The sequence below is a fragment of the Oncorhynchus gorbuscha genome, linkage group LG22 (genome assembly GCF_021184085.1).
Source record: "Oncorhynchus gorbuscha isolate QuinsamMale2020 ecotype Even-year linkage group LG22, OgorEven_v1.0, whole genome shotgun sequence".
NCBI lineage: Eukaryota > Metazoa > Chordata > Actinopteri > Salmoniformes > Salmonidae > Oncorhynchus > Oncorhynchus gorbuscha.
The window spans coordinates 49,100,625-49,172,713 of NC_060194.1; the positions used below are offsets into that span (position 1 = coordinate 49,100,625).

The 72,089-nt window shown below is 46.5% G+C and overlaps 4 protein-coding genes across 4 annotated transcripts in view; all 4 read right to left on the minus strand.

Annotated features, from left to right (window-relative positions):
• Positions 1-5,922, minus strand: part of LOC124009837 (microtubule cross-linking factor 1-like) — a 271,598-nt gene extending 265,676 nt beyond the window's left edge. The window contains 1 exon segment of the mRNA XM_046322025.1: positions 4,478-5,922. Within this exon segment, the coding sequence (XP_046177981.1) occupies positions 4,478-5,419 (942 nt within the window). The 5' untranslated portion in view covers positions 5,420-5,922.
• An 8,663-nt stretch (positions 5,923-14,585) lies between these two features.
• LOC124009464 (extensin-like) lies at positions 14,586-15,466 on the minus strand. The gene is made up of 2 exons (XM_046321274.1): positions 15,016-15,466; positions 14,586-14,743 (listed from the first exon to the last, which is right to left on the minus strand). The coding sequence occupies exons 1-2, from the start codon at positions 15,464-15,466 to the stop codon at positions 14,586-14,588; spliced, it is 609 nt and encodes a 202-aa protein (XP_046177230.1).
• LOC124009130 (ras-related protein Rab-12) lies at positions 15,382-31,657 on the minus strand. The gene is made up of 6 exons (XM_046320637.1): positions 31,187-31,657; positions 26,153-26,213; positions 20,871-21,009; positions 19,800-19,889; positions 18,740-18,844; positions 15,382-15,575 (listed from the first exon to the last, which is right to left on the minus strand). The coding sequence occupies exons 1-6, from the start codon at positions 31,401-31,403 to the stop codon at positions 15,468-15,470; spliced, it is 720 nt and encodes a 239-aa protein (XP_046176593.1). The 5' UTR covers positions 31,404-31,657; the 3' UTR covers positions 15,382-15,467.
• Positions 31,658-55,309: 23,652 nt separating this feature from the next.
• Positions 55,310-72,089, minus strand: part of LOC124009465 (piezo-type mechanosensitive ion channel component 2-like) — a gene marked incomplete at its 5' end in the record, with an annotated part of 249,921 nt that continues 233,141 nt past the window's right edge. The window contains 9 exon segments of the mRNA XM_046321275.1: positions 55,310-55,562; positions 60,077-60,275; positions 60,768-60,847; positions 61,003-61,119; positions 63,940-64,109; positions 64,223-64,318; positions 64,747-64,935; positions 71,090-71,237; positions 71,853-72,011. Of these exon segments, the coding sequence (XP_046177231.1) occupies positions 55,310-55,562; positions 60,077-60,275; positions 60,768-60,847; positions 61,003-61,119; positions 63,940-64,109; positions 64,223-64,318; positions 64,747-64,935; positions 71,090-71,237; positions 71,853-72,011 (1,411 nt within the window).

The window sequence follows — 72,089 nt, forward strand, 5'->3', positions numbered from 1 at the left end:
GGAGAGGAGAGGAGAGGAGAGGAGAGGAGAGGAGAGGAGAGGAGAGGAGAGGAGAGGAGAGGAGAGGAGAGGAGAGGAGAGAGGAAGTGTGTGACTATGGCCCCAGCTGTCTATTTGAACACCTGACGATGTAACATAGTACACAAACATTCCGGGACACTCAAATTAGTATGATAGCTAACATTAGCCACCTAGCTAACATTAGCCACCTAGCTAACGTTAGCCACCTAGATAACATTAGCCACCTAGCTAACGTTAGCCACCTAGATAACATTAGCCACCTAGCTAACGTTAGCCACCTAGCTAACGTTAGCCAAGAAATTGGAATTCGTAACATATACGTTTTGCAAATTCGTAACAGATCATCAAATCAAATGTATTTATAAAGCCCTTTTTACATTAGCAAATTTGACAAAGTACTTCATATAGAAACCCAGCAGTCTAAAACCCCAAACAGCAAACAATGCAGATGTAGCAGCACGGTGGCTAGGAAAAACTCCCTAGAAAGACCAAAAACCTAGGAAGAAACCTAGAGAGGAACCAGGCTCTGAGGGGTGGCCAGTCCTCTTCTGGCTGTGCCAGGTGGAGAATAAAGAGTACGTGGCCATTAAGGCCAGATCGTTCTTCAAGATGGTCAATCGTTCATAGATGACCAGCAGGGTCAAATAATAATAATCCCAGTGGTTGTAGAGGATGCAACAGGACAGCACCTCAGGAGTAAATGTGGGATTGTTCTTAACATACGAAGTGGATGATGGACATCCAAAAGTGAATAGAAATGTAACACACACTGCCTTTGGGAAGTATTCAGAGGCCTGGACTTTCTCCACATTTTCTTACGTTACAGCCTTCTTCTAAAATTTATTAAATACATTTTTTAAATCCTCTGCAATCTACACACAATACCGCATAATGACAAAGTGGAAACAGGTTTTTAGACATGTTCAATATATAAATACATTTAAAAAGGTCCCACGGTTGACAGTGCATGTCAGAGCAAAAACCAAGCCAGGAGGCAGAAGGAATTGTCCGTAGACCTCAGAGACAGGATTGTGTCAAGGCACAGATCTGGGGAAGGGTAACAACACATTTCTGGAGCATTGAAGGTCCCCAAGAACACAGTGGCCTCCATCATTCTGCAGCATTGAAGGTCCCCAAGAACACAGTGGCCTCCATCATTCTGCAGCATTGAAGGTCCCCAAGAACACAGTGGCCTCCATCATTCTTAAATGGAAGAAATGTGGAACCACGAAGACTCTCCCAAACTGACCAATCAGGGGAGAAGGACCATGGTCAGGGAGGTGTCCAAGAACCAGCTGGTCACTCTGACAGAGCTCCAGAGTTCCTCTGTGGAGATGGGAGACCCTTCCAGAAGGACAACCATCTCTGCAGCACTCCACCAATTAGGCCTTTATGGTAGAGTGGCCAGACAGAAGCCACTCCTCAGTAAAAGGCACATGACAGCCTGCTTGGAGTTATGAAACCAAGATGGAACTCTTTAGCCTGACAGGACAACGACCCTAAGCACACAGCCAAGACAATGCAGAAGTGGCTTCGGTCTCTGAATGTCCTTGAGTTGCCCAGCCAGAACCCGGACTTGAACCCTATCGAACATCTCTGGAGAGACATGAAAATAGCTGTGCAGCCTCGCTCCCCATCCAACCTGACAGAGCTTGAGAGGATCTGCAGAGAAGAATGGGAGAAACTCCCCAAATACATGTGTGCCACGCTTGTAGCTACATTCCCACGAAGACTCGATGTTGAAATTGCTGCCAAAGGTGCTTCAACAAAGTACTGAGTAAAGGGTCTGAATACTTATGTAAAAAAATATATATATATAATTTTCATACAAATTAGCAAACATTCCTAAAAACCTGTTTTTGCTTTGTAAATATGGGGTATTGTGTGTAGATTAATGAGTAAAAAAAAAACGATTCAATCAATTTTAGAATAAGGCTGTAATGTTAAAAAAAAGTCAAGGGGTCTGAATACTTTCCGAAGGCACTGTATAATACTAATTGGAGTGTTTCGGACTTAAGTTTACTATGTTACGTCTACCCCTGAGTCCAGGTTGGACATTTGACAGCTATCAGGTCCTCTGGGACTGGCCCATTATGAAGAGAGGAGAGGAGAATACACAGCATAACCTAGATAGCCTAAAGCAAAAATGTTTGTTTGAAAAATTGAAATTGGATTTACTGTAGGCATAGAGTTTACGTGTGTACTAGTGAATGTCATCATACACTATATAAACAAAAGTATGTGGACACCCCTTCAAATTAGTGGATTTAGCGATTTCAGCCTCACCCGTTGCCGACAGGTGCATAAAATCGAGCACACGGCCATGCAATCTCCATAGACAAACATTGGCAGTGTAATGGTCTTACTGAAGAGCTCGGTGACTGTGTGGCATCGTCATAGGATGCCACGTTTCCAACAAGTCAGTTTGTCAAATTTCTGCCCTGCTAGAGCTGCCCCCCGGTCAACTGTAAGGGCTGTTATTGTGAAGTGTAAATGTCTAGGAGCAACAACGGCTCAGTCGGGAAATGGTAGGCCACACAACTTCACAGAATGGGACCACTGAGTGCTGAAGGGCATAAAAATAGTCTGTCCTCGGTTGCAACACTCACTACAGAGTTCTTAACAGTTTCTGTCAGCACAATAACTGTTAGTCAGGAGCTTCATGAAATGGGTTTCCATGGCCGGGCAGCTGCTTACAAGCCTCACATCACCATGCACAATGCCAAGCCTCACATCACCATGCACAATGCCAAGCCTCACATCACCATGCACAATGCCAAGCCTCACATCACCATGCACAATGCCAAGCCTCACATCACCATGCACAATGCCAAGCCTCACATCACCATGCACAATGCCAAGCCTCACATCACCATGCACAATGCCAAGCCTCACGTCACCATGCACAATGCCAAGCCTCACGTCACCATGCCAAGCGTCGACTGGAGTGGTGTAAAGCTTGCCGCCATTGGCCTCTGGAACAGTGGAAACACGTTCTCTGGAGAGATGAATCACACTTCACCATCCTGCAGTTAGACAGACTAATTTGTGTTATACGGATGCTAGGAGAATACTACCTGCCCCAATGAATAGTGCCGACTGTAAAGTTTAGTGGAGGAGGAATAATGGTCTGGGGCTGTTTTTCATGGTTCAGGCCCCTTAGTTCCAGTGAAGGGAAATCTTAACACTCCAGCATACAATGACATTCTAGACGTTTCTGTGCTTCCAACTTTTTGGCAACAGTTTGTGAAAGGCCCTTTCCTGTTTCAGCTTGACAGTGACCTCATGTACAAAGCGAGGTCCATACAGAAATGGTTTGTCGAGATCGGTGTGGAAGAACTTGACTGGCCTGCACAGAGCCCTGACCTCAACCCCACAGAACACCTTTGGGATGAATTGGAACGCCGACTGCAAGCCAGTCCTAATCGCCCAACATTGGTGCCCGACCTCACTAATGCTCTTGTGGCTGAATGGAAGCAGGTCCCCGCAGCAATGTTCCTACATCTAGTGGAAAGCCTTCCCAGAAGAGTGGAGGCTGTTATAGCAGCAATGTTCCTACATCTAGTGGAAAGCCTTCCCAGAAGAGTGGAGGCTGTTATAGGAGCAATGTTCCAACATCTAGTGGAAAGCCTTCCCAGAAGAGTGGAGGCTGTTATAGCAGCAATGTTCCTACATCTAGTGGAAAGCCTTCCCAGAAGAGTGGAGGCTGTTATAGCAGCAATGTTCCAACATCTAGTGGAAAGCCTTCCCAGAAGAGTGGAGGCTGTTATAGCAGCAATGTTCCAACATCTAGTGGAAAGCTTTCCCAGAAGAGTGGAGGCTGTTATAGCAGCAATGTTCCTACATCTAGTGGAAAGCCTTCCCAGAAGAGTGGAGGCTGTTATAGCAGCAAAGGGGAGGGAGACCAACTCCATATTTTAATACCCTTGCATTTTGGAATGAGATATTCGACAAGCTGGTGTCCATATACTTTTGATCATATAGTGTATTTGGAGGACAGATTTTCTTTTACAATTTGAAATGTACTTTAACTGCAATAACTAACTAACTAACTAACTAACTAACTAACTAACTAACTAACTAACTGCTATGCAATATGAAACTGATGTTGGTCAGACAAAATGATTGTGTTCTTCTCCCGATGTCATTGGGGTTCATTGTAATAGTCCTAACATAACATAACTTGATGATACACAACAATACAGAGAGAGAGAACCTTACCAACTAGTCAACTATATGGAGAGAAATAGCAGGTACATGTCAGGGTAAACCAGAAGTGGAGGGTTTGGGGGGGGGGTCACTGAAGCTTTAACAAACAGTAATACAGTGAATCACACTATCATCAATGAGGCTATTACTATGCGGGCAGCCTACAGAACAGCAATGGGTGATGCAGAAACCACAGTATGGATTACAAACATAGAAACACAAATCATTTCCCGCGGCCTCTTTTTACCTTGAGGTATTCGTTTTCAGAGCGGAGATCTTCTATTTCCCGCAATAAATCCTCCTCGATTATCTCTTTGCTACATTCCAGTTTTATCAACTGTGCGGTGGTCGATGCTTTCTCATGTTTACTCCCCTCTCCTCCGTGAGCACCTGGTCCTGGAGCCTGAGACATGCCGCCTTTCCCAGCAGCCGCGGGGCTACCCTCCGCGGTGCGCAACGAACCAACACCACTACCGGCAGTGGCCCCTGCCGCTCTGGCTGCGTCTGACGCTGATGCTGCCGCCTGGACAGGATGATCCACCTGATCGCTGAACCCGGAGCCTCCCGACTCCCCATCGCTGCTTGCGGCCGCAGCCAGGCGCTGTTCATCGGATAGGGGTTCGGAGGGACAGTCAGAGAGATCGGAGCTACTGTCGGTCTGACTGACCCTGCTACCGAGGGGGGTAGCGCCGGTTGGGACGCGGATTGGGGAGCCAAGGCTGAGCGGGCCGTGGTGAGACGCGGTCAGCGTGGCTATTTTACTCTTCTTGGCTTTGAGGGCGAGGTGTGGACTGCTGGTGCTGCTGTCCGGGCTCGGTTTGCTGGCGCTTGCAGTGGTCGGTTTAGGTTCAAGCGCCGCATGTTGAATGACCTTAACCGTCTTCTTCGTGACTGTCGAAGACTTGGTGCTGTGACTTTTCACGGTGGCGGGTTTGTTATCCTTCGCTCCGGTTGGGGTGCGCCTGGATATGCGGCTTTGATTGGATGATAAGGCCACTGGGGAAGAGGAGTGCTGCTGCTTGGTGAGTTTGGGGGATTTTGGTACGATAGCCGCTGGTTTGGGCGAGGAGCGGACATCCTTCAGGAACGGCCTGGCCGGAGATGGTGCTCGGTTTAACCGTTTCTTCTCCAACTGGTGGTTTGGCGGTTTGGTGGGTTCGCTGGTCCCAGAGCCACTGGAACGATCCATATTACAACACTCCGACGATACCGGTGGAGAATATGTAGAGGAGGGGAGGGGGTTGATGGATCAACAAATGATCAGTCCACGACACACATAAATAATACATTTGACAGCCGACAGCAGCAGAAACACAGCCCTGTCTCCCCGTTGTTCTCATCACTCCCGGGATGCGCACCCCGGTCCTTTAGGCTATTCGCGGATTTATTCCATTCGGTCTGATTAGGTAAATATCATCGGCTACATTCACCAGGTTGTCATTGTACTCCCCTCTACGGTACCGGCAGCCCGGTGGCTCCGCTCAGTCTCCTTGCAGGAATCGCTGAAATAAACGAGATTATTGTAGCCTAAATAAACCGATGCGACACAGATGGAATCTGCAGTGTTGCTAATTGTAAGGTTTGGATATAAATGAATCCAGTCGTATTGTTAGTCCCTGATACGACTCGTCCTCCTCCTCGCTCTCTGGGCCCCCGTCTGTCCGTGTGTCGGCTGCTCGCGGTCTTTTGCCCTTTCCCACTCCTTCCGTATATCTGACAAGGAAAATCTGCAATCGCTGCGGTATGTAATGACTAGACGGGATACATCTTTTGTCGGATTTGACTTTTCATAGCAGGTTAGAATTCACGCGGCAGGTTAGAATAATTAACGTAGCAGGTTATGATAATTAGGTTAAGGGTATGAAAATGGTTTTGGGGGATAGCTAAAAATGCAAAGTAATATTTGTACTTTTGCGGTTCATTTGAATTTGACAAAAGCTGTATCCCTTCTAACCATGACCTTGCGGTCTCGAACCTGGCTGAAGCCTACCGTGGTTCCTAATGTAGGCGCATGCGCTTTGTTTCTCACAAAACCCCAATACACCCCTGAGTAGATGGTAATGCAACAACATACACTGAACAACAATATAAACGCAACAAGTGTTGGTCCCATGTTTCATGACCTGAAATAAAAGAGCCCAGAAATGTTCCAGATGCACAAAAAGATTATTTCTCTCAAATGTTGTGTAAAAATGTGTTTACATCCCTGTTCGTGAGCATTTCACCTTTGCCAAGATAATCCATCCACCTGACAGGTGTGGCATATCAAGAAGCTGATTAAACAGCATGATCATTACACAGGTGAACCTTGTGCTGGGGGCACGTTTTGAGGCAGTGTTGTTGCCAGAGAATTGAATGTTAATTTCTCTACCATAAGAGGCCAACTTTGTTTTAAAGAATTTGGCAGTACGTCCAACCGGCCTCACAACCGCAGACCACGCCAGCCCAGGACCTCCACATCCGGCTTCTTCTCCCGCGGGATCGTCTGGGGGTGGGAGTGCCTTGCTCCCAAGTGGGTGAGTCCATGCCCTCTCAGGCCCTCTCATCCCTGCACCCAGTCATGTAAAATCCATAGATTAGGGCCTAATTTATTTTATTTAAATTGACAGATTTTTGTATTTTTTATTTCGAAATGTTATCTTTATTTACAGTTTCCTTATATGAACTGTAATTCAGTAAATTCTTTGAAATTGTTGCCTGTTTTGTTTTATATTTGTGTTCAGTATATTTTCTCCACAACTATGTATACTTTTTTCTGTATTTTACAAAGTTTCAAATGTATGCAGTAATTCAACAAGTAAAAAACAGAGCCCCATCATCATAAAATAGTTTGCGTATAAATATACTCAGCCGACACAGAGTACGTCTCACATTGGCACCCTATTCCCTATATAGTGCATTACTTTTGACCGGGGTCCATTGTGCACGAGTCCATAGTAGCCTTAGGGAATAGGGTGCCATTTGGGATGTAGAATATAACAACAGTCACACAGTACAAGATAATTTTATTTAACTTAGGCAAGTCAATTAAGAACAAATTCTTATTTTCAATGACTGCCTTGTTCATGGGCAAAACGACAGATTTTTACCTTGTCAGCTCAGGGATTCAATCTTGCAACCTTTCGGTTACTAGTCCAACGCTCTAATCACTAGGCTACCTGCCACCCCTCCCCTCTAACCACTAGGCTAACTGCCTCCTCTACACTCTAACCACTAGGCTACCTGCCGCCCCTACACTCTAACCACTAGGCTACCTGCCGCCCCTCCACTCTAACCACTAGGCTACCTGCCGCCCCTCCACTCTAACCACTAGGCTACCTGCCGCCCCTCCACTCTAACCACTAGGCTACCTGCCGCCCCTCCACTCTAACCACTAGGCTACCTGCCACCCCTCCACTCTAACCACTAGGCTACCTGCCGCCCCTCCACTCTAACCACTAGGCTACCTGCCGCCCCTCCACTCTAACCACTAGGCTACCTGCCACCCCTCCACTCTAACCACTAGGCTACCTGCCGCCCCTCCACTCTAACCACTAGGCTACCTGCCACCCCTCCACTCTAACCACTAGGCTACCTGCCACCCCTCCACTCTAACCACTAGGCTACCTGCCACCCCTCCCCTCTAACCACTAGGCTACCTGCCACCCCTCCACTCTAACCACTAGGCTACCTGCCGCCCTCCACTCTAACCACTAGGCTACCTGCCGCCCCTCCACTCTAACCACTAGGCTACCTGCCGCCCCTCCACTCTAACCACTAGGCTACCTGCCGCCCCTCCACTCTAACCACTAGGCTACCTGCCGCCCCTCCACTCTAACCACTAGGCTACCTGCCGCCCCTCCACTCTAACCACTAGGCTACCTGCCACCCCTCCACTCTAACCACTAGGCTACCTGCCACCCCTCCACTCTAACCACTAGGCTACCTGCCACCCCTCCCCTCTAACCACTAGGCTACCTGCCACCCCTCCACTCTAACCACTAGGCTACCTGCCACCCTCCCCTCTAACCACTAGGCTACCTGCCACCCCTCCACTCTAACCACTAGGCTACCTGCCACCCCTCCACTCTAACCACTAGGCTACCTGCCACCCCTCCACTCTAACCACTAGGCTACCTGCCGCCCCTCCACTCTAACCACTAGGCTACCTGCCGCCCCTCCACTCTAACCACTAGGCTACCTGCCGCCCCTCCACTCTAACCACTAGGCTACCTGCCACCCCTCCACTCTAACCACTAGGCTACCTGCCACCCCTCCACTCTAACCACTAGGCTACCTGCCACCCCTCCACTCTAACCACTAGGCTACCCTGCCGCCCCTCCACTCTAACCACTAGGCTAAGATTTTACTGAGTTACAGTTCATATAAGGAAATCAGTCAAATCAGTTGAAATTGGGCTCTAATCTATGTATTGACTGGGAATACAGATCTGCATCTGTTAGTCACAGATACCTTTAATAAAGAGGTAGGGGTTTGGATCAGAACCAGTCAGTATCTGGTGTGACCACCATTTGCCTCATGCAGCGTGACACATCTCCTTCACATAGAGTTGATCAGAATGTTGATTGGGACCTGTGGAATGTTGTCCCACTCCTCTTCAATGGCTGTGGGAAGTTGCTGGATATTGGCGGGAACTGGAACATGCTGACGTACACGTCGATCCAGAGCATCCCAAACATGCTCAATGGGTGACATGTCTGGTGATTATGCAGGCCATGGAAGAACTGGGACATTTTCAGCTTCCAGGAATTGTGTACAGATCCTAGCAGCATGGGACTGTGCACTATCATGCTGAACATGAGGTGATGGTGGTGGATGAATGACACGACAATGGGCCTCAGGATCTCATCACGGTATCGCTGTGCATTCAAATTGCCATCGATAAAATGCGATTGTGTTTGTTGTCCGTAGCTTATGCCTGCCCATACCATAATCCAAAGGGGCACTCTGTTCACAATGTTGACATCAGCAAACCGCTCGCCCACACGACGCCGTCTGCCCGGTACATTTGAATCTGGGATTCATCCGTGAAGATCACACTTCTCCAGCGGCCATCGAACGTGAGCATTTGCCCACTGAAGTCGGCCCCGACACTGAACTGCAGTCAGGTCAAGACCCTGGTGAGGATGTGGAGGTCCTGGGCTGGCCTGGTGACACATGTTCTGCGGTTGTGAGGGATGCTATAATCAAGGTCCTAGAAGGGGCTGCTATAATCAAGGTCCTAGAAGGGGCTGCTATAATCAAGGTCCTAGAAGGGGCCGCTATAATCAAGGTCCTAGAAGGGACCCCAATAATCAAGGTCCTAGAAGGGACCCCAATAATCAAGGTCCTAGAAGGGGCCGCTATAATCAAGGTCCTAGAAGGGGCTGCTATAATCAAGGTCCTAGAAGGGGCTGCTATAATCAAGGTCCTAGAAGGGGCCCCAATAATCAAGGTCCTAGAAGGGGCTGCTATAATCAAGGTCCTAGAAGGGGCTGCTATAATCAAGGTCCTAGAAGGGGCCGCTATAATCAAGGTCCTAGAAGGGGCTGCTACAATAAAGGTCCTAGAAGGGGCTGCTATAATCAAGGTCCAAGAAGGGACCCCAATAATCAAGGTCCTAGAAGAGACCCCAATAATCAAGGTTCTAGAAGGGACTCCAATAATCAAGGTCCTAGAAGGGGCCGCTATAATCAAGGTCCTAGAAGGGGCTGCTACAATAAAGGTCCTAGAAGGGGCTGCTATAATCAAGATCCTAGAAGGGGCCCCAATAATCAAGGTCCTAGAAGGGGCCCCTATAATCAAGATCCTAGAAGGGGCTGCTATAATCAAGATCCTAGAAGGGGCCCCAATAATCAGGGTCCTAGAAGGGGCTGCTATAATCAAGGTCCTAGAAGGGACCCCAATAATCAAGGTTCTAGAAGGGACCCCAATAATCAAGGTTCTAGAAGGGACCCCAATAATCAAGGTTCTAGAAGGGACCCCAATAATCAAGGTCCTAGAAGGGGCCCCAATAATCAAGGTCCTAGAAGGGACCCCAATAATCAAGGTCCTAGAAGGGACCCCAATAATCAAGGTCCTAGAAGGGACCCCAATAATCAAGGTCCTAGAAGGGACCCCAATAATCAAGGTCCTAGCAGGGACCCCAATAATCAAGGTCCTAGAAGGGACCCCAATAATCAAGGTCCTAGAAGAGAGCCCAATAATCAAGGTTCTAGAAGGGACCCCAATAATCAAGGTCCTAGAAGAGACCCCAATAATCAAGGTTCTAGAAGGGGCTGCTATAATCAAGATCCTAGAAGGGACCCCAATAATCAAGGTCCTAGAAGGGACCCCAATAATCAAGGTCCTAGAAGGGACCCCAATAATCAAGGTCCTAGAAGGGACCCCAATAATGAAGCAGAAAAAGCCAACAGCGCTGGTTAAATGACAGTTATGTATGAAGTAGGGACCCCTAGACACTAATCTAATAAAGGTCCATTTGTGTCCATTCCTCCCTAATTGCTCAAGGATTAGGACAGGTGAGTTACGTGTCATTGAATCAGTGCATTAGTGTATTTGACTTAGTTGTACTGACTAGCCAATCAGCAGTGACCATTGGGGTTAGTAATAACAGTTGACTGAACAGGTATCAGGGTCAGATATATCACTGGACAAAATCTTTAGGTGAAATTAGCCAATCAATGATAAATAATACAACTGGTCTTTACTTTTTTTTTTTAGATCAAGCAACTATTATTCTCTCGGGGTTTAGGATTCTGTGTCTTCTTACGTAAAGTCTGTTAACAGTAGTTTTGGAATTGTTAGTTCGATTACTTGTTGGTTATCACTGCATTGTCGGAACTAGAAGCACACGCATTTCGCTACACTCGCATTAACATCTGCTAACCATGTGTATGTGACAAATACAATTTGATTTGATTTAAAGTCTGTTAGCTTACTTCAAAATATATTTTTTAGCATATTGACCTAAACCATTATGCGCATATTGATAAAACATGTTGGAATCCCAATTTGAGCGACATCTTTCAGTTGGTTGGTAGACTTCAGATCTTAAGTTTATCTTTCCAACATTACTATGACAACTAGCTAATCTGGGCAGGATGGACTCTCTAACTGGTCTAAAACATCATTAACTGGTTGGGGTTTGATCAATGTAGACCGACAGCAGATGTAGACCTGGGCATCGAGGTTAATAGTTCATTATATATCAATCCATGAGTCAAGTTAAGGTCAATTCCGGAGTCAATCTCAATACTGTTTGTGCAATTTGACACCACCAAACCCTTTCCAACAACAATGGAATAAAAAAAAAAAAAATCTTATAGCGTTCGTCTTTCTAAATTCAGCACATAAATTATAACATCTTTATGGAGGGATCACCTTTAAGTGGTAGTCCGAACCATGAAAAACAGTCCCAGACCTCTTTATTCCTCCTCCACCAAACTTTACAGTTGGCACTATGTATTGGGGCAGGTAGCGTTCTTCTGGCATCTGTCAAACTCAGATTCGTCCGTCGGACTGCCAGATGGTGAAGTGTGATTCATCACTCCAGAGAACCCGTTCCCACTGCTCCAGAGTTTCAATCTCAGTGAGCTTTACAGCACTACATCCGACGCTTGACATTGCGCATGGTGATCTTAGGCTTGTGTGCGGCTGCTCAGCCATGGAATCTCATTTCATGAAGCTCCCGACGAACAGTTATTACGCTGACATTGCTTCGAGAGGCAGTTTGAAACTCGATAGTGAGTGTTGCAACCGAGGACAAACAATTTTTATGTACAATGTCCTTCAGTACTCGGCGGTCCCATTCTGTGAGCTTGTGTGGTCTACCACTTCTTGTTGCTCCTAGAAGTTTACACTTCACAATAACAGCACTTACAGTTGACCGGGGGAAGATCTAGCAGGGCAGAAATTTGACAAACTGACTTGTCGGAAAGGTGCCATCCTATGACGGTGCCACATTGATAGTCACTGAGCTCTTCAGTAAGGCCATTCTACTGCCAATGATTGTCTATGGAGATTGCATGGCGGTGTGCTCGATTTTATACACCTGTCAGCAACGGGTGTGGCTGAAATAGCCAAACCACTCATTCGAAAGGGGTCTACATACTGTTGTGTATATAGTGTAGCTCTTGTCTTCATAGCGACTGTACGTAGCCTCCTCCTGTCTTCATAGCGACTGTACGTAGCCTCCTCCTGTCTTCATAGCGACTGTACGTAGCCCCGTCTTCATAGCGACTGTACGTAGCCTCCTCCTGTCTTCATGGCGACTGTACGTAGCTACCTCCAGTCTTCATAGCGACTGTACGTAGCCCCGTCTTCATAGCGACTGTACGTAGCCTCCTCCCGTCTTCATAGTGACTGTACGTAGCCTCCTCCCGTCTTCATAGTGACTGTACGTAGCTACGTCCTCCTGTCTTCATAGTCACTGTACGTAGCTACCTCCGCCTGTCTTCATAGTGACTGTACGTAGCTACCTCCTCCTGTCTTCATAGTGACTGTACGTAGCCTCCTCCTGTCTTCATAGTAACTGTACGTAGCTACCTCCTGTCTTCATAGTAACTGTACGTAGCTACCTCCTCCTGTCTTCATAGTAACTGTACGTAGCTACCTCCTCCTGTCTTCATAGCCACTGTACGTAGATGCCTCAAAAACTACACTACCCATCGGCCACTGCACTTCTGTCCACTCAAAAACATTGTCACTAGGCACCAAAACAGAAGAAAAGACTGAAACAGGGGACTAACTGAATTGTCCAATCAGAAAACCTTTTCTCCGTTGCAAAAACATCTTGCTACGTTGTGCACTAATGAATAGTACTGATAGGGTTCAACATTGAAACAAGGTTTGTTTTTATTCATCATTATTAGTGCTTCTAACTCATTTAATACTTTATTTTTACACTTGCGCGCCCCCCCCCCCCACACACACACATTTTAGCATAGGAGTTTAACTAGCTGTCATGGATTATAGTGCAAAACATTACAATGAACAAACAGACCAGGAAACCAATTCTAAGACACTCTCATAATACTGTAAGGCAAGACAGACAGAAATGAACAACCAACTACTGTTAAGGCTGTGTCATTATTGGTTGTGTAAATACACACACACGTCGAAATTCTTCACGAGGATCCTGACGATTTAAAATGAGTCCAATCCAACCAAGGTATATCTAGATGACTTCAGCCCTGAAAAGACGGCTTCTCTCAACATGTTTCCATCGGACTCTAGACCCAATACTGTCTCTAATTCAAGTTACTAGGTGATAAATCAGGTTTAAAAACGGTCTATGTGAAATTATATACGAGAAGATTTTCTATCTAATGTTGCAGTGTGCAATATGACATGAATCCATGTTCCTTCCTGTACAGTAGAGAATACTGACTTCAGAGGTAAGATATACTTAGTGCAGGGTCAGGAGCTCCACTCCCTCAGTGAAGTCAGGTGTGTGTGTGTGTTCCTCTTCTTTCTCAAGTTGTCCCCGTGTGTGTGTGTGTGTGTGTGTGTGTGTGTGTGTGTGTGTGTGTGTGTGTGTGTGTGTGTGTGTGTGTGTGTGTGTGTATTTATAACCAGAGGAATCTCTACCTAGAAGGCACTTGGCTGCGAGGCACAGCTAGCCAAGCAGGCCCGTGGATGAGGTAGTCTGGGCAGGTGAGTGTGGACAGGTGTGCGTGGACAGGTGTGCGTGGACAGGTGTGCGTGTACAGGTGCGCGTGGACAGGTGTGCGTGGACAAAGGGACGTGGGGGGGGGGTGTTAGTGTGACGTGTCATATCATACAGCTACGGGATAGAAGTAGAAATGAGAGGACGCCGAATCGATCAGAGAAGGGGTCAGAGAAGGGGTTTAGACAAGGGGTTAGAGAAGGGGTTTAGACAAGGGGTTTAGACAAGGGGTTTAGAGAAGGGGTCCGAGAAGGGGTCCGAGAAGGGGTCAGAGAAGGGTCAGAGAAGGGTCAGAGAAGGGTCAGAGAAGGGTCAGAGAAGGGTCAGAGAAGGGTCAGAGAAGGGTCAGAGAAGGGGTTTAGACAAGGGGTTAGAGAAGGGGTTTAGAGAAGGGGTCAGAGAAGGGGTCAGAGAAGGGTCAGAGAAGGGTCAGAGAAGGGTCAGAGAAGGGTCAGAGAAGGGTCAGAGAAGGGTCAGAGCAGGGGTCAGAGCAGGGGTCAGAGCAGGGGTCAGAGCAGGGGTTTAGAGCAGGGGTCAGAGAGGGGGTTTAGAGCAGGGGTCAGGAGAAGGGGTTTAGAGCAGGGGTCAGAGAAGGGGTTTAGCGAAAGGGGTCAAAGAAGGGGTCAGAAAAGGGGTCGGAGAAGGGGTCAGAGAAGGGGTCGGAGAAGGGGTTTAGAGCAGGGGTCAGAGAAGGGGTGTGACAGCATCAATCAGGGAAGGGGTCAGAGAAGGGGTCAGAGAAGGGGTCATAGAAGGGGTTTAGAGCAGGGGTCAGAGAAGGGGTATGACAGCATCGATCAGAGAAGGGGTCAGAGAAGGGGACAGATAAGTGGTTAGAGCGGGGGTCAGAGAAGGGGTTTAGAGCTGGGGTCAGAGAAGGGGTATGACAGCATCGATCAGAGAAGGGGTGTCAGAGCAGAGGGTACAAAGCTCCTTGCATCAACAACTGACTCTTCGGATGCATCCCAAGTGGCACTCTGTTCCTTATAAAAGGCCGCTGGTACAAAGTAGTGCACTATATATATATATGGAAGCTATTTCCATTTGGAATGCAACCTTTACTCTCCTCCTCCTGATATCGGACTTCTGCTTGGTTGTGCTGCCCTCTGGTGGCCAGAATGGTTGAGAGGAGAGACGTGTAGTGGAGGGGGTGTGGTCGAGGGGGTGTGGTCGAGGGGGTGTGGTCGAGGGGGTGTGGTCGAGGGGGGTGTGGTCGAGGGGGTGTGGTCGAGGGGGTGTGGTCGAGGGGGTGTGGTCGAGGGGGTGTGGTCGAGGGGGTGTGGTCGAGGGGGTGTGGTCGAGGGGGTGTGAGGCGAGGGGGGTGTGAGGCGAGGGGGTGTGAGGCGAGGGGGTGTGAGGCGAGGGGGTGTGAGGCGAGGGGGTGTGAGGCGAGGGGGTGTGAGGCGAGGGGGTGTGAGGCGAGGGGGTGTGAGGCGAGGGGGTGTGAGGCGAGGGGGTGTGAGGCGAGGGGGTGTAGTCGAGGGGGGTGTAGTCGAGGGGGTGTAGTCGAGGGGGTGTAGTCGAGGGGGGTGTAGTCGAGGGGGTGTAGTGGAGGGGGGTGTAGTGGAGAGTTGAGAGGGGAGTCATCTCAGCAACAGTGCATGCGTGGCGGGTTGAGCTCGGGAGGCACTTCTGGTTCAGGCTGCAGAGACAGGATGCTGTTGGAGAGCTTCCTGTTGGGAATCTCTAGAGGCATCTGGTGACCAGAAGACAGAATAGGAAGTTAATAGGCAAGTCATGATTAGTGCTTCAGGTGTGGAATATACCAAATGACTTCCCAGTATTAGAAGGGTATAATCAAGCAATAAGGCCTGGGGGGGGCGGGGGGGGGTAAATTGGCAATATACCACGGCTAAGGGCCGTTCTATTACACGATGCAACACAGAGTCCCTGGATACAGCCGTGGTATATTAACCTTATATTCCACAAACCACAAAGGTGCCTCATTGCTATTATAAACTGGTAACCAATGTAATTAGAGCAGTAAAAATAAATGGTTTTGTCATACCCGTGGTATACGGTCTGATATTTTTTTTATTTTTTATTTTACCTTTATTTTACCAGGCAAGTCAGTTAAGAACATATTCTTATTTTCAATGACGGCCTGGGAACAGTGGGGTTAACTGCCTGTTCAGGGGCAGAATGACAGATTTGTACCTTGTCAACTTGGGGGTTAGAACTCGCAACCTTCCGGTTACTAGTCCAACGCTCTAACCACTAGGCTACCTGCCACCTCTACACTCTAACCACTAGGCTACGCTACCGCCCCAGCTGTCAGCCAATCAACCCCTTTGAGTCAATACATGTTAGAATCACCTTTGGCAGCGATTACAGCTGTGAGTGTTGTTGGGTAAACTCTACCTGAATTATTCTTTAAAAGAATTCTTCAAGCTCAGTCAAGTTGGTTGTTGATCATTGCTAGACAGCCATTTTCAAGTCAAGCCGATTTAAGTCAAAACGGTAACTAGGCCACTCGGGAACATTCAACGTCGTCTTGATAAGCAACTCCAGTGTTAACAGAGCATTCAAAAGGATTCAGACCCCTTGACTTTTTCCACGTTACAGCCTTATTTTAAAAATGGATTAAATGAATAAAAATTCTCAGCAATCTACACACAATACCCCATAATGACATCACAATACCCCATAATGACATCACAATACCCCATAATGACATCACAATACCCCATAATGACATCACAATACCCCATAATGACATCACAATACCCCATAATGACATCACAATACCCCATAATGACCTCACAATACCCCATAATGACCTCACAATACCCCATAATGACCTCACAATACCCCATAATGACATCACAATACCCCATAATGACATCACAATACCCCATAATGACATCACAATACCCCATAATGACATCACAATACCCCATAATGACATCACAATACCCCATAATGACCTCACAATACCCCATAATGACCTCACAATACCCCATAATGACCTCACAATACCCCATAATGACATCACAATACCCCATAATGACATCACAATACCCCATAATGACAAAGCGAAAACCGTTTAAGAAATTTCTGCTCATTTATTGACATAGGTATTCAGACCCGTTGCTATGAGACTAGAAATTGAGCTCAGATGCATCCTGTTTCCATTGATCATTACATTTACATTTAAGTCATTTAGCAGACGCTCTTATCCAGAGCGACTTATCCTTGAGATGTTTCTACAACTTGATTGGAGTCTAACTGGGGTAAATTCAATTGATTGGACATGATTTGGAAAGGCACACACCTGTCTATATAAGGTCCCACAGTTGACAGTGGGTGTCAGAGCAAAGCCATGAGGTCGAAGGAATTGTCTGTAGAGCCCCGAGACAAGATTGTGTCAAGGAACATTATGTAAATGAGATATTTCAGTATAATAAATTAGCAAAACATTTTTAAAAACCTGTCTTTGCTTTTATCATTATGGGGTATTGTGTGTAGATTGATGAGGGAAAAATACAATTGAATCCTTGTGTTTTAGGTTATTGTCCTGCTGAAAGGTGAATTCATCTCCCAGTGTCTGGTGGAAAGCAGACAACCATTTTTTAAATTTTTTAAAATTGAAATACACTGAGTGGACAAATCATTAGGAACACCTGCTTTTCCCATGACACAGACTGACCAGGTGAAAGCTATGATCCCTTATTGATGTCACTTGTTAAATCCACTTCAATCAGTGTAGATGAAGGGGAGGAGACGGGTCAAGCGTTGAGACATGGATTGTGTATGTGTGTCATTCAGAAGGTGAATGGGCAAGACAATATATTAAAAGTGCCTTTGAACTGGGTTTGGTAGTAGGTGCCAGGCGCACCGGTTTGTGTCAAGAACTGCAACGCTGCTGGTTTTTTCACACTCAACAGTTTCCTGTGTATCCAGAATGATCCACCATCCAAAGGACATCCAGCCAACTGGACGCAACTGTGTGGAAGCATCGGAGTCAACATGGACCAGCATCCCTGGGGAAGCATCGGAGTCAACATGGACCAGCATCCCTGTGGAAGCATCGGAGTCAACATGGACCAGCATCCCTGTGGAAGCATCGGAGTCGACATGGACCAGCATCCCTGTGGAACGTTTTCAACACCTTGTAGAGTCAACATGGACCAGCATCCCTGTGGAACGTTGTCAACACCTTGTAGAGTCAACATGGACCAGCATCCCTGTGGAACACTTTCAACACCTTGTAGAGTCAACATGGACCAGCATCCCTGTGGAACGTTTTCAACACCTTGTAGAGTCAACATGGACCAGCATCCCTATGGAACACTTTCAACACCTTGTAGAGTCAACATGGACCAGCATCCCTGTGGAAGCATCGGAGTCAACATGGACCAGCATCCCTGTGGAAGCATCGGAGTCAACATGGACCAGCATCCCTGTGGAAGCATCGGAGTCAACATGGACCAGCATCCCTGTGGAAGCATCGGAGTCAACATGGACCAGCATCCCTGTGGAAGCATCGGAGTCAACATGGACCAGCATCCCTGTGGAAGCATCGGAGTCAACATGGACCAGCATCCCTGTGGAAGCATCGGAGTCAACATGGGCCAGCATCCCTGTGGAAGCATCGGAGTCAACATGGACCAGCATCCCTGTGGAAGCATCAGAGTCAACATGGACCAGCATCCCTGTGGAAGCATCGGAGTCAACATGGACCAGCATCCCTGTGAAACGCTTTCAACACCTTGTAGAGTCCCATGCCCCCAACAAAGTCAGGCTGTTCTGAGGGCGAAAGGGGAAGGTGTTCCTAATGTTTTGTCCACACAGTGTAGGTCGCAGGTCAACAAAATAAGCGCCATATAGTTGAATAGAACAGGGAGGATTCCTACTCACCTTTGCTAGAATGTCGTCCACTAGTTTCAGAAAACACTCCTCCACGTTAAAGTTATCCTTGGCACTGGCCTCGCAGAAACGCATCCCAGATATCCTGGAGGTAAACTGGGAACCCGAGACATGATGATCATCAATTATAAATTATTTATTAATTATTAAATCAATCAATTATAAAAATCATAGAATTATGAGTCAATTGATAGTATTTTCCCGGGGTTTGAGATCATGTATAGTACTGTGACGTACATTAGTACTGTGACTAATGTACTGTGACGTACATTAGTACTGTGACGTACATTAGTACTGTGACGTACATTAGTACTGTGATGTACATTAGTACTGTGAAGTACAGTCACCCCCAAAACCAATTCTTTCTTTGGCCGCCTCTCCTTCCAGTTCTCTGCTGCCAATGACTGGAACGAACTATAAAAATCTCTGAAACTGGAAACACTTATCTCCCTCACTAGCTTTAAGCACCAGCTGTCAGAGCAGCTCACAGATTACTGCACCTGTACATAGCCCACCTATAATTTAGCCCAAACAACTACCTCTTTCCCAACTGTATTTAATTTATTTATTTATTTTGCTCCTTTGCACCCCATTATTTCTATCTCTACTTTGCACATTCTTCCATTGCAAAACTACCATTCCAGTGTTTTACTTGCTATATTGTATTTACTTTGCCACCATGGCCTTTTTTGCCTTTACCTCCCTTCTCACCTAATTTGAGTCAATTGATATTATTTTCCCGGGGTTTGAGATCATGTACATTAGTACTGCGATGTACATTAGTACTGCGATGTACATTAGTACTGCGATGTGCGATGTACATTAGTACTGCGATGTACATTAGTACTGCGATGTACATTAGTACTGCGATGTACATTAGTACTGCGATGTACATTAGTACTGTGATGTACATTAGTACTGTGATGCTCTACACAATAATCTGTTAAATCCATCAGCGAAGATTAGAAGTAAAGAAAACCCTGACTTGGGGAAATTTCTTCCCCGAGAAGGTTTTTCCCGTCAACCGATTGTAGATCAGTATTAGACTCACCCTCTCCGCAGTCTGTTTAGTGATGATGCGGTCCGTCTCACAGTCCAGCTTGTTCCCCACCAGCAGCAGCTCTGCCTCTTCTGAAGCATACTGGCCAATGACAGAGAGGAGAGAGATGAGATGTGTGTACTGTGTACTACTCCCTTCACCGAAGCTCTAACCAGCATAGAAAGAGCATCCCGGAGTTGGCTCTTCACTGTTGACGTTGAGACTGGTGTTTTGAGGGTACTATTTAATGAAGCTGCCAGTTGAGGACTTGTGAGGCGTCTGTTTCTCAAACTAGACACTAATGTACTTGTCCTCTTGCTCAGTTGTGCATCGTGGCCTCCCACTCCTCTTTCTATTCTGGTTAGAGCCAGTTTGCGCTGTTCTGTGAAGGGAGTAGTACACAACGTTGTACGAGATCTTCAATTTCTTGGCAATTTCTCGCATGGAATAGCCTTAATTTCTCAGAACAAGAATAGACTGACGAGTTTCAGAAGAAAGTTCTTTGTTTCTGGCCATTTTGAGCTTGTAATCGAGCCCACAAATGCTGATGCTCCAGATACTCAACTAGTCTAAAGAAGGCCAGTTTTATTGCTTATTTAATCAGAACAGTTTTCAGCTGTGCCAACATAATTTACAAAGGGTTTTCTAATGATCAATTAGCCTTTTGAAATGATAAACTTGGATTAGCTAATACAACGTGCCATTGGAACACAGGAGTGATAATTGCTGATAATGGGCCTCTGTACGCCTATGTAGATATTCCATTAAACATCAGCCGTTTCCAGCTACAATAGTCATTTACAACATTAACAATGTCTACACTGTATTTCTGATCAATTTGATGTTATTATAACGAACAATTTTTTTTTTGCTTTTCTTTCAAAAATCAAGGCCATTTTCTAAAAAGTGACCCCAAACTTTTGAACTGTAGTGTATATTACTGTAGTAACAGAGAGGAGAAGAGAGGTATGTCCCCAGTGGTGTTCCGGGCTGGTCCTTTGTGCCTAGTACTACATCATGATTTCCGTTATCAATGATAATCCACGATGATGTAAGTTAATGTATTGATAATATCCCTTTTACCTTGTCGATCATCTTCATCCACTTGGGAAGGTCGTCGAAGGTTTCCTGCTTGGTGATGTCATAGACCAGTACTATCCCTTTGGCCCCACGGTAGTAGGCGGAGGTTATACTGTTGAACCTCTCCTGACCAGCTGTATCCCTGGAGGTACAGAACACATCACTCATCAGACTGGATCTATTAGAGACAGGACACATCACACATCAGACTGGATCTATGGGTTAGAGACAGGACACATCACTTATCAGACTGGATCTATGGGTTAGAGACAGGACACATCACTCATCAGACTGGATCCATTAGAGACAGGACACATCACTTATCAGACTGGATCTATTAGAGACAGGACACATCACTTATCAGACTGGATCTATTAGAGACAGGACACATCACACATCAGACTGGATCTATGGGTTAGAGACAGGACACATCACTTATCAGACTGGATCTATTAGAGACAGGACACATCACTTATCAGACTGGATCCATTAGAGACAGAACACACATCAGACTGGATCCATTAGAGACAGAACACATCACATATCAGACTGGATCCATTAGAGACAGGACACATCACATATCAGACTGGATCCATTAGAGACAGAACACACATCAGACTGGATCTATGGGTTAGAGACAGAACACATCACTTATCAGACTGGATCCATTAGAGACAGGACACACATCAGACTGGAACCATTAGAGACAGGACACACATCAGACTGGATCTATGGGTTAGAGACAGGACACACATCAGACTGGATCTATGAGTTAGAGACAGGACACACATCAGACTGGATCTATGAGTTAGAGACAGGACACACATCAGACTGGATCCATTAGAGACAGAACACATCACTTATCAGACTGGATCCATTAGAAACAGGACACATCACTTATCAGACTGGATCCATTAGAGACAGGACACATCACTTATCAGACTGGATCCATTAGAGACAGGACACATCACTTATCAGACTGGATCTATTAGAGACAGGACACATCACTTATCAGACTGGATCTATGAGTTAGAGACAGGACACATCACTTATCAGACTGGATCTATGAGTTAGAGACAGGACACACATCAGACTGGATCTATGAGTTAGAGACAGGACACACATCAGACTGGATCTATGAGTTAGAGACAGGACACACATCAGACTGGATCTATGAGTTAGAGACAGGTCACACATCAGACTGGATATATGAGTTAAAGACAGGCCATGTCACATATCAGACCGGAGCTATGAGTTAGGGCCATGAGGTTTTCCAGACCAAGTCACCTGACATGACCTGGGAAAACAAGGCCCTAGTTAAAGCTAATAACATGGGTTGGTCAGGGAAAACTAGGCCCTAGTTAAAGCTAATAACATGGGTTGGTCAGGGAAAACTAGGCCCTAGTTAAAGCTAATAACATGGGTTGGTCAGGGAAAACTGGGCCCTAGTTAAAGCTAATAACATGGGTTGGTCAGGGAAAACTAGGCCCTAGTTAAAGCTAATAACATGGGTTGGTCAGGGAAAACTAGGCCCTAGTTAAAGCTAATAACATGGGTTGGTCAGGGAAAACTGGGCCCTAGTTAAAGCTAATAACATGGGTTGGTCAGGGAAAACTTGGCCCTAGTTAAAGCTAATAACATGGGTTGGTCAGGGAAAACTAGGCCCTAGTTAAAGCTAATAACATGGGTTGGTCAGGGAAAACTAGGCCCTAGTTAAAGCTAATAACATGGGTTGGTCAGGGAAAACTAGGCCCTAGTTAAAGCTAATAACATGGGTTGGTCAGGGAAAACTGGGCCCTAGTTAAAGCTAATAACATGGGTTGGTCAGGGAAAACTAGGCCCTAGTTAAAGCTAATAACATGGGTTGGTCAGGGAAAACTAGGCCCTAGTTAAAGCTAATAACATGGGTTGGTCAGGGAAAACAAGGCCCTAGTTAAAGCTAATAACATGGGTTGGTCAGGGAAAACTGGGCCCTAGTTAAAGCTAATAACATGGGTTGGTCAGGGAAAACTAGGCCCTAGTTAAAGCTAATAACATGGGTTGGTCAGGGAAAACTAGGCCCTAGTTAAAGCTAATAACATGGGTTGGTCAGGGAAAACTGGGCCCTAGTTAAAGCTAATAACATGGGTTGGTCAGGGAAAACTGGGCCCTAGTTAAAGCTAATAACATGGGTTGGTCAGGGAAAACTGGGCCCTAGTTAAAGCTAATAACAAACAAAGAAATTGCTAACTTCATGTGAATTAATTTCCATATACAAATCTAGCCAACTATGGTGCAGAGGTAAACAGACCGTCAGTCAATCCGCCAGCCAGTCAGTCAGTCCGCCAGCCAGCCAGTCAGTCCGCCAGCCAGCCAGCCAGTCAGTGCGCCAGCCAGCCAGTCAGTGCGCCAGCCAGCCAGTCAGTGCGCCAGCCAGTCAGTCAGTGCGCCAGCCAGTCAGTCAGTGCGCCAGCCAGTCAGTCAGTGCGCCAGCCAGTCAGTCAGTGCGCCAGCCAGTCAGTCAGTGCGTCAGTCAGCCAGTCAGTCCGCCAGCCAGCCAGCCAGTCCGCCAGCCAGCCAGTCAGTCCGCCAGTCATCCAGTCAGTCCGCCAGCCAGCCAGTCAGTCCGCCAGTCAGCCAGTCAGTCCGCCAGTCAGCCAGTCAGTCAGTCAGTCCGCCAGCCAGCCAGTCAGTCCACCAGTCAGTCCGCCAGCCAGCCAGTCAGTCCGCCAGTCAGTCAGTCAGTGCGCCAGTCAAACAGTCAGTGCGCCAGTCAGACAGTCCGCCAGCCAGCCAGTCAGTCAGTGCGCCAGTCAGTCAGTCAGTGCACCAGCCAGTCAGTCAGTGTATGAGCAGCAGTAGAGAAGCAGAAGTGACAGAGCAGGGTTAGATGTTGCCTCCCATGAAGTGGTTAGGGCTGACAGACAGGCCAAGAGAGAGGTTAGGGCTGACAGACAGGCCAAGAGAGAGGTTAGGGCTGACAGACAGGCCAAGAGAGAGGTTAGGGCTGACAGACCGGCCAAGAGAGAGGTTAGGGCTGACAGACCGGCCAAGAGAGAGGTTAGGGCTGACAGACCGGCCAAGAGAGAGGTTAGGGCTGACAGACCGGCCAAGAGAGAGGTTAGGGCTGACAGACCGGCCAAGAGAGAGGTTAGGGCTGACAGACCGGCCAAGAGAGAGGTTAGGGCTGACAGACAGGCCAAGAGAGAGTTTAGGGCTGACAGACAGGCCAAGAGAGAGTTTAGGGCTGACAGACAGGCCAAGAGAGAGGTTAGGGCTGACAGACAGGCCAAGAGAGAGGTTAGGGCTGACAGACAGGCCAAGAGAGAGGTTAGGGCTGACAGACAGGCCAAGAGAGAGGTTAGGGCTGACAGACAGGCCAAGAGAGAGGTTAGGGCTGACAGACAGGCCAAGAGAGAGTTTAGGGCTGACAGACAGGCCAAGAGAGAGGTTAGGGTTGACTGACACAGTGATGGAGCCTCAGCCAAGACCAGGTGGTGAGAGGAGACAGTAAGCACGAGACATGATGACACCAGCCAGTAAGCAGACATTCATCCTGAACCGACGGGGGGATGGGTGGAGGTAGGGACGCGAGACATGATGACACCAGCCAGTAGGCAGACAGTCATCCTGAACCGACGGGGGGATGGGTGGAGGTAGGGACGCGAGACATGATGACACCAGCCAGTAAGCAGACATTCATCCTGAACCGACGGGGGGATGGGTGGAGGTAGGGACGCGAGACATGATGACACCAACCAGTAAGCAGACATTCATCCTGAACCGACGGGGGGATGGGTGGAGGTAGGGACGCGAGACATGATGACACCAGCCAGTAGGCAGACAGTCATCCTGAACCGACGGGGGGATGGGTGGAGGTAGGGACACGAGAGATTGGGAGTGGATGAGGGTAGTAGTGGGACGAGGTCAGTAAAACAGAACCAAATTGTGTTATCAGTGAAGGTTATGCACACATTTCAGCCCAGGTAGCAGTCACACACTCATCCTACATGGCAACATCAGCATGTGTACCTACAGTATCTGTGGTGTCATGTAGCCGTAGCATGAAAAGGTCAGCTACTCTGTGCAGCGGAAGGTAACTGAACAACACAGAACGGTCGATTACTGTAGACTGAAGCATCACTTAATGTCAGGGGTCATCAAACTACATTCAGCCACGGGACAATGTCTTCTTGAGTGGACGGTCAGGGGGCCAGATCATAACGGCTAGCGTAGCCTAGTGGTTAGAGGGGAGGGGCGGCAGCGTAGCCTAGTGGTTAGAGTGGAAGGGCGGCAGGTAGCCTAGTGGTTAGAGGGGAGGGGTGGCAGGTAGCCTAGTGGTTAGAGGGGAGGGGCGGCAGGTAGCCTAGTGGTTAGAGTGGAGGGGCGGCAGGTAGCCTAGTGGTTAGAGTTGAGGGGCGGCAGGTAGCCTAGTGGTTAGAGTGGAGGGGCGGCAGGTAGCCTAGTGGTTAGAGCGGAGGGGCGGCAGGTAGCCTAGTGGTTAGAGTGGAGGGGCGGCAGGTAGCCTAGTGGTTAGAGGGGAGGGGCGGCAGGTAGCCTAGTGGTTAGAGGGTAGAGGCGGCAGGGTAGCCTAGTGGTTAGAGGGCCAGTAACCGAAAGGTTGCAAGATCGAATCCCCGAGCTGACAAGGTAAATAAATGAGACCCTAATCTATGGATTTCACATGACTGGGAATAGACACCCATCTGTTGATCACAAATACCTGTAAAAACAAATATCTTGTCACAGTATATCTGTAAATTCAAAGTGCCATCAATAAAAATGCAACTGTATTCATTGTCTTTGTTTATGCCCTACCCCCAGCACCACGGGGCAGTCTGTTCCCAACGTTGACGTCAACAGACCGCTCGCCCACACCACGCCATACACGTGGTCTGCGGTTGTGAGGCCAGTCGGATGTACTGCCAAAGTCTCTTAAATAACGTTGGAGGCAGCTTATGGTAAAGAAATTAACATTACATTTCTCTGGCAACAGCTCTGTTTGACATTCCCTGCAGTCAGCCGTGGCAATTGCACGCTCCCTCAAAACTTGAGACATCTGTGGCATTGTGTTGTTTAACAAAACTGCACATTTTAGAGTGGCCTTTTTATTGTCCCCCAGCACAAGGTGCACCTGTGTAATGATCATGCTGTTTAATCAGATTTTTGATACGCCACACCTGTCAGGTGGATGGATTATCTTGGCAAATGACAAATTCTCACTAACAGGGGTGTAAACACATTTCTGTGTGAGATAGTGGAACAGACAGAGGCCTATGATGACTTCCTGTTTCCTGTTGACTCACCAGATCTGCAACCTGATCTTCTTCCCTCTCAGCTCCACCGTCTTGATCTTAAAATCTACTCCTACAGGAAGAAAACAGGGCCAAATGTGTCTTTTGTCATGTTTTTCCAGGCTCTTTCCCCTGTCATTCAGCCAGTCAGTCTCAGCCAGCCAGCCTATCAGCCAGCCAGCCAGCCAGCCATCCAGCCAGCCAGCCAGCCAGCCAGCCAGCCAGCCATCCAGCCAGCCTGCCAGCCAATCAGCCAGCCAATCAGCCAGCCAATCAGCCAGCCAATCAGCCAGCCAATCAGCCAGCCAATCAGCCAGCCAATCAGCCAGCCAATCAGCCAGCCAATCAGCCAATCAGCCAGCCAATCAGCCAGCCAATCAGCCAGCCAATCAGCCAGCCAATCAGCCAGCCAGCCAGCCAATCAGCCAGCCTATCAGCCAGCCAATCAGCCAGCCTATCAGCCAGCCAATCAGCCAGCCTATCAGCCAGCCAATCAGCCAGCCAATCAGCCAGCCAATCAGCCAGCCAATCAGCCAGCCAATCAGCCAGCCAATCAGCCAGCCAGCCTGCCAGCCAATCAGCCAGCCAGAAACAGGGTAAAGAGCATGGAAAACATGCCAACTTGACAAACAGGCTAGTTGAAGTAGCAGGTTCTTCAGAAGCACTTTGGAATAGAAGAATTCACTGAGAAAATACTACAACAAGGAAGAAGTTGTCATTTTAATCACAAACTTCTGTGCTTAGAAATGTAAAGATATTCTACATCAAATATTTGGTTTATGACAGACTGGGACGATGACACATTTCAGACACTTATTTCAATATTTATGCAACTCTACAGCAGTTTTCCTCCTCACTTCCTGTCATCAGAACAACCATGAACAAGCAAACAGACGGAGACCCTCACTCATATGACCATCCAAAAAAGCTGCTGCTTCACACACACAGACCGAGAGAGAAACAGAGAGAGAGAGAGAGAGAGATCCACACAGATCCACAATGAATTAGAAAACAAATCCAATTTTGATAAACTCACATATCTACTGGGTGAGATACCAGTGTGCCATCACAGCAGCAAGATTTGTTGCCACAAGAAAAGGGCAACCAGTGAAGAACAAACACCATTTTAAATACAACCCATATTTATGCTTATTTATTTTCCATTGTGTACTTTAACTATTTGTATATTGTTACAACACTGTATATATATATATAAAATATGACATTTGTAATGTCTTTATTGTTTTGAAACTTCTGTATGTGTAATGTTTACTGTTAATTATTATTGTTTATTTCACTTTTGTATAATATCTACCTCACTTGCTTTGGCAATGTTAACACATGTTTCCCATGCCAATAAAGCCCCTTGAATTGAATTGAGAGACAGACAGACACATTAATGAACAGGATCTGGGGAGGGAGAGAGAGACGCACAGAGAGAGAGAGACGCACAGAGAGAGAGAGACGCACAGAGAGAGAGAGACGCACAGAGAGAGAGAGACAAGACACAGAGAGAGAGAGACAAGACACAGAGAGAGAGAGAGACAAGACACACAGAGAGAGAGAGAGACAGACACAGAGAGAGAGAGAGACGCACAGAGAGAGAGAGACGCACAGAGAGAGAGAGACAAACACACAGAGAGAGAGAGAGAGAGACAAGACACAGAGAGAGAGAGAGAGAGAGAGAGAGAGAGAGAGAGAGAGAGAGAGAGAGAGAGAGAGAGAGAGAGAGAGAGAGAGAGAGAGACACACAGAGAGAGAGAGAGACAGACACAGAGAGAGAGAGAGAGAGAGAGAGAGAGAGAGAGACAGACACAGAGAGAGAGAGAGAGAGAGAGAGAGAGAGAGAGAGAGAGAGAGAGAGAGAGACAGACACAGAGAGAGAGAGAGAGAGAGAGAGAGACAGACAGACACAGAGAGAGAGAGAGAGAGAGACAGACAGACACAGAGAGAGAGAGAGAGAGAGAGAGAGAGAGAGAGAGAGAGAGAGAGAGGGAAAGAGAGGGAAAGAGAGAGAGAGAGACACAGAGAGACAGACACAGAGAGAGAGGGAGAGAGAGAGAGACAGACACAGAGAGAGAGGGAGAGAGAGAGAGAGAGAGAGAGACAGCTGTGTACCCAGGATGACAACGCACAACAAGATGGAGGCCAGACGTGGCAGCTGCCAGAGAAGAGAGTGTCAGAGTGTGAAAGGGACTATTTTGGGAACTATGGGGACAGTGGCAGCCCTTCTGTCCTGGGTCAGTTCCATGGCTGTGTGTGTGTGTGTGTGTGTGTGTGTGTGTGTGTGTGTGTGTGTGTGTGTGTGTGTGTGTGTGTGTGTGTGTGTGTGTGTGTGTGTGTGTGTGTGTGTGTGTGTGTGTGTGTGTGTGTGTGTGTGTGTGTGTGTGTGTGTGTGTGTGGGTGTAGACAGACACGAAAATAGAATAATCATCATAACTGTTGGTGTCTTCTGTCACTAGCTAGCACAGCCACAAAGACCCTAACCCTTGTGTCACTAGCTAGCACAGCCACAAAGACCCTAACCCTTGTGTCACTAGCTAGCACAGCCACAAAGACCCTAACCCTTCTGTCACTCGCTAGCACAGCCACAAAAAGAAAAATAATGTTTTTATGAATTTTTACCATTTTTTGACTTTGTAGCTGGTCTATCTATGGGGAAAACTGTTCAGTTCTGCATCCAGGACATGACTCATGATAATAAACATCAATCCGCATGTGTATCCAAGTTCCTGTGGTGGTCTGCTTGATCTACCTCAGGAGACTGTTTCACAACAGATAAATTAGTTCCCCTTGCCTGTCAGCAAGGCAAGCCAGATTCCTTCAGTGATTTGCGTGAGGAGAATTAAATAATTGGTTTGAGTTGGCACGCAGATAGTATAGTCATACTACAATGGCTTTGTACGAGTGGAAGTCACTCTTCTAGACAGACAATGTATCCCTTCTAGACAGACAATGTATCCCTTCTAGACAGACAATGTATCCCTTCTAGACAGACGACGTATCCGCAGTTCTAGACAGACGACGTATCCGCAGTTCTAGACAGACGACGTATCCGCAGTTCTAGACAGACGACGTATCCGCAGTTCTAGACAGACGACGTATCACGGTCCTAGTTTCTGGAGGCGTACACGGTCCTAGTTTCTGGAGGCCTACACGGTCCTAGTTTCTGGAGGCCTACACGGTCCTAGTTTCTGGAGGCCTACACGGTCCTAGTTTCTGGACAGACAATGTATCCGCAGTTCTAGATCTATATTGTCTGTCTTTGTGACACATTCAGGGTCTGTTTCTGAACCTCTCGTTCTGTGGCCCGACTCTGGTCCCTGGGATGTTCCGGACTGGCACTGATTTAGTCACTTCTCTTAGCCTAGTTTCCGGAGGCCTACACGGTCATAGTTTCCGGAGGCCTACACGGTCCTAGTTTCCGGAGGCCTACACGGTCCTAGTTTCCGGAGGCCTACACCGTCCTAGTTTCCGGAGGCCTACACCGTCCTAGTTTCCGGAGGCCTACACCGTCCTAGTTTCCGGAGGCCTACACCGTCCTAGTTTCCGGAGGCCTACACCGTCCTAGTTTCCGGAGGCCTACACCGTCCTAGTTTCCGGAGGCCTACACCGTCCTAGTTTCCGGAGGCCTACACCGTCCTAGTTTCCGGAGGCCTACACCGTCCTAGTTTCCGGAGGCCTACACGGTCCTAGTTTCTGGAGGCCTACACGGTCCTAGTTTCTGGAGGCCTACACGGTCTTCGAAAGTTTGGAGATAATATATTGCCGGTCACTTGTCGGTCCTCACGGTTTGTGCTCAAGCCTGATTGAGTTAAATCCTCCACACAGGGAGGATTTAGAACGGATACATCGTCTGTCTAGGACGGATACATCGTCTGTCTAGGACGGATACATAGTCTGTCTAGAAGGGATACATAGTCTGTCTAGAAGGGATACATAGTCTGTCTAGAAGGGATACATAGTCTGTCTAGGACGGATACATAGTCTGTCTAGGACGGATACATAGTCTGTCTAGGACGGATACATAGTCTGTCTAGGACGGATACATAGTCTGTCTAGGACGGATACATAGTCTGTCTAGAAGGGATACATAGTCTGTCTAGGACGGATACATAGTCTGTCTAGGACGGATACATAGTCTGTCTAGGACGGATACATAGTCTGTCTAGGACGGATACATAGTCTGTCTAGGACGGATACATTGTCTGTCTAGGACGGATACATTGTCTGTCTAGAAGGGATACATAGTCTGTCTAGAAGGGATACATAGTCTGTCTAGAAGGGATACATAGTCTGTCTAGAAGGGATACATTGTCTGTCTAGAAGGGATACATAGTCTGTCTAGAAGGGATACATTGTCTGTCTAGAAGGGATACATTGTCTGTCTAGAAGGGATACATTGTCTGTCTAGAAGGGATACATTGTCTGTCTAGGACGGATACATTGTCTGTCTAGGACGGATACATTGTCTGTCTAGGACGGATACATTGTCTTCGCCTCACACTAAGTCCCAGGATATTTGAAACGTAAATTGAGAATTACGCTGGATTTATTGGTTCTAAAGTAAGTTAAAAGTAGTAGACGGATTATATTTATTTGTGCATTTTATGACAGAATTCCTTCAAAGCCACTTTTTTGTTCCTTTGGTACAAGGTAGCTAAGCAACAACACTTCTGACAAAGGCATCGGGTACAGTTTTACCCTCAGTAAACGTCTAGTGTCGATGATGGACAGGGCTTCAGTAACACTACTAGTTCTCTGTCGGTTTGACACAGTCATGTCAACAACAACAACAACATCAACAACAACAACCTCAAGGTTTTTAAAAAAACATGACAGTGTTTGTCCCCTTGTAGTTACCAATTTCTTTACAAAAACTTGTCGTAAAAAAAATCTATGCTGGTGACTACAGGGGGACAGATAATCTGTTTATAGAGATAAAACGATGAGCTAGGTGGGTTTTGTCATGTAGTTAAGTGTAAACATGGTTTGCTAACTAGCCGAGGGTTTTTGGTTAGCGAAGGAGGCTAACGATATCCTTACCGACGGTTGATTTACATGCTTCACAGAAGGTGTCGTCGGTAAACCTCTCCATTAGACTGGTTTTGCCTACTCCACGGGAGCCGATGATAATGATCTGAAGTTTATAATCGGCGGGTCTGGGCGGCATCTTCCTGCGGCGAGACTGTGACCCCAGAGCCGGGGAAGCATTCGCTGATCCACCGCCGGCCCTCCGTTGGATTTCATACCGTGAATCCATCAATAATTCCACATTTGAACACCTAGACACGTTTATAAAAGAGAAAATAACGATGTAGGCCCTATTTTTTAGTAATTTTTCCTTTTTTGTCTTTTGAGTTTGTTCGGGAAAGTTTCCAAATTGTTCAGCAGCTTGTCAAGCGAATCAAGGGCTGCGTTCAGTACGTTTTTACGTTTTGAAACGTTTTAATTGAACTGAAATGCCGGTGTACCGACCGACCGGTTGATTAACGGGGAAGGGTTATGGGTAGGGGAACCCTGTCAGTATGGCCAGTCGCCACACCAAACGGTAGCAAACATAACCCTTCCTTATAGTTAGTTGGCTTAAGTCGTACAATGCCGTTTTGGGGAAACGTTTCGTTCAGTACAAACCGTTCTGCAAACGTAGCAAACGTTCAAGCGAACTGAACGCACCTCTGGTAGCTTTTTCATTACGTCACCGCAGGGTCTTAGTTATCTGGGATCCTTGGGATGTCCTTACCACACATTGATTTTTTATCAAACTAGGCAAGTCAGTTAAGAACATATTTTTGTTTACAATGACGGCCTACACCGGTCAAACCCGGACGACGTTGGGCCAATTGTGCGCCGCACTGTGGGACTCCCAATCACGGCCGGTTGTGATACAGCTTGGAATCGAACCATGGTCTGTAGTGACGCCTCTAGCCCTGAGATGAAGCGTCACTCGGGAGCCCAAAATAGGTTACGGCAACGTTTCCACAAACTCGGTGTTAGTTTTGTTTTTAGCCCTAACACTACACAGCTGATTCAGATTATCAAAGCTTGATGATTAGTTGATTATTTCAACCAGCTGTGTAGTGGTAGGGCAAAAACCCAAAAGGTGCATCCCCTTTAGGGTCCCGAAGACTGAGTTTGGAAATCGCTGACGTCCCATGGATCCCGGATAGCAAAGCTCCGCACCGTCACCGCAAGCGCCAGCAAACCTTTCCGCTTCCGTCGCATTCCATAGGATTCGCAAGCGTCCGTAATAAGAAGAATGTGCATTACTGTTGCCATGGCGTGGAAGTACACGCCCCCTAATAATCTCCATGGGGTTTAGGGCACCAAGGTTGTGAACACAAAGAAAACATACTGTGTGTGACAGAAAGATAAAAATGCTCAAGTTAGCTAAAAGGCATAATTGATAAATTAGCATGCCATTAGTGTGTTCCAAACGTGTCGTGTGCTCCAAACGTTTATCATACAGTTAGGGTGTTGGCAGTCCGGGTTCGAGTCCCAGTCGAGGCTACCCCTTTTTAACTGCTCCTAATTTACCCATGTTTAGCTACAATTTCCGAGTCCACTGGATAGGATCAGTTTGAGCAAAGTGAGGTGTAGAATCACTGGTCTACCAATAGGATTCCCAGCAAACCTAGTGGATCATACTTGAAATACCTGTAAAAGTAACGTGACCCCCTCCCCCCTCGAAAAAAATATGTATATCCGAATTGTAGTGTATGTAAATAGAATGCCCCTATGTTGTACCTTTTTTTCGCCACTAGATGGCAGTGATATGTTACCATCTCTACTGAAAGTTGACTGAAGGGTAAAGTGACCATAAAGTCAATTTTCAAGTTGTTTTTTTTGGCTCGGAGAAAAACACCAATCACAGTCCTCATTTCAATGGAGTAAATCTCGCTCATTTGACCTTGGTTATGAAACTAAGCCATGTATTTATTTAAATTTCTTTGCATTTGCAACTTCAGTAGCAAAATCTTCTTGCTGCTGCCACAGGATATTCTAAAGATTAAAGTGTGCACCAATGAAAGTAGAGACTGGGTTTAAAAGCTCTCCTATGGTGTTTCCTAGGGTGTTTCACATTATGATTTTGGTGGATGCTATTTTTGTTGCCTCAAAACTACCTCCATTCTTCCATTCGTTTGTATGGGTTACCTCCATTCTTCCATTCGTTTGTATGGGTTACCTCCATTCTTCCATTCGTTTGTATGGGTTATCTCCATTCTTCCATTCGTTTGTATGGGTTACCTCCATTCTTCCATTTGTTTGTATGGGTTACCTCCATTCTTCCATTCGTTTGTATGGGTTACCTCCATACTTCCATTCGTTTGTATGGGTTACCTCCATTCTTCCATTCGTTTGTATGGGTTACCTCCATTCTTCCATTCGTTTGTATGGGTTACCTCCATTCTTCCATTCGTTTGTATGGGTTACCTCCATTCTTCCATTCGTTTGTATGGGTTACCTCCATTCTTCCATTCGTTTGTATCCATTCTTCCATTCGTTTGTATGGGTTACCTCCATTCTTCCATTCCATTCTTCCATTCGTTTGTATGGGTTACCTCCATTCTTCCATTCGTTTGTATGGGTTACCTCCATTCTTCCATTCGTTTGTATGGGTTACCTCCATTCTTCCATTCGTTTGTATGGGTTACCTCCATTCTTCCATTCGTTTGTATGGGTTATCCTCCATTCTTCCATTCTTCCATTGTATGTATGGGTTACCTCCATTCTTCCATTCGTTTGTATGGGTTACCTCCATTCTTCCATTCGTTTGTATGGGTTACCTCCATTCTTCCATTCGTTTGTATGGGTTACCTCCATTCTTCCATTCGTTTGTATGGGTTACCTCCATTCTTCCATTCGTTTGTATGGGTTACCTCCATTCTTCCATTCGTTTGTATGGGTTACCTCCATTCTTCCATTCGTTTGTATGGGTTACCTCCATTCTTCCATTCGTTTGTATGGGTTACCTCCATTCTTCCATTCGTTTGTATGGGTTACCTCCATTCTTCCATTCGTTTGTATGGGTTACCTCCATTCTTCCATTCGTTTGTATGGGTTACCTCCATTCTTCCATTCGTTTACCTCCATTCTTCCATTCGTATGGGTTACCTCCATTCTTCCATTCGTTTGTATGGGTTACCTCCATTCTTCCATTCGTTTGTATGGGTTACCTCCATTCTTCCATTCGTTTGTATGGGTTACCTCCATTCTTCCATTCGTTTGTATGGGTTACCTCCATTCTTCCATTCGTTTGTATGGGTTACCTCCATTCTTCCATTCGTTTGTATGGGTTACCTCCATTCTTCCATTCGTTTGTATGGGTTACCTCCATTCTTCCATTCGTTTGTATGGGTTACCTCCATTCTTCCATTCGTTTGTATGGGTTACCTCCATTCTTCCATTGTATGGGTTACCTCCATTCTTCCATTCGTTTGTATGGGTTACCTCCATTCTTCCATTCGTTTGTATGGGTTACCTCCATTCTTCCATTCGTTTGTATGGGTTACCTCCATTCTTCCATTCGTTTGTATGGGTTACCTCCATTCTTCCATTCGTTTGTATGGGTTACCTCCATTCTTCCATTCGTTTGTATGGGTTACCTCCATTCTTCCATTCGTTTGTATGGGTTACCTCCATTCTTCCATTCGTTTGTATGGGTTACCTCCATTCTTCCATTCGTTTGTATGGGTTACCTCCATTCTTCCATTCGTTTGTATGGGTTACCTCCATTCTTCCATTCGTTTGTATGGGTTACCTCCATTCTTCCATTCGTTTGTATGGGTTACCTCCATTCTTCCATTCGTTTGTATGGGTTACCTCCATTCTTCCATTCGTTTGTATGGGTTACCTCCATTCTTCCATTCGTTTGTATGGGTTACCTCCATTCTTCCATTCGTTTGTATGGGTTACCTCCATTCTTCCATTCGTTTGTATGGGTTACCTCCATTCTTCCATTCGTTTGTATGGGTTACCTCCATTCTTCCATTCGTTTGTATGGGTTACCTCCATTCTTCCATTCGTTTGTATGGGTTACCTCCATTCTTCCATTCGTTTGTATGGGTTACCTCCATTCTTCCATTCGTTTGTATGGGTTACCTCCATTCTTCCATTCGTTTGTATGGGTTACCTCCATTCTTCCATTCGTTTGTATGGGTTACCTCCATTCTTCCATTCGTTTGTATGGGTTACCTCCATTCTTCCATTCGTTTGTATGGGTTACCTCCATTCTTCCATTCGTTTGTATGGGTTACCTCCATTCTTCCATTCGTTTGTATGGGTTACCTCCATTCTTCCATTCGTTTGTATGGGTTACCTCCATTCTTCCATTCGTTTGTATGGGTTACCTCCATTCTTCCATTCGTTTGTATGGGTTACCTCCATTCTTCCATTCGTTTGTATGGGTTACCTCCATTCTTCCATTCGTTTGTATGGGTTACTTCCATTCCATTCTTCTTCCATTCGTTTGTATGGGTTACCTCCATTCTTCCATTCGTTTGTATGGGTTACCTCCATTCTTCCATTCGTTTGTATGGGTTACCTCCATTCTTCCATTCGTTTGTATGGGTTACCTCCATTCTTCCATTCGTTTGTATGGGTTACCTCCATTCTTCCATTCGTTTGTATGGGTTACCTCCATTCTTCCATTCGTTTGTATGGGTTACCTCCATTCTTCCATTCGTTTGTATGGGTTACCTCCATTCTTCCATTCGTTTGTATGGGTTACCTCCATTCTTCCATTCGTTTGTATGGGTTACCTCCATTCTTCCATTCGTTTGTATGGGTTACCTCCATTCTTCCATTCGTTTGTATGGGTTACCTCCATTCTTCCATTCGTTTGTATGGGTTACCTCCATTCTTCCATTCGTTTGTATGGGTTACCTCCATTCTTCCATTCGTTTGTATGGGTTACCTCCATTCTTCCATTCGTTTGTATGGGTTACCTCCATTCTTCCATTCGTTTGTATGGGTTACCTCCATTCTTCCATTCGTTTGTCCATTCGTTTGGTTACCTCCATTCTTCCATTCGTTTGTATGGGTTACCTCCATTCTTCCATTCGTTTGTATGGGTTACCTCCATTCTTCCATTCGTTTGTATGGGTTCCATTCTTCCATTCCATTCTTCCATTCGTTTGTATGGGTTACCTCCATTCTTCCATTCGTTTGTATGGGTTACCTCCATTCTTCCATTCGTTTGTATGGGTTACCTCCATTCTTCCATTCGTTTGTATGGGTTACCTCCATTCTTCCATTCGTTTGTATGGGTTACCTCCATTCTTCCATTCGTTTGTATGGGTTACCTCCATTCTTCCATTCGTTTGTATGGGTTACCTCCATTCTTCCATTCGTTTGTATGGGTTACCTCCATTCTTCCATAGCTCTGTCACCAGATGGGATGTCTCCTGGTCTGACAAACAACACTCTAGCTCTGTCACCTTTGACCTCAGATGGGATGTCTCCTGGTCTGACAAACACCTCTCTAGCTCGGCCACCTTCCACTGCAGATGCGGGAAGGCCTACGTAGGCGGATGCAAAGAAAATCCATCTAAATCTCTCGCTTAAACTGACAGATTTTAAATACTTCACTGCTATGGCCTATTTATTGCCTTACCTCCTCACGCCATTTGCACACACTGTATACAGACTTGTAAATGAGAACTTGTTCTCAACTGGCCTACCTGGTTAAATAAAGGTGAAAAAATAACAAAATATAGTTTTTTTTTATGTCAGTATGACACCTTTTGGGGTACGTCAACTATCCATTGGTGTCTGATACCTCATACCCCTGCACATTGACTCGGTACTGGTACCCTGTGTATATAACCAAGTTATTACCTCGTACCCCTTCACATTGACTCGGTACTGGTACCCTGTGTATATAACCAAGTTATTACCTCGTACCCCTGCACATTGACTCGGTACTGGTACCCTGTGTATATAACCAAGTTATTACCTCGTACCCCTGCACATTGACTCGGTACTGGTACCCTGTGTATATAACCAAGTCATCGTTACTCAGTGTGGATTCAGTGTGGATTTATTTATTTTATTATTGTGTTATTTCTCTGTGCATTTTTGGGAAGAACCCATCAGTCAGCATTTCCCTGTTAGTCTACACCTGTTGTTTACCAAGGACCCAGTCAGTCAGCATAACACTGTTAGTCTACACCTGTTGTTTACCAAGCATTACACTGTTAGTCTACACCTGTTGTTTACCAAGGACCCATCAGTCAGCATTTCACTGTTAGTCTACACCTGTTGTTTACCAAGCATTTCACTGTTAGTCTACACCTGTTGTTTACCAAGCATTTCACTGTTAGTCTACACCTGTTGTTTACCAAGCATTTCACTGTTAGTCTACACCTGTTGTTTACCAAGGACCCAGTCAGTCAGCATTACACTGTTAGTCTACACCTGTTGGTTACCAAGGACCCATCAGTCAGCATTTCACTGTTAGTCTACACCTGTTGTTTACCAAGCATTACACTGTTAGTCTACACCTGTTGTTTACCAAGGACCCATCAGTCAGCATTTCACTGTTAGTCTATACCTGTTGTTTACCAGGCATGTGACAGATACGATTTGATTGATCAACTGTGCAGTTGGCCCTCAGATTGCTATACCATATGTGGTTAGTCGATAAGTTAAATACTGACGTAAGATCTGGCATGAGTCTGCGATGTCGTCGGGGCAGGAACTCGACCCATATCTTTACTGTACAAACAGAGGGGATGTTACTGGATCACTGTCATTCCTTGTTGTATTCACAACACTCTTTAAGGGGGTCAGTAACAATAAACATTAAAAGAGACCGTGAACATATTGTCATTCCAAGTGATTATTTTGGTGTGTGACTCTGATTCCATTGTGTGACTCTGATTCCAGTGTGTGATTCTGTTTCCATTGTGTGATTCCACTGTCTGATTCCATTGTGTGATTCTGATTCCATTGTGTGATTCTGATTCCATTTTGTGATTCCATTGTGTGATTCTGATTCCATTGTCTGATACCATTGTGTGATTCTGATTCCATTGTGTGATTCCATTGTGTGATTCTGATTCCATTGTGTGATTCCATTGTGTGATTCCATTGTGTGATTCTGATTCCATTGTGTATCCATTATAATGTTCTCTAGATGGATGGTGTTTTTATCTAGCTAGAGGTTAGCGTCTAGAAAACAAGCTGTAACTGCATTTATTTAACAAGCAAAATAGACAGCTCGATCCTGGATGGTATAAGAGCTACAATAGACAGCTAGGCAGAGATCCTGGATCTTATAAGAGCTACAATAGACAGCTAGACATAGATCCTGGATGTTATAAGAGCTACAATAGACAGCTAGGCAGAGATCCTGGATGTTATAAGAGCTACAATAGACAGCTAGACATAGATCCTGGATGTTATAAGAGCTACAATAGACAGCTAGGCAGAGATCCTGGATCTTATAAGAGCTACAATAGACAGCTAGGCAGAGATCCTGGATGTTATAAGAGCTACAATAGACAGCTAGACATAGATCCTGGATGTTATAAGAGCTACAATAGACAGCTAGACATAGATCCTGGATGTTATAAGAGCTACAATAGACAGCTAGACATAGATCCTGGATGTTATAAGAGCTACAATAGACAGCTAGGCAGAGATCCTGGATGTTATAAGAGCTACAATAGACAGCTAGACATAGATCCTGGATGTTATAAGAGCTACAATAGACAGCTAGGCAGAGATCCTGTATGTTATAAGAGCTACAATAGACAGCTAGACATAGATCCTGGATGTTATAAGAGCTACAATAGACAGCTAGGCAGAGATCCTGGATGTTATAAGAGCTACAATAGACAGCTAGACATAGATCCTGGATGTTATAAGAGCTACAATAGACAGCTAGGCAGAGATCCTGTATGTTATAAGAGACGCTGCAGGCTGTTGTGTATTTGTTGTGGTTGTATGTAGTTCATGTGGATTCCTTTAGGATAAATGACTCCCCATTTACTTTATCTCTCACTACAGTAATAAACCATAATCATAGTCTGTACTTACAGTCTGTGTTTACAGTCGGTGTCCTGTTGTTGTTAGTGTCTCTGTACATATAACACTGTGGTTATTTGGACCTAAAGATACTAAATGATTGAGAGACCATGTTTTAACGAGACAGGATGTGTCCTTGTCATGCAGGTGAAAGAGGACCCAAAAGCGACTTAACAGAAACAGAGTTTATTCAAGTCCAAACAGGGAATAACAGAAATCCTCTAGTCTGTAGAGGGGAATAACAGGAGAAGCGGCCACAGACTGCAGGTCGCTTCGGGTAGGCGCAGGCCGTAGTTGACAGAGACACCTGCTCACACGCAGCATCTGATGAAGGCAAAAAACACGACAGGACAGGGCGATACACAATCACAGCACGGTGAATTCTAAACAAGGAACCGACAGGACAGGAACGGAACACAAAGGAATAAATAGGGACTCCAATCAGGGGAAAGGATCGGGAACAGGTGTGGGAAGACTAAATGATGATTAGGGGAATAGGAACAGCTGGGAGCAGGAACGGAACGATAGAGAGAAGAGAGAGCGAGAGAGTGAGAGAGGGAGGGGGAGAGAGAGGGATAGAAAGAGGGAAAGAACCTAATAAGACCAGCAGAGGGAAACGAATAGAATGGGGAGCACAGGGACAAGACATGATAATAAATGACAAACATGACAGTACCCCCCCACTCACCGAGCGCCTCCTGGCGCACTCGAGGAGGAATCCTGGCGGCAACGGAGGAAATCATCGATGAGTGAACGGTCCAGCACGTCCCGAGACGGAACCCAACTCCTCTCCTCAGGACCGTAACCCTCCCAATCCACTAAGTATTGGTGACCCCGTCCCCGAGAACGCATGTCCATGATCTTATGTACCTTGTAAATAGGTGCGCTCTCGACAAGGACGGGAGGGGGGAGGGAAGACGAACGGGGGTGCGAAGAAAGGGCTTAACACAGGAGACATGGAAGACAGGATGGACGCGACGAAGATGTCGCGGAAGAAGCAGTCGCACAGCGACAGGATTGACGACCTGGGAGACACGGAACGGACCAATGAACCGCGGAGTCAACTTACGAGAAGCTGTCGTAAGAGGAAGGTTGCGAGTGGAAAGCCACACTCTCTGGCCGCAACAATACCTTGGACTCTTAATCCTGCGTTTATTGGCGGCTCTCACCGTCTGTGCCCTGTAACGGCAAAGTGCAGACCTCACCCTCCTCCAGGTGCGCTCACAACGTTGGACAAACGCTTGAGCGGAGGGAACGCTGGACTCGGCAAGCTGGGATGAGAACAGAGGAGGCTGGTAACCCAGACTACTCTGAAACGGAGATAACCCGGTAGCAGACGAAGGAAGCGAATTGTGAGCGTATTCTGCCCAGGGGAGCTGTTCTGCCCAAGACGCAGGGTTTCTGAAAGAAAGGCTGCGTAGTATGCGACCAATCGTCTGATTGGCCCTCTCTGCTTGACCGTTAGACTGGGGATGAAACCCGGAAGAGAGACTGACGGACGCACCAATCAAACGACAGAACTCCCTCCAAAACTGTGACGTGAATTGCGGGCCTCTGTCTGAAACGGCGTCTAACGGGAGGCCATGAATTCTGAATACATTCTCAATAATGATTTGTGCCGTCTCCTTAGCGGAAGGAAGTTTAGCGAGGGGAATGAAATGTGCCGCCTTAGAGAACCTATCGACAACCGTAAGAATCACAGTCTTCCCCGCAGACAAAGGCAGACCGGTAATGAAGTCTAAGGCGATGTGAGACCATGGTCGAGAAGGAATGGGGAGCGGTCTGAGACGACCGGCAGGAGGAGAGTTACCCGACTTAGTCTGCGCGCAGTCCGAACAAGCAGCCACGAAACGGCGCGTGTCACGCTCCTGAGTCGGCCACCAAAAGCGCTGGCGAATAGACGCAAGAGTGCCTCGAACACCGGGATGACCAGCTAACTTGGCAGAGTGAGCCCACTGAAGAACAGCCAGACGAGTGGAAACAGGAACGAAAAGGAGGTTACTAGGACAAGCGCGCGGCGACGCAGTGTGCGTGAGTGCTTGCTTAACCTGTCTTTCAATTCCCCAGACTGTTAACCCGACAACACGCCCATAAGGAAGAATCCCCTCGGGATCAGTAGAAGCCACAGAAGAACTAAACAGACGGGATAAGGCATCAGGCTTGGTGTTCTTGCTACCCGGACGGTAAGAAATCACAAACTCGAAACGAGCGAAAAACAACGCCCAACGAGCTTGACGGGCATTAAGTCGTTTGGCAGAATGGATGTACTCAAGGTTCTTATGGTCTGTCCAAACGACAAAAGGAACGGTCGCCCCCTCCAACCACTGTCGCCATTCGCCTAGGGCTAGGCGGATGGCGAGCAGTTCACGGTTACCCACATCATAGTTGCGCTCAGATGGCGACAGGCGATGAGAAAAATAAGCGCAAGGATGAACCTTATCGTCAGACTGGAAGCGCTGGGATAGAATGGCTCCCACGCCTACCTCTGAAGCGTCAACCTCGACAATGAATTGTCTAGTGACGTCAGGAGTAACGAGGATAGGAGCGGACGTAAAACGTTCTTTTAGAAGATCAAAAGCTCCCTGGGCGGAACCGGACCACTTAAAACACGTCTTGACAGAAGTAAGAGCTGTGAGAGGGGCAGCAACTTGACCGAAATTACGAATGAAACGCCGATAGAAATTAGCGAAACCTAAAAAGCGCTGCAACTCGACACGTGACCTTGGAACGGGCCAATCACTGACAGCTTGGACCTTAGCGGAATCCATCTGAATGCCTTCAGCGGAAATAACGGAACCGAGAAAAGTAACGGAGGAGACATGAAAAGAGCACTTCTCAGCCTTTACGTAGAGACAATTCTCTAAAAGGCGCTGTAGAACACGTCGAACGTGCTGAACATGAATCTTGAGTGACGGAGAAAAAATCAGGATATCGTCAAGATAGACAAAAACAAAGATGTTCAGCATGTCTCTCAGAACATCATTAACTAATGCCTGAAAAACAGCTGGCGCATTGGCGAGACCGAACGGCAGAACCCGGTACTCAAAATGCCCTAACGGAGTGTTAAACGCCGTTTTCCACTCGTCCCCCTCTCTGATGCGCACGAGATGGTAAGCGTTACGAAGGTCCAACTTAGTAAAGCACCTGGCTCCCTGCAGAATCTCGAAGGCTGATGACATAAGGGGAAGCGGATAACGATTCTTAACCGTTATGTCATTCAGCCCTCGATAATCCACGCAGGGGCGCAGAGTACCGTCCTTCTTCTTAACAAAAAGAACCCCGCCCCGGCCGGAGAGGAAGAAGGCACTATGGTACCGGCGTCAAGAGACACAGACAAATAATCCTCGAGAGCCTTACGTTCGGGAGCCGACAGAGAGTATAGTCTACCTCGAGGAGGAGTGGTCCCCGGAAGGAGATCAATACTACAATCATACGACCGGTGAGGAGGAAGGGAGTTGGCTCGGGACCGACTGAAGACCGTGCGCAGATCATGATATTCCTCCGGCACTCCTGTCAAATCGCCAGGTTCCTCCTGAGAAGTAGGGACAGAAGAAACGGGAGGGATGGCAGACATTAAACACTTCACATGACAAGAAACGTTCCAGGATAGGATAGAATTACTAGACCAATTAATAGAAGGATTATGACATACTAGCCAGGGATGACCCAAAACAACAGGTGTAAACGGTGAACGGAAAATCAAAAAAGAAATAGTCTCACTGTGGTTACCAGATACTGTGAGGGTTAAAGGTAGTGTTTCAAATCTGATACTGGGAAGATGACTACCATCTAAGGCGAACATGGGCGTAGGCTTCTCTAACTCTCTGAAAGGAATGTCATGTTTCCGAACCCATGCTTCGTCCATGAAACAACCCTCAGCCCCAGAGTCTATCAAGGCACTACATGTAGCACCCGAACCGGTCCAGCGTAGATGGACCGACAAAGTAGTACAGGACTTTGATGGAGAGACTTGAGTAGTTGCGCTCACCTGTAGCCCTCCGCTTACAGATGAGCTCTGGCTTTTACTGGACATGAATTAACAAAATGTCCAGCAACTCCGCAATAGAGGCACAGGCGGTTGGTGATCCTCCGTTCCCTCTCCTTAGTTGAGATGCGAATCCCTCCCAGCTGCATGGGCTCAGTCTCAAAGCCAGAGGAGGGAGATGGTTGCGATGCGGAGCAGGGAAACACCGTTGATGCGAGCTCTCTTCCACGAGCCCGGTGACGAAGATCTACCCGTCGTTCTATGCGGATGGCGAGAGCAATCAAAGAGTCCACATCTGAAGGAACCTCCCGGGAGAGAATCTCATCCTTAACCACTGCGTGGAGTCCCTCCAGAAAACGAGCGAGCAGCGCCGGCTCGTTCCACTCACTAGAGGCAGCAAGGGTGCGAAACTCAATAGAATAATCCGTTATGGACCGTTCACCTTGGCATAAGGAAGCCAGGGCCCTAGAAGCCTCCCCACCAAAAACTGAACGGTCAAAAACCCGAATCATCTCCTCTTTAAAGTTCTGGAACTTGTTAGAGCAATCAGCCCTTGCCTCCCAGATAGCTGTGCCCCATTCTCGAGCCCGGCCAGTAAGGAGTGAAATGACGTAAGCAACCCGAGCTCTCTCTCTAGAGTATGTGTTGGGTTGGAGAGAGAACACAATCTCACACTGCGTGAGAAAGGAGCGGCACTCAGTGGGCTGCCCGGAGTAGCAAGGTGGGTTATTAACCCTAGGTTCTGGAGGCTCGGCAGGCCAGGAAGTAACAGGTGGCACGAGACGTAGACTCTGGAACTGTCCAGAGAGGTCGGAAACCTGAGCGGCCAGGTTCTCCACGGCATGGCGAGCAGCAGACAATTCCTGCTCGTGTCTGCCGAGCATGGCTCCTTGGATCTCGACGACAGTGTAACGAGCGTCTGAAGTCGCTGGGTCCATTCCTTGGTCGGTTCCTTCTGTCATGCAGGTGAAAGAGGACCCAAAAGCGACTTAACAGAAACAGAGTTTATTCAAGTCCAAACAGGGAATAACAGAAATCCTCTAGTCTGTAGAGGGGAATAACAGGAGAAGCGGCCACAGACTGCAGGTCGCTTCGGGTAGGCGCAGGCCGTAGTTGACAGAGACACCTGCTCACACGCAGCATCTGATGAAGGCAAAAAACACGACAGGACAGGGCGATACACAATCACAGCACGGTGAATTCTAAACAAGGAACCGACAGGACAGGAACGGAACACAAAGGAATAAATAGGGACTCCAATCAGGGGAAAGGATCGGGAACAGGTGTGGGAAGACTAAATGATGATTAGGGGAATAGGAACAGCTGGGAGCAGGAACGGAACGATAGAGAGAAGAGAGAGCGAGAGAGTGAGAGAGGGAGGGGGAGAGAGAGGGATAGAAAGAGGGAAAGAACCTAATAAGACCAGCAGAGGGAAACGAATAGAATGGGGAGCACAGGGACAAGACATGATAATAAATGACAAACATGACAGTCCTTGTTCCCTTCATAGTGCACTACTTTAGACCAGAGCCCTATGGGAACCTGTTTCCTATATAGTGTACTACTGTTGACTACTTCTACCCTGTTCAAGAGTAGTGCACTATTTAGGGGAATATAGGGTGCAATTAGGGGTGGAACCTGAGAGGAATTGAAACTATTCTAATATCCAGAAATGTTACTTGGAATGGAAGGACCTTATAATGGACGAGGAAGCTCCTTAAAGGCTTTCTGTATATTTAATGAGCGCGTTAGATCGTCCTCTCCTTCTGTTATGGGATGTACTTTAGCCTCTCTCTCCGGTCTTAATCTCTCTGGGTTTAATGCACAACCAAGGCTGCTTCTCTGATATTCCTCCCAATAAGAGTTCTCTGTATCTGGTCCATTAGCCACATCAAAACTGGACTGGAGTGGTGCAAAAATGTGGATTAATCTGTCACCTCGTGACTGAGTCGTGTTGAATGGAACATTAAAAGGGATTAATCTCTCACCTCGTGACTGAGTCGTGTTGAATGGAACATTAAAAGGGATTAATCTCTCACCTCGTGACTGAGTCGTGTTGAAATTAACATTAAAAGGGATTAATCTCTCACCTCGTGACTGAGTCGTGTTGAATGGAACATTAAAAGGGATTAATCTCTCACCTCGTGACTGAGTCGTGTTGTATGGAACATTAAAAGGGATTAATCTCTCACCTCGTGACTGAGTCGTGTTGAATGGAACATTAAAAGGGATTAATCTGTCACCTCGTGACTGAGTCGTGTTGTATGGAACATTAAAAGGGATTAATCTCTCACCTCGTGACTGAGTCGTGTTGAATGGAAAATATCCCCACCTCGATATGCTGGTGTTGAAAACTGTTGTTGTTGTTGTTGTTGCTAACTCAAGCATTTATAAACATTTACAAGCATTACAAAGCATCTATATTAATTTATAAAGGATCTATACTGGCTTATTACATAGTCATAACCATAAAGTATAAACTAACAATTGATAATCATTCATGATTTGTGTATCTGAAGTTAGTCAACATAATACTGGGTCGGACCTTCTCAAAATAAAAAGGGCAAAAAACAAGAAACTGAAGCTTTTTAAAAGCTCAAAGTTAACCTTTCTTTGTGTTTTATTTGTTGACCACAGGACCATAACCAATTAACCAATTAACCAATTAACCAATTAACCAATTAACGAATATCATGTTTCCATAATGGATCATTAAAACTATACCACTTTAAACCTTAAAAACATACAACTCCTTTAAAACTCTTTGAAAACATACAGCCAACAGGACAGTTCACTGTTCACCCCCTCCCTCCCTCCCTCCCTCCCTCCCTCCCTCCCTCCCTCCCTCCCTCCCTCCTCTAAAACTGCTAGGTAATGAAAATTCCTCATGACAATAATAGACATTTTTTTTCTTTCATGCTACAATGTCCTCTAATGCATCGCTCAGACCAAAGGTCCAAACAAACAAACAATGTTTATGTTTTCTATGGATGGGCTATTTTCTCCATCTCCTTTCTTTTATTATAGTGCCGCTCCTCCTCTTGTGTTGATGAAACTGAAGTAATACCTGGTTGAGTGGAAGTCATAATGAAGTCATAACGAAGTCATAATGAAGTCATAATGAAGTCATAATGAAGTCATAACGAAGTCATAATGAAGTCATAACGAAGTCATAACGAAGTCATAGTGAAGTCATAATGAAGTCATAATGAAGTCATAATGAAGTCATAACGAAGTCATAACGAAGTCATAACGAAGTCATAATGAAGTCATAACGAAGTCATAATGAAGTCATAACGAAGTCATAATGAAGTCATAGTGAAGTCATAATGAAGTCATAATGAAGTCATAACGAAGTCATAGTGAAGTCATAATGAAGTCATAATGAAGTCATAATGAAGTCATAATGAAGTCATAACGAAGTCATAATGAAGTCATAGTGAAGTCATAACGAAGTCATAACGAAGTCATAATGAAGTCATAACGAAGTCATAATGAAGTCATAACGAAGTCATAACGAAGTCATAATGAAGTCACAATGAAGGCATAACGAAGTCATAACGAAGTCACAATGAAGTCATAACGAAGTCATAACGAAGTCATAATGAAGTCATAACGAAGTCATAACGAAGTCATAATGAAGTCATACGGAAGTCATAATGAAGTCATAACGAAGTCATACGGAAGTCATCCTGTTCAGGAGGTGGGAGTTCTACAAACCGTGGAAGAAGTTGAAAAATGATAATAATATTATTATTGTGCTTCGACAGCGTCCATGAGAATGCGCCAGTCCAGTAGCTTGATGATACCCTGACTCAAAACGCCAAAAACCTGCCCGTGGCCCTGCTCAAACTGGAAAATATTGACTAAGTTTCCTCTCAGATAAATTGGTCCTTCGAGTCGAATAGACCAGTATAATAACATGTTATAATCATTGTGGACATAACCTGTATCCTAAACATATCCTAAACATAATCTCTATCCTAAACATAGCCTGTATCCCAAAATTGTCCCAAAAATGTCAACCTCTGACCTCCATCTATTTAAAACCACTGCGATATCTGCCTCTGTATACACAGACAGGAGGCCACAAGGTTAATCTTCTCAGTTATGTACAGTCTAGAGTTGTTGTCTCTTGGTCAATAAACATACCAGGAAATAGATCCGTCTCAAGTTAATAACAACAAGGAAATCATCACCCGTCTCCCGTGACCTCTAGTCTCATTTCATGCTTTTTCAAATTACATTTAATTATGTTTATGATCTTAAAAATGCATTCATTCAACCCCATTACATCAAATGAATGTTTCTGTTCTAGACATTGGAATGAATAAGCGTGAACCCTTTCATGATGAAACAACAACTCTTTTCCTGAGAGAGATCATATCCAATCATTAACACAGGTTTAGGTTTTCCCCAAAATTCCCAGAATTTTCCTGAAATCCTGGATGGAGGATTCTGGAATTTCTGCTTATTCCTTCCTCATTCTGGGAATTCTCCAACTGGAATTTCTGGAAAAACCTGTGGAATTTGTGGGAAAGTTACTGCAATTTTCCAATCCTACACAGGTTTAGTTGCTCATACAAACAAACAAAATAAGGCATGTAATAGATTGTCGAATAATGCATTTAAGTAGCTGTCTGCCTTATTATAGCCTCAGATGGCGCAATCGACTATAATCTTGGTGAGAAGCTGCCTCGTACGTAACCATGACAACGTAGTTCAAAATGTCAGTCTAAAAGTAGGCCTTGAAGAAGAGTTCTATAATATTGCATTGCACAACCCCACAATCTAGGAGCTCCAATGGGGAAGAAGTTGTAAATCTGAACAGACCAATCCTATGTAAGTTCCTCCTCATGGTCATCATCCATTGGTGGGAAGCCCTTTTTTCATTAAAACACTGACCTGTATAATCCACACTGCTGTTGTCAGCAAAGACAACTAGGAACGAGACAGGGACAGGGATGAAGTCGCTGTAGTCTCACAGGACATCGGTGTTACAGAAGGGTTAGAGCAGTAGTCAGAGCTCTTTAGCTCTAAATCATCACCCTCCGGTGAAGAGAAGACCCTGTTTCCACAGGACATCGGTGTTACAGAAGGGTTAGAGCAGTAGTCAGAGCTCTTTAGCTCTAAATCATCACCCTCCGGTGAAGAGAAGACCCTGTTTCCACAGGACATCAGTGTTACAGAAGGGTTAGAGCAGTAGTCAGAGCTCTTTAGCTCTAAATCATCACCCTCCGGTGAAGAGAAGACCCTGTTTCCACAGGACATCGGTGTTACAGAAGGGTTAGAGCAGTAGTCAGAGCTCTTTAGCTCTAAATCATCACCCTCCGGTGTGTGATCAGAGAAGACCCTGTTTCCTTTTCCCCAACTCTCTTTGTTTCTTGCCTCCTCAGTCACTTTAGTGTTTTTGTGTCCCGAGGCAGTTTAATTCTTCCACCTCAAACAAAAAACACAAAAAAAGCACAAGAAAAAAGATTTCCACACCCGACATCTCAGATTTTTCAGAAAGTTAGAAGCAGAGAAGTTTAGCATTCCTGAAACATTATATTTGTTGAAAGACTTTTTGAACTCTGAGGAATTAAGCTAATTGAATGCATCCCAAATTGGCAATTGAAGTGTATAGGATTCTTACAATATTCCAACATCCAATTTGGACCAAACTTCTTCTCTGCAATGATTAAGAAGTGAGGAATATCCAAATATATGGTCAATAGCCCCCCCCCACCCCACCCCACCCCACAGACCCCCTAAATCCCACACCATGCCCACCCCAAAGGCCATTATACAGTATAAGTTCTCTGTTTGACAAGTATAATGAAGCTGTGGCTTGGAGTATTCTTTATTTATCATAATGTCTCAGTGAATTTGGTGATGTTTAAAAAAAAAAGTTCTTCACTTGTTCAGAGATATTTGCCATCAAAGTCATCCGAATTTTTTTCCCCAACACACATCGGTTACTATGAAAGTTCCTGCTGTTTCTGCCACACCGTTCTATCCATCTATATAGGCTGTTCGATTGGCGATTTGTACCATCAAAAAACAAACCCATGCCGTTTTCATTGTAAAAACCTATACAGGGTGAATTTTGGGGCTTTTACCACTGAAGACCATGAGAAAGCATTAACATTGAAAGCGTTAAAACTGATGTAGCCTAATGGTTTGTTTGTTCACCAGGAATGGTCTGAAGGGAATCCAACTACACACACAGGGTGGGCCATTTCCTGCACACAGATTTAGCCTAAGAAGAAGGACAGTTTGTGTGTGTTTTAATAATGTCTTTCATGGAGGACTGGCTTGACTTGTGAGGATGACCACACTCATTTATTTGCATCATGAGCAAAACATTTTTTTTTGTGGTTTTCTACCAAAAGAAGGTCCATTTAATAAACACAAGAGACCAGCTAAATGTACAAAAGGGTGTAGCAGTAACAGAGGGAACAGAGGGAACAGCAGTAACAGAGGGAACGGAGGGAACAGCAGGAACAGAAGGAACGGAGGGAACAGCAGTAACAGAGGGAACGGAGGGAACAGCAGTAACAGAGGGAACAGTAGTAACAGAGGGAACAGAGGGAACAGGGGGAACAGAGGGAACAGAGGGAACAGAGGGAACAGAGGGAACAGCAGTAACAGAGGGAACAGAGGGAACAGAGGGAACAGAGGGAACAGCAGTAACAGAGGGAACAGAGGGAACAGAGGGAACGGAGGAAACAGAGGGAACAGAGGGAACAGAGGGAACAGGGGGAACAGAGGGAACAGAGGGAACAGCAGTAACAGAGGGAACAGAGGGAACAGAGGGAACGGAGGGAACGGAGGGAACAGAGGGAACAGAGGGAACAGAGGGAACAGAGTGAACAGAGGGAACAGCAGTAACAGAGGGAACAGAGGGAACAGCAGTAACAGAGGGAACAGAGGGAACAGAGGGAACAGAGGGAACAGCAGTAACAGAGGGAACAGAGGGAACGGAGGGAACAGAGGGAACAGAGGGAACAGAGGGAACAGAGGGAACAGAGGGAACAGCAGTAACAGAGGGAACAGAGGGAACAGAGGGAACAGAGGGAACAGAGGGAACAGCAGTAACAGAGGGAACAGAGGGAACAGCAGTAACAGAGGGAACAGAGGGAACAGGGGGAACAGAGGGAACAGAGGGAACAGAGGGAACAGAGGGAACAGCAGTAACAGAGGGAACAGAGGGAACAGAGGGAACAGCAGTAACAGAGGGAACAGAGGGAACAGAGGGAACAGAGTGAACAGAGGGAACAGCAGTAACAGAGGGAACAGAGGGAACAGCAGTAACAGAGGGAACAGAGGGAACAGAGGGAACAGCAGTAACAGAGGGAACAGAGGGAACGGAGGGAACAGAGGGAACAGAGGGAACAGAGGGAACAGAGGGAACAGGGGGAACAGAGGGAACAGAGGGAACAGAGGGAACAGCAGTAACAGAGGGAACAGAGGGAACAGAGGGAACAGAGGGAACAGAGGGAACAGCAGTAACAGAGGGAACAGAGGGAACAGAGGGAACAGAGGGAACAGAGTGAACAGAGGGAACAGCAGTAACAGAGGGAACAGAGGGAACAGCAGTAACAGAGGGAACAGAGGGAACAGAGGGAACAGAGGGAACAGCAGTAACAGAGGGAACAGAGGGAACAGAGGGAACAGCAGTAACAGAGGGAACAGCAGTAACAGAGGGAACAGAGGGAACAGGGGGAACAGAGGGAACAGAGGGAACAGAGGGAACAGAGGGAACAGCAGTAACAGAGGGAACAGAGGGAACAGAGGGAACAGCAGTAACAGAGGGAACAGAGGGAACAGAGTGAACAGAGGGAACAGCAGTAACAGAGGGAACAGAGGGAACAGCAGTAACAGAGGGAACAGAGGGAACAGCAGTAACAGAGGGAACAGAGGGAACGGAGGGAACAGAGGGAACAGAGGGAACAGAGGGAACAGAGGGAACAGCAGTAACAGAGGGAACAGAGGGAACAGAGGGAACAGCAGTAACAGAGGGAACAGAGGGAACAGAGGGAACAGCAGTAACAGAGGGAACAGAGGGAACAGGGGGAACAGAGGGAACAGAGGGAACAGAGGGAACAGAGGGAACAGCAGTAACAGAGGGAACAGAGGGAACAGAGGGAACAGCAGTAACAGAGGGAACAGAGGGAACAGAGGGAACAGAGGGAACAGACGGAACAGCAGTAACAGAGGGAACAGAGGGAACAGAGGGAACAGCAGTAACAGAGGGAACAGAGGGAACAGGGGGAACAGAGGGAACAGCAGTAACAGAGGGAACAGAGGGAACAGCAGTAACAGAGGGAACAGAGGGAACAGAGGGAACAGCAGTAACAGAGGGAACAGCAGTAACAGAGGGAACAGAGGGAACAGCAGTAACAGAGGGAACAGAGGGAACAGAGGGAACAGAGGGAACAGAGTGAACAGCAGTAACAGAGGGAACAGAGGGAACAGCAGTAACAGAGGGAACAGTAGTAACAGAGGGAACAGAGGGAACAGTAGTAACAGAGGGAACAGAGGGAACAGAGTGAACAGCAGTAACAGAGGGAACAGGGGGAACAGAGGGAACAGAGGGAACAGGGGGAACAGCAGTAACAGAGGGAACAGAGGGAACAGCAGTAACAGAGGGAACAGCAGTAACAGAGGGAACAGCAGTAACAGAGGGAACAGAGGGAACAGCGACATCTAGTGTGGAAAAACCTGGTACTTTAACACTAAATTATAGGGGGAAATGCAAGCGACTTCAATGGCTAATTTCTCTGAACAAACGGGGGGGAAAAAACAGAGAATACATGACATAGCATGAACAAACTATATTTTACATTCATTCTGACCATTTACTTGAATTCCTCATATCTTAGTCATTGTTAAGAAGTGGTTTGTTCACAAGATTGGAACTTGGACGTTTCCTTCACTACCAAATCCTACTTTCTTTTTACTTTAAAAAAAAACTGAATTGAATGAATTCGTAACGATTAACAAAAATTCGGTCGATGATCCTCTGATTTTATGGGACGCCATCAAAGGTTTTATTTAACAACAATGCAACTGCATTTGCATCTGGGCTGAATAAATCACGATTAAAAGACCATATCAGAAATGTAAAAACAAGTTGCCATGGTGTTCTAAACAAACACCTTTTAGCGATTATTCTCTTCAAAGTCCAAACAGAACTAAATGTATTTTTATTTTATTTTACTAGGCAAATAAGTTAAGAACAAACTCTTATTTTCAATGACGGCCTAGGAACAGTGGGTTAACTGCCTGTTCAGGGGCAGAACGACAGATTTGCACCTTGTCAGCTCAGGGGATTTGAACTCACAACCTTTCGGTTTCTAGTCCAATGCTCTAACCACTAGGCTACCTGCCGAATTGATAAGACAGACTGCAGAATGTTCCATCCATAGAGTTAGACTCCACCATTACTTCCATGGTAACGGACCCAGTCGTCTACTGGCTAATAAACTACACAGCAATGATCAATTATCGGACATTGCAAACTACTGAATCTGAAATACTATCAGAACTCAAATGAATCAACCAAAGATACTTCCCGTTTCTATAAAGAATCGTACACTTCTGATTGTAAACCCACACCAATCTAGATCAAGTTGTTTTTAAACGATATACAAACTCCTCTTCCTCGCAATTGAGGAAACCAGCTCGCTGGGAGCCCAAATCTCTCTCCATGGACTCAAAAGGGCATTGGATACCATGGATGCCATGGATAAAGACACATCATGTGGTTCGGATGATATTCTTCCTGAGGTCTATTTAACATGTTGGAACCAATTACTGTTCATTGAAATGATGAACAAAGCAGTTCACTAAGGTTTATTTAGAAGGGATGCAAATACACTACTCATTTCATTTTCATTTTAATTTTTTAAAGTTAAGGAAACCACCCAGTCGCCCCCCTATCTTTGATAAACACAGATAATATATATATATATTTACTCTGTCATCCTGTCTATTTAACACCATCTATTACATATCTAGCATGCTTCATCAGAAACCAAAGCTCCTTGGGCAGTTCTAGCCCTCAACACAGAAAAAGCTTTTGATAAACTAGAATGGTCATATCTTTTGATAAACTAGAATGGTCATATCTTTTGATAGACTAGAATGGTCATATCTTTTGATAGACTAGAATGGTCATATCTTTTGATAAACTAGAATGGTCATATCTTTTGATAAACTAGAATGGTCATATCTTTTGATAGACTAGAATGGTCATATCTTTTGATAGACTAGAATGGTCATATCTTTTGATAGACTAGAATGGTCATATCTTTTGATAGACTAGAATGATATATTTTGATAAACTAGAATAGTCATATCTTTTGATAGACTAGAATGGTCATATCTTTTGATAGACTAGAATGGTCATATCTTTTGATAAACTAGAATGGTCATATCTTTTGATAGACTAGAATGATATATTTTGATAAACTAGAATGGTCATATCTTTTGATAGACTAGAATGGTCATATATTTTGATAGACTAGAATGGTCATATATTTTGATAGACTAGAATGGTCATATCTTTTGATAAACTAGAATGGTCATATCTTTTGATAAACTAGAATGATCATATATTTTGACAGACTAGAATGGTCATATCTTTTGATAGACTAGAATGGTCATATATTTTGATAAACTAGAATGGTCATATCTTTGGTCGGTTTTGTAACATATGGGACTTGGCTCCAATTTAATTAATGTGATTCAAATACTATATTCCCATCCCCCAGTAATAACAGGAAGTGGACCATCTGTACCAAACTTTAACTTTAACTGGTATTTCCAGACTAGCTTTTCGTCCCATCCTAAATTGGTTTAGACATGATGCTTCTGTCCTCTGGTTGAGTATAGAGAGAAATATGGTGTCTCCTATTGCCCTGGAAGAGGTGGTCATCATTGATATATCCCTCAAACAATGTAAACTATAGCTTTGATCCTATTATTGCGAACACAATCTATATTTGGCGCAAAATTTAAAAAACAATGTAACTGGGAATCAAAATGGAATACCCATAGTCCAATATGTCACAATAATGCCTTGCGATCTGGTCCTCGGTATTTTACATCACCCCAATGGTCCAAATGTGGAATATGTACCCTTGCTGATATCATGGACAGTAATGGTTTAAAAACATTACAAGATTTGAGAGACACATACACATGACTAGGCAACTCCTTTTTAAAATATTTACAGGTCAGTCCTAACTAGGGGGAAGGGCTGCGGGGGATTGGATGGAGACATGAGGGGAAATGGGATGGGGAGTTGTGGGTGATCTTGGGCTGGGGGGAATGGGATGGGGAGTTGGGGGTGATGTTTGGCTGGGGGGAATGGGATGGGGAGTTGGGGGTGATGTTTGGCTGGGGGGAATGGGGAGTTGGGGTGATGTTTGGCTGGGGGGAATGGGATGGGGAGTTGGGGGTGATGTTGTGGTGGGGGGAATGGGATGGGGAGTTGAGGGTGATGTGCTGGGGGGAATGGGATGGGGAGTTGGGGGTTATGTTGTGCTGGGGGAAATGGGATGGGGAGTTGGGGGTGATGTTGTGCTGTTGGGGAATGGGATGGAGAGTTGGGGGTGATGTTTGGCTGTGGGTACATGTGGTATAAACTAGATGTGTAAATTGACATGCATGTTGTGCCTGTAACCCCCCCCAAACAAATCCAAATAAGTGGTTTGGTCCAAATTGGATGTTTGGTATTTAAATTGAAATTGATGATTTGTGTGCAATCAATTAGCTTAATTTCTCAGATTTCAAATTGTCTTTCAACAAAATAATTTTGCAGGAATGTTTATATCATCTTTATCAAACTACAAACTATTTCAGAAAAATCTGAGATGGTCGGTGTCATGGCTTGCTGAAATGAAATCGAAGAACCCAGTGTTTCGTTTTTTTGTTGTTGCAACAGGGGCCGGCAAGCTTTGGCCCTTCCTTCCTCCTCGGAGGTCTACTTCCATAAAAATGACTAACAGTTTAAGAACTGACTAAAGTGTCAGCAAAACCGGTCTGTCTGGATCGAGTCCATCCACAACTTCAACATCCCAGAGACCAGTGGGAGGTTAATACTTTTAAACTTCTATCCACATTGAAAGGGGATTGAAACTTCTAGCCTTTTACAGCCAAGCTCACTGAGTCTTTTCCCTGGTCCATTTGATCATAGTCTCAGGCGAGCGATAGAGGAAGATGAGTTTAGCGTACATGTCTTCCTCCAGGTCCAGCTCTCCCGTCTCTCGGACCAGGAAGATGTCGGTGCACAGCTTCAGGATGCGGTCCACGTTGGGCAGCTCCTCGAACATGATGGTGTGGGAGATACCGCTGAAGAACTCACGGACGAACTTACCGATGACGAGCACCACGGAGGCGTACAGACCCATGATCCTGGAGGAGAGGAAGAGATAAGGAGATACTGTAATTGTGCCTTCAGAAAGAATGCATGCTCCTTGACTTATTCCACATGTTGTTGTTTACAGTCTAAATTCAACGTTAAATTCCTTTTTTTCCTCACCCAACTACAAACAATACCCAATAATGGCAAAGTGAAAACTTGTTTTTGGATTATTTAAAAAAAAAATGTTTTGAAAATGAAATACACAAATATCTAATTTACAAAACTTGTGAGTCTTTCTGGGTATGTCTCTAAGTGATTTGAAGTGACTTGATGGAAAGGTGGCATCCTATGACGGTGCCACGTTGAAAGTCACTGAGCTCTTCAGTAAGGCCATTCTACTGCCAGTGTTTGTCTATGGAGATTGCATGCTAGCAATGGGTGTGACTGAAATTGTCCAATCCACTAATTTGAAGGGGTGTTTCGTATATGAAGTGTATATAATTGAACTTGATGAGTGCCCAGGTCACTTGTTTTTGCCCTGCAACCAATAGAGGACCAACATGGAAACAAGTCTTCTAACCCTTGGGAGGGGAGGACACTGACACTGACAGCTAGCTGATAGGGAGGCCACTGACAGCTAGCTGATAGGGAGGACACTGACATCTAGCTGATAGGGAGGACACTGACACTGACAGCTAGCTGATAGGGAGGACACTGACAGCTAGCTGATAGGGAGGACACTGACACTGACAGCTAGCTGATAGGGAGGACACTGACACTGACAGCTAGCTGATAGGGAGGCCACTGACACTGACAGCTAGCTGATAGGGAGGCCACTGACACTGACAGCTAGCTGATAGGGAGGACACTGACAGCTAGTTGATAGGGAGGACACTGACAGCTAGCTGATAGGGAGGACACTGACAGCTAGCTGATAGGGAGGACACTGACAGCTAGCTGATAGGGAGGACACTGACAGCTAGTTGATAGGGAGGACACTGACACTGACAGCTAGTTGATAGGGAGGACACTGACACTGACAGCTAGTTGATAGGGAGGACACTGACACTGACAGCTAGTTGATAGGGAGGACACTGACACTAATAGCTAGCTGATAGGGAGGACACTGACACTGACAGCTAGCTGATAGGGAGGACACTGACAGCTAGTTGATAGGGAGGCCACTGACACTGACAGCTAGCTGATAGGGAGGCCACTGACACTGACAGCTAGCTGATAGGGAGGACACTGACAGCTAGTTGATAGGGAGGCCACTGACACTGACAGCTAGCTGATAGGGAGGCCACTGACACTGACAGCTAGCTGATAGGGACACTGACAGCTAGCTGATAGGGAGGACACTGACAGCTAGTTGATAGGGAGGACACTGACACTGACAGCTAGCTGATAGAGAGGACACTGACAGCTAGTTGATAGGGAGGACACTGACACTGACAGCTAGCTGATAGAGAGGACACTGACAGCTAGTTGATAGGGAGGACACTGACACTGACAGCTAGCTGATAGAGAGGACACTGACAGCTAGTTGATAGAGAGGACACTGACAGCTAGTTGATAGAGAGGACACTGACAGCTAGCTGATAGGGAGGACACTGACAGCTAGTTGATAGGGAGGACACTGACAGCTAGTTGATAGGGAGGACACTGACAGCTAGTTGATAGGGAGGACACTGACAGCTAGCTGATAGGGAGGACACTGACAGCTAGTTGATAGGGAGGACACTGACAGCTAGCTGATAGGGAGGACACTGACAGCTAGTTGATAGGGAGGACACTGACACTGACAGCTAGCTGATAGGGAGGACACTGACACTGACAGCTAGCTGATAGGGAGGACACTGACAGCTAGCTGATAGGGAGGACACTGACAGCTAGTTGATAGGGAGGACACTGACACTAACAGCTAGCTGATAGGGAGGACACTGACAGCTAGCTGATAGGGAGGACACTGACATCTAGCTGATAGGGAGGACACTGACAGCTAGTTGATAGGGAGGACACTGACAGCTAGCTGATAGGGAGGACACTGACACTAACAGCTAGCTGATAGGGAGGACACTGACAGCTAGTTGATAGGGAGGACACTGACAGCTAGTTGATAGGGAGGACACTGACACTAATAGCTAGCTGATAGGGAGGACACTAACAGCTAGCTGATAGGGAGGACACTAACAGCTAGCTGATAGGGAGGACACTGACAGCTAGCTGATAGGGAGGACACTGACAGCTAGTTGATAGGGAGGACACTGACAGCTAGCTGATAGGGAGGACACTGACACTGACAGCTAGCTGATAGGGAGGACACTGACAGCTAGTTGATAGGGAGGACACTGACACTGACAGCTAGTTGATAGGGAGGACACTGACACTGACAGCTAGCTGATAGGGAGGACACTGACAGCTAGCTGATAGGGAGGACACTGACAGCTAGCTGATAGGGAGGACACTGACAGCTAGTTGATAGGGAGGACACTGACAGCTAGTTGATAGGGAGGACACTGACACTAATAGCTAGCTGATAGGGAGGACACTGACACTGACAGCTAGTTGATAGGGAGGACACTGACACTGACAGCTAGTTGATAGGGAGGACACTGACACTGACAGCTAGCTGATAGGGAGGACACTGACAGCTAGCTGATAGGGAGGACACTGACAGCTAGCTGATAGGGAGGACACTGACAGCTAGTTGATAGGGAGGACACTGACAGCTAGTTGATAGGGAGGACACTGACACTGACAGCTAGCTGATAGGGAGGACACTGACACTAATAGCTAGCTGATAGGGAGGACACTGACACTAATAGCTAGCTGATAGGGAGGACACTGACAGCTAGCTGATAGGGAGGACACTGACAGCTAGCTGATAGGGAGGACACTGACACTAATAGCTAGCTGATAGGGAGGACACTGACACTAATAGCTAGCTGATAGGGAGGACACTGACAGCTAGCTGATAGGGAGGACACTGACAGCTAGCTGATAGGGAGGACACTGACAGCTAGCTGATAGGGAGGCCACTGACAGCTAGTTGATAGGGAGGACACTGACACTGACAGCTAGCTGATAGGGAGGACACTGACAGCTAGTTGATAGGGAGGACACTGACACTGACAGCTAGCTGATAGGGAGGACACTGACAGCTAGCTGATAGGGAGGCCACTGACAGCTAGTTGATAGGGAGGACACTGACACTGACAGCTAGCTGATAGGGAGGACACTGACAGCTAGTTGATAGGGAGGACACTGACACTGACAGCTAGCTGATAGGGAGGACACTGACACTGACAGCTAGCTGATAGGGAGGACACTGACACTAACAGCTAGTTGATAGGGAGGACACTGACACTGACAGCTAGTTGATAGGGAGGACACTGACACTAACAGCTAGCTGATAGGGAGGACACTGACACTAACAGCTAGCTGATAGGGAGGACACTGACACTAACAGCTAGCTGATAGGGAGGACACTGACAGCTAGTTGATAGGGAGGACACTGACAGCTAGCTGATAGGGAGGACACTAATAGCTAGCTGATAGGGAGGACACTAATAGCTAGCTGATAGGGAGGACACTGACAGCTAGCTGATAGGGAGGACACTGACAGCTAGTTGATAGGGAGGACACTGACAGCTAGCTGATAGGGAGGACACTGACAGCTAGTTGATAGGGAGGACACTGACAGCTAGCTGATAGGGAGGACACTGACAGCTAGTTGATAGGGAGGACACTGACAGCTAGCTGATAGGGAGGACACTGACAGCTAGTTGATAGGGAGGACACTGACAGCTAGCTGATAGGGAGGACACTGACAGCTAGTTGATAGGGAGGACACTGACAGCTAGTTGATAGGGAGGACACTGACAGCTAGCTGATAGGGAGGACACTGACAGCTAGCTGATAGGGAGGACACTAATAGCTAGCTGATAGGGAGGACACTAATAGCTAGCTGATAGGGAGGACACTAATAGCTAGCTGATAGGGAGGACACTAATAGCTAGCTGATAGGGAGGACACTAATAGCTAGCTGATAGGGAGGACACTAATAGCTAGCTGATAGGGAGGACACTAATAGCTAGCTGATAGGGAGGACACTAATAGCTAGCTGATAGGGAGGACACTAATAGCTAGCTGATAGGGAGGACACTGACAGCTAGCTGATAGAGAGGACACTGACAGCTAGCTGATAGGGAGGACACTGACAGCTAGTTGATAGGGAGGACACTGACAGCTAGTTGATAGGGAGGACACTGACACTGACAGCTAGTTGATAGGGAGGACACTGACAGCTAGTTGATAGGGAGGACACTGACACTGACAGCTAGCTGATAGGGAGGACACTGACAGCTAGCTGATAGGGAGGACACTGACAGCTAGTTGATAGGGAGGACACTGACAGCTAGTTGATAGGGAGGACACTTTCTTTATCAAAAGTGTTAAAACAAAAATGTTGGGCTCGCTAGCAAACACTGCCAGGGCAGAGATTTCACATGTGTGTTAGGTGTGATTTCATGTGATGCTATGCTATGTTTGTTCTACTCACCCGTATCCAGCCAGAAAGCCCAGACTAGGAGGGCTGACCTGATCGCTGAAGACATAGAGCTCCAGCCCAGCGTTGTACAGATTCTTGGGGCTACGAACGTTGATCTTTCCCGGACTAGTCTGGTTCACGATCCACCACTCCTGGACCCCCTCTGAATCATTATGTAAACGCTCTAATGCCAAAGTGATGGATACTTCCTCTGGAGGAATAGAATAGAATGGAATATAATACCATTGTGTTTTTAATGTTCATAAACACGTCTATAAGACAATGAGTAGAATAAGAAAAACTTTAGTCTACACAATGTGGAAAAAGTACCTTTTGGCTTCAAAATAACATGATTGACAATAAACGCAGCTCGATTCTATAGCGCGATTTTAAATTAAAATGTCATTTCCAATTGAGCGTTTACCGTGAATGCAGTCTCCACAAACGCGGGAACATTGCCTTTAAATTGCACTATAGCACAGAACTTCCACGATACGGATTGATTCAAGCCCTACGCTATAACACTACTGACAACAAGCAAATAATACAATAAAGACAAGATGATTGACAACTAACACCATTACAACATAACCATCACGAAAGTCAGATATAAAGATAAGTGTTAGACTAATGTCTTGTTTTTTAAATGTATTTTATTGTATATTTGTGTAAAGTGTATTGAGATGTTTAAATGCAGCTTTACCCGTAGACAGCTGCTCTATGGGTTTGGCCTCAGAGTCAGTCGGGGCTCGGAGATACCGTTGGAAGCCATGTTTTATCACCCTGGCAACAGAGGAATTACAACATGCTGTTACTAACATCCGGGAAGGGAATACAGTCACTAATATTTCAGATTAGTTTTTAAAATAAAAATAGTTTGATTTTTTATTTATTTAAATTGTTTAATTGACAAATACATGAATTAAAAGTACACTCACACTCCGTCTTTTCTGGTCCCATTGAGCAGTAGGAATAGCTCCAGCTTGGTCTTATCATCCAGAAACATCACTTTCTTCCCTGTAGAAAACTCAGCCTTCGCTCCCAGAGTCGGGTTCCTGTTTCAGACAATACACAACATCTAAAATCTTGGCCTGATCATTCGCTACATACATAGTCTGACTTGGCCATAATTTGTATTTTTATTTATTATGGACCCCCATTAGTTCCTGCCAAGGCAGCAGCTACTCTTCCTGGGGTTTATTATGGATCCCCATTAGTTCCTGCCAAGGCAGCAGCTACTCTTCCTGGGGTTTATTATGGATCCCCATTAGTTCCTGTCAAGGCAGCAGCTACTCTTCCTGAGGTTTATTATGGATCCCCATTAGTTCCTGCCAAGGCAGCAGCTACTCTTCCTGGGGTTTATTATGGATCCCCATTAGTTCCTGTCAAGGCAGCAGCTACTCTTCCTGAGGTTTATTATGGATCCCCATTAGTTCCTGCCAAGGCAGCAGCTACTCTTCCTGGGGTTTATTATGGATCCCCATTAGTTCCTGCCAATGCAGCAGCTACTCTTCCTGAGGTTTATTATGGATCCCCATTAGTTCCTGCCAAGGCAGCAGCTACTCTTCCTGGGGTTTATTATGGATCCCCATTAGTTCCTGTCAAGACAGCAGCTACTCTTCCTGAGGTTTATTATGGATCCCCATTAGTTCCTGCCAAGGCAGCAGCTACTCTTCCTGGGGTTTATTATGGATCCCCATTAATTCCTGGCAAGGCAGCAGCTACTCTTCCTGGGGTTTATTATGGATCCCCATTAGTTCCTGCCAAGGAAGAGGCTACTCTTCCTGGGGTTTATTATGGATCCCCATTAGTTCCTGCCAAGGCAGCAGCTACTCTTCCTGGGGCCCAGCAAGAACAAAAACACATTAAGGCATTGTATTCTTCATACTATAAAAGAATGCCACAGAATTCTAAGCAAATCTTGTCTGCTAAATGAACTAGTGTTGCTCACAGCCATATGGCATAGCCAGATTAGGGCATAAAATAAGGACAACTCAGAGCATCTGTTCATCTGAAATAGACTACTCGTGAGGCTCCCGCGCCTCGGCCGGCTCTTCAGGCTCCCGCGCCTCGGCCGGCTCGTCAGTCTTTCGCGCCTCGGCCCTGTTCGTTAGGCTCCCGCACCTCGGCCGGCTCGTCAGTCTCCCGCGCCTCGGTCGGTTTGTGAGGCTCTCGCGCCTCGGCCCAGTTCGTCAGGCTCCCGCGCCTCGGCCCAGTTCGTCAGGCTCCCGCACCTCAGCTGAAGTGACCAGCCCATTCCTGGTCCTCGGGACTGTCCCTCTTGTCAGCGTCCTGCGGTTGGAGCTGCGCATCAGGGAGGGGGTACTGACACGGTGCTCAAGGTCGTCAGACTGCACATTATTAGGCACACCTGTCACCATCGTTACACGCATCAGCTCCTCATCAGACTCACCTGGACTCAATCACCTGTCTGATTACCTTCCCTATCACTAGTCACTCCCTTTGGTTCTTCCTACCTGATTACCGTCCCCAGGCGTTATTGTTTCTGTTTATATGTTTCATGTCTGTTCGCTACCCGTGTTTCTTGTTTTGTTCCATGTTCGTTTATTTATACAATTATTCACTTCTGATACTTGCTTCCTGAATCCCAGCGTACACGTTACACCAATAAATGAGTTTATATATAGAGCGTGCGACTCTCTTTATTTTTTTATAGTCTTTAGACTTGTCTAAAATAAATAATGGATTTATTGTGATGGTGTAGGCTATATTACAAGGATTTATTCGACTTTTTCAAATGTAGATGTTCCAAAGGTCTGCATCAGTGGCTTATAGTGCAATGATGTGCAATGATATGCAATGATATGTGTAACAGTATAGCTTCCGTCCCTCTCCTCGCCCCAACCTGGGCTCGAACCAGGGATCCTCTGCACACATCAACAGTCACCCTCAAAGCATCGTTACCCATCGCTCCACAAAAGCCGCGGCCCTTGCAGAGCAAGGGGAACCACTACTTAAGGTCTCAGAGCGAGTGACGTCACCGATCGAAACACTATTGGCGCGCACCACCGCTAACTAGCTAGCCATTTCACATCGGTTACATGTGCAATGCTGTCCAATGTGTACTTTACTCTACTCTACTCTACTCTACTCTACTCTACTCTACTCTACTCTACTCTACTCTACTCTACTCTACTCTACTCTACTCTACTCTACTCTACTCTACTTTATTCTACTCAACTATACTCTACTCTACTCAACTCTACTTTACTCAACTCTACTTTACTCAACTCTACTCTACTCTACTCTACTCTACACTACACTACTCTACACTACTTTACACTACAGTAATGGGGAACTGTTCTTACCGTTGGATAGACCAAGCTACAGTGATGGGGGACTGTTCTTACCGTTGGATAGACCAAGCTACAGTGATGGGGAACTGTTCGTACTGTTGGACAGACCAAGCTACAGTAATGGGGAACTGTTCTTACCGTTGGACAGACCAAGCTACAGTGATGGGAGACTGTTCTTACCGTTGGATAGACCAAGCTACAGTGATGGGAGACTGTTCTTACCGTTGGATAGACCAAGCTACAGTGATGGGAGACTGTTCTTACCGTTGGATAGACCAAGCTACAGTGATGGGGGACTGTTCTTACCTTTGGACAGACCAAGCTACAGTAATGGGGAACTGTTCTTACCGTTGGATAGACCAAGCTACAGTGATGGGGGACTGTTCTTACCGTTGGATAGACCAAGCTACAGTGATGGGGAACTGTTCTTACTGTTGGATAGACCAAGCTACAGTGATGGGGGACTGTTCTTACCGTTGGACAGACCAAGCTACAGTAATGGGGGACTGTTCTTACCGTTGGACAGACCAAGCTACAGTGATGGGGGACTGTTCTTACCGTTGGATAGACCAAGCTACAGTAATGGGGAACTGCTCCTTGGAGCTGAGCATCTTCATGATGTTAGTTCTACTGGGAGGACTGATGGTCCACAGACTGTTAGAGCTGCCCTCCAACTCAGCTATGGTCAGGTCCTCTGGCATGTAGGACTCCAACCACTGCATCGCTTCCTGTACAGAGGACACAATCACTATGGAGATTTACCCTGTGCTCGGCCCACCCATCCCAGTGAGACGACGACACACATAGTAGTTGCATGAAATACTTGTAACCGTGCACTTACAGGGTCGCTGAGGTATGACCTCATGAATGTGTTATGGAATTCATGGTTGGAGACTTCTCTGAGCTGGTTCTGCTGAGCACTCATTGTGAAGATGGGCTGGAAAAGATGGACTTAGTTAGAGAACTCATCTCTGGTGTAAACTGTTTTAGCATGGACAGGTGGCTGGCTTGTAAATCGCCAATATTAGCTTTACAACAATAATAATAATGATAATTATAAGTAAATTGACTATTTCACAATGGAGATAGTTTTAAATCGTGGGTGCTGTCACAAACGCCGCAATGACACAGCTACAAGGATGAGTTCTCTAACTATCTCTATGGGCTGGAAAACACAATTTAGGATGTAATCTACAGAACAGCAAGTCACAAAAACAGGTTGGGTCAATTCCAATGTACCCATAATGCCCAACTAATGTCACACGAGACTGGACTGTCTGTCTGACTGACGGACAGACGGATTCATCTCGAACCCGAGCAACTGATGGACCTATCAGTAGCAGAGCCTTAGTTCTGTTACAGTACCTGGAACCCGGCCAGGGTGATGGAGAAGGAGACGTCCAGTGGTTTGTTGACCACCCCCACCACAGACTTGACCAGAGACATGAAGAGTAGAGGGAACCAGATGATACAGATCAGAAGCATGACGATCATCCCTCCCATCCCATACTTCACCACCGGCTTCTTCGCCTGGCCCCGCGGCTGGGGGTATCTCTGGAGGGGGAGAGCAGGACTATAGTTATGGACTGAGGAAACCACTGGAGAGGAGAGGACTTTAGTTATGGACTGAGGATACCAAGGGAGAGGAGAGGACTATAGTTATGGACTGAGGATACCACTGGAGAGGAGAGGAGGACTATAGTTATGGACTCAGGATACCACTGGAGAGGAGGACTATAGTTATGGACTGAGGATACCACTGGAGAGGAGGACTATAGTTATAGACTGAGGATACCAAGGGAGAGGAGAGGACTATAGTTATGGACTGAGGATACCACTGGAGAGGAGGACTATAGTTATGGACTGAGGATACCACTGGAGAGGAGGACAATAGTTATGGACTGAGGATACCACTGGAGAGGAGAGGACTATAGATATGGACTGAGGATACCACTGGAGAGGAGGACAATAGTTATGGACTGAGGATACCAAGGGAGAGGAGAGGACTATAGTTATGGACTGAGGATACCACTGGAGAGGAGGACAATAGTTATGGACTGAGGATACCAAGGGAGAGGAGAGGACTATAGTTATGGACTGAGGATACCACTGGAGAGGAGGACAATAGTTATGGACTGAGGATACCACTGGAGAGGAGAGGAGGACTATAGTTATGGACTGAGGATACCACTGAAGAGGAGAGGAGGACTATAGTTATGGACCGAGGATACCACTGGAGAGGAGAGGACTATAGTTATGGACTGAGGATACCACTGGAGAGGAGAGGACTATAGTTATGGACTGAGGGTACCACTGGAGAGGAGAGGAGGACTATAGTTATGGACTGAGGATACCACTGGAGAGGCGAGGAGGACTATAGTTATGGACCGAGGATACCACTGGAGAGGAGAGGAGGACTATAGTTATGTACTGAGGATACCACTGGAGAGGCGAGGAGGACTATAGTTATGTACTGAGGATACCACTGGAGAGGCGAGGTGGACTATAGTTAAGGACCGAGGATACCACTGGAGAGGAGAGGACTATAGTTATGGACTGAGGGTACCACTGGAGAGGAGGACAATAGTTATGGACTGAGGATACCACTGGAGAGGAGAGGAGGACTATAGTTATGGACTGAGGATACCACTGAAGAGGAGAGGAGGACTATAGTTATGGACCGAGGATACCACTGGAGAGGAGAGGACTATAGTTATGGACTGAGGATACCACTGGAGAGGAGAGGACTATAGTTATGGACTGAGGGTACCACTGGAGAGGAGAGGAGGACTATAGTTATGGACTGAGGATACCACTGGAGAGGCGAGGAGGACTATAGTTATGGACCGAGGATACCACTGGAGAGGAGAGGAGGACTATAGTTATGTACTGAGGATACCACTGGAGAGGCGAGGAGGACTATAGTTATGTACTGAGGATACCACTGGAGAGGCGAGGTGGACTATAGTTAAGGACCGAGGATACCACTGGAGAGGAGAGGACTATAGTTATGGACTGAGGGTACCACTGGAGAGGAGAGGACTATAGTTATGGACTGAGGGTACCACTGGAGAGGAGAGGACTATAGTTATGGACTGAGGATACCACTGGAGAGGAGAGGACTATAGTTATGGACTGAGGATACCACTGGAGAGGAGAGGACTATAGTTATGGACTGAGGGTACCACTGGAGAGGAGAGGACTATAGTTATGGACTGAGGGTACCACTGGAGAGGAGAGGAGGACTATAGTTATGGACTGAGGGTACCACTGGAGAGGAGAGGAGGACTATAGTTAAGGACCGAGGATACCACTGGAGAGGAGAGGACTATAGTTATGGACTGAGGGTACCACTGGAGAGGAGGACAATAGTTATGGACTGAGGATACCACTGGAGAGGAGAGGAGGACTATAGTTATGGACTGAGGATACCACTGAAGAGGAGAGGAGGACTATAGTTATGGACCGAGGATACCACTGGAGAGGAGAGGACTATAGTTATGGACTGAGGATACCACTGGAGAGGAGAGGACTATAGTTATGGACTGAGGGTACCACTGGAGAGGAGAGGAGGACTATAGTTATGGACTGAGGATACCACTGGAGAGGCGAGGAGGACTATAGTTATGGACCGAGGATACCACTGGAGAGGAGAGGAGGACTATAGTTATGTACTGAGGATACCACTGGAGAGGCGAGGAGGACTATAGTTATGTACTGAGGATACCACTGGAGAGGCGAGGTGGACTATAGTTAAGGACCGAGGATACCACTGGAGAGGAGAGGACTATAGTTATGGACTGAGGGTACCACTGGAGAGGAGAGGACTATAGTTATGGACTGAGGGTACCACTGGAGAGGAGAGGACTATAGTTATGGACTGAGGATACCACTGGAGAGGAGAGGACTATAGTTATGGACTGAGGATACCACTGGAGAGGAGAGGACTATAGTTATGGACTGAGGGTACCACTGGAGAGGAGAGGACTATAGTTATGGACTGAGGGTACCACTGGAGAGGAGAGGAGGACTATAGTTATGGACTGAGGGTACCACTGGAGAGGAGAGGAGGACTATAGTTATGGACCGAGGATACCACTGGAGAGGAGAGGACTATAGTTATGGACTGAGGGTACCTCTGAAATGGCACCCTTGTGCCATATAAAGTGACCAGGTCCCAAATAGTCCATAGGCAATATGGTGCCAGTGGGTCCTGGTCAAAAGTATTGCACTATATTTATTTTATTTTATTTATTTTTTTACCTTTATTTAACTAGGCAAGTCAGTTAAGAACAAATTCTTATTTTCAATGATGGCCTGGGAACAGTGGGTTAACCTAACCGCCTGTTCAGGGGCAGAACGACAGATTTGTACCTTGTCAGCTCAGGGGTTTGAACTCGCAACCTTCCGGTTACTAGTCCAACGCTCTAACCACTAGGCTATAGGGAATAGGGTGCCATTTGGGATGCATCCATAGAGTTATGTGATGTAAGGTGGTTGGTTCTGTGACCACGCTCCCATGATGAGTGGATTGTATCCTGTCCTGTCCATGGTTATCTGGTTAATCTTGCCTTAGACCTGAAGAGCTGAGGACCTGAAGTCTAAACTCCCAGAGCTAAAGTTTCAATCAAATCTAACTTTGCAACACAAATGCAGCTTGTGGAAAAATATATATATAAAAACATATATAAAAACCAGAAGGCAGTGATGGGCCTTCTCTAGGTTCTAGCTGAATGGGCTAAGCTAACACTGGGCCTTCTCTAGGTTCTAGCTGAGTGGGCTAAGCTAACACCGGGCCTTCTCTAGGTTCTAGCTGAGTGGGCTAAACTAACACTGGGCCTTCTCTAGGTTCTACCTGAGTGGGCTAAGCTAACACCGGGCCTTCTCTAGGTTCTAGCTGAGTGGGCTAAGCTAACACTGGGCCTTCTCTAGGTTCTAGCTGAGTGGGCTAAGCTAACACCGGGCCTTCTCTAGGTTCTAGCTGAGTGGGCTAAGCTAACACCGGGCCTTCTCTAGGTTCTAGCTGAGTGGGCTAAGCTAACATTGGGCCTTCTCTAGGTTCTAGCTGAGTGGGCTAAGCTAACACCGGGCCTTCTCTAGGTTCTAGCTGAGTGGGCTAAGCTAACACTGGTCCTTCTCTAGGTTCTAGCTGAGTGGGCTAAGCTAACTCTGGGCCTTCTCTAGGTTCTAGCTGAGTGGGCTAAGCTAACACTGGGCCTTCTCTAGGTTCTAGCTGAGTGGGCTAAGCTAACACCGGGCCTTCTCTAGGTTCTAGCTGAGTGGGCTAAACTAACACTGGGCCTTCTCTAGGTTCTAGCTGAGTGGGCTAAACTAACACTGGTCCTTCTCTAGGTTCTAGCTGAGTGGGCTAAGCTAACACTGGGCCTTCTCTAGGTTCTAGCTGAGTGGGCTAAGCTAAAACTGGGCCTTCTCTAGGTTCTAGTTGAGTGGGCTAAACTAACACTGGTCCTTCTCTAGGTTCTAGCTGAGTGGGCTAAGCTAACACTGGGCCTTCTCTAGGTTCTACCTGAGTGGGCTAAGCTAACACTGGGCCTTCTCTAGGTTCTACCTGAGTGGGCTAAGCTAACACTGGGCCTTCTCTAGGTTCTACCTGAGTGGGCTAAGCTAACACTGGGCCTTCTCTAGGTTTTAGCTGAGTGGGCTAAGCTAACACTGGGCCTTCTCTAGGTTCTAGCTGAGTGGGCTAAACTAACACTGGGTCTTCTCTAGGTTTTAGCTGAGTGGGCTAAGCTAACACTGGGCCTTCTCTAGGTTCTAGCTGAGTGGGCTAAGCTAACACTGGGCCTTCTCTAGGTTTTAGCTGAGTGGGCTAAGCTAACACTGGGCCTTCTCTAGGTTCTAGCAGAGTGGGCTAAACTAACACTGGGCCTTCTCTACATTTACATTTACATTTAAGTCATTTAGCAGACGCTCTTATCCAGAGCGACTTACAAATTGGTGCATTCACCTTATGACATCCAGTGGAACAGTCACTTTACAATAGTGCATCTAAAACTTAAGGGGGGTGAGAGGGATTACTTATCCTATCCTAGGTATTCCTTAAAGAGGTGGGGTTTCAGGTGTCTCCGGAAGGTGGTGATTGACTCCGCTGTCCTGGCGTCGTGAGGGAGTTTGTTCCACCATTGGGGGGCCAGGGCAGCGAACAGTTTTGACTGGGCTGAGCGGGAGCTGTACTTCCTCAGTGGTAGGGAGGCGATCAGGCCAGAGGTGGATGAACGCAGTGCCCTTGTTTGGGTGTAGGGCCTGATCAGAGCCTGGAGGTACTGAGGTGCCGTTCCCCTCACAGCTCCGTAGGCAAGCACCATGGTCTTGTAGCGGATGCGAGCTTCAACTGGAAGCCAGTGGAGAGAACGGAGGAGCGGGGTGACGTGAGAGAACTTGGGAAGGTTGAACACCAGACGGGCTGCGGCGTTCTGGATGAGTTGAAGGGGTTTACCTAGAGGTTCTACCTGAGTGGGCTAAGCTAACACTGGGCCTTCTCTAGGTTCTAGCTGAGTGGGCTAAGCTAACACTGGGCCTTCTCTAGGTTCTAGCTGAGTGGGCTAAGCTAACACTGGGCCTTCTCTAGGTTCTAGCTGAGTGGGCTAAGCTAACACTGGTCCTTCTCTAGGTTCTAGCTGAGTGGGCTAAGCTAACACTGGGCCTTCTCTAGGTTCTAGCTGAGTGGGCTAAGCTAACACTGGTCCTTCTCTAGGTTCTAGCTGAGTGGGCTAAGCTAACACTGGTCCTTCTCTAGGTTCTAGCTGAGTGGGCTAAGCTAACACCGGGCCTTCTCTAGGTTCTAGCTGAGTGGGCTAAGCTAACACTGGTCCTTCTCTAGGTTCTAGCTGAGTGGGCTAAGCTAACACTGGGCCTTCTCTAGGTTCTAGCTGAGTGGGCTAAGCTAACACTGGGCCTTCTCTAGGTTCTAGCCGAGTGGGCTAAGCTAACACTGGGCCTTCTCTAGGTTCTAGCTGAGTGGGCTAAGCTAACACTGGTCCTTCTCTAGGTTCTAGCTGAGTGGGCTAAGCTAACACTGGTCCTTCTCTAGGTTCTAGCTGAGTGGGCTAAGCTAACACCGGGCCTTCTCTAGGTTCTAGCTGAGTGGGCTAAGCTAACACTGGGCCTTCTCTAGGTTCTAGCTGAGTGGGCTAAGCTAACACCGGGCCTTCTCTAGGTTCTAGCTGAGTGGGCTAAGCTAACACCGGGCCTTCTCTAGGTTCTAGCTGAGTGGGCTAAGCTAACACTGGGCCTTCTCTAGGTTCTAGCTGAGTGGGCTAAGCTAACACTGGGCCTTCTCTAGGTTCTAGCTGAGTGGGCTAAGCTAACACTGGGCCTTCTCTAGGTTCTAGCTGAGTGGGCTAAGCTAACACTGGGCCTTCTCTAGGTTCTAGCTGAGTGGGCTAAGCTAACACTGGGCCTTCTCTAGGTTCTAGCTGAGTGGGCTAAGCTAACACTGGGCCTTCTCTAGGTTCTAGCTGAGTGGGCTAAGCTAACACTGGGCCTTCTCTAGGTTCTAGCTGAGTGGGCTAAGCTAACACTGGGCCTTCTCTAGGTTCTAGCTGAGTGGGCTAAGCTAACACTGAGCCTTCTCTAGGTTCTAGCTGAGTGGGCTAAGCTAACACATTCTTGTGACGCAGTGGGCAGAGCTCGTGTTCGAACCCTGTTGGTCCCACAGACACATGAACAAGGAGGATACACAACCTACCCTCTCTGACTCCCTCCAGCACTTGAGGACGAAGATGTGAGCGTAGATGTCTTCCACACAGATCCAAGAGGATAAAGACAGAGAGGTGTCGGTCCAGACCCAGTCCATCACCGCACGCAGCTCAGTCAGGAACGGGATCAGACGGAACCTGGAAGGGGAGAGCGCACACAAACACACACACAAACACACACAGTGTAGTGACACTGGCTCTCAAATCACAACCTATTTCTCAAATACAGTTTAATTGTGACTTGTGTCACAAGTCAAGTCAGATTCCTGGACTCAAGTACACTGGGTCACACTATAAAGGCGTATAGAGAGACTTACAACACAATACAATAGTGATTTTCTTCTGTATGTTGAATGTGTGAGTTGAATGTCCTACTATACCCTACAGTGTCCTAAATCAATGTTTCCCAAACTTGGGTCCTAATGCAGGGAACCTGGCCAGGTTCCAGGTTCCAGGTTCCAGGTTCCCTGCTACAACAGATTAAATTAATTTGGCGAGGAACACGTTTAGAGCAGAGGCTCCCAAACTTTTTAATTCAGGCCCCCCCCCTTTTCCGTCATTGGGGAACACCCCGCCCCCCCTTGTCCTAACTCAACCTTGAAACAGGAAGAGGTTGACGTAGTTGGTCTGTGGCCCCCAGAATAAAGTCGGGGAACCCCCTTGTCCTAACTCACCCTTGAAACAGGAAGAGGTTGGCGTAGTTGGTCTGTGGCCCCCAAAATAAAGTCGGGGAACCCCCTTGTCCTAACTCACCCTTGAAACAGGAAGAGGTTGGCGTAGTTGTAGCTCTTGGTGAGGAAGTTACCCAGGACTCTGGTGGGGTAGCCACAGCGGATCTGATAGGCTGACAGCCCAAAGTAGATACACTTGATACAGTACCATAGCTTGGCTACTGTGTTCTCATTGAAACGCCTGCAAAGTGGACAGAGGTATAAATACTGTTAAGCAAGGTTACTAATGACAAACACGAATAGTAATGATACATCCTTA

Bases quoted from the DNA above. Each gene is read 5' to 3' on its own strand.
- LOC124009464 (XM_046321274.1), bottom strand. From the start codon at position 15,466: ATGACTCCCCTCTCAACTCTCCACTACACCCCCCTCCACTACACCCCC. The intron at 14,744-15,015 runs GTCTCTCCTCTC...CTCTGACCCCAG, and splicing joins CCACACCCCCTCCACTACAC to CTCTAAACCCCTTCTCTGAC.
- LOC124009130 (XM_046320637.1), bottom strand. From the start codon at position 31,403: ATGGATTCACGGTATGAAATCCAACGGAGGGCCGGCGGTGGATCAGCG. The intron at 26,214-31,186 runs GTAAGGATATCG...TTCTTCCTGTAG, and splicing joins AGCATGTAAATCAACCGTCG to GAGTAGATTTTAAGATCAAG. The intron at 19,890-20,870 runs GTAAAAGGGATA...GTCATTGGCCAG, and splicing joins GGATGAAGATGATCGACAAG to TATGCTTCAGAAGAGGCAGA.